General features: G+C 43.8%; 5 protein-coding genes across 13 annotated transcripts in view; 3 read left to right on the plus strand and 2 right to left on the minus strand.

Moving 5' to 3' along the window:
* Window positions 1–1,644: 1,644 nt before the first annotated feature.
* mtfp1 (mitochondrial fission process 1) lies at window positions 1,645–8,663 on the minus strand. Of its 2 annotated transcripts, none has more exons than XM_023818596.2 (4): window positions 8,444–8,663; window positions 6,069–6,196; window positions 5,203–5,435; window positions 1,645–3,144 (listed from the first exon to the last, which is right to left on the minus strand). In XM_023818596.2, exons 1-4 carry the CDS (start codon window positions 8,463–8,465, stop codon window positions 3,075–3,077), a joined length of 453 nt encoding a protein of 150 aa, XP_023674364.2. In that variant the 5' UTR covers window positions 8,466–8,663; the 3' UTR covers window positions 1,645–3,074. The 2 variants fall into 2 exon arrangements, with proteins under 2 accessions (XP_023674364.2, XP_023674363.2); XM_023818595.2 differs by lacking the exon at window positions 8,444–8,663 and adding an exon at window positions 8,231–8,404.
* A 3,990-nt stretch (window positions 8,664–12,653) lies between these two features.
* On the plus strand, window positions 12,654–20,920 carry lman2la (lectin, mannose-binding 2-like a). Of its 3 annotated transcripts, XM_023818702.2 has the most exons (9): window positions 12,654–12,898; window positions 13,606–13,724; window positions 14,210–14,327; window positions 14,628–14,710; window positions 15,357–15,389; window positions 15,681–15,842; window positions 16,282–16,396; window positions 17,973–18,101; window positions 18,320–20,920. In XM_023818702.2, exons 1-9 carry the CDS (start codon window positions 12,691–12,693, stop codon window positions 18,460–18,462), a joined length of 1,110 nt encoding a protein of 369 aa, XP_023674470.1. In that variant the 5' UTR covers window positions 12,654–12,690; the 3' UTR covers window positions 18,463–20,920. The 3 variants fall into 3 exon arrangements, with proteins under 3 accessions (XP_023674470.1, XP_072570869.1, XP_023674471.1); XM_072714768.1 differs by having other exon boundaries at window positions 15,357–15,842; XM_023818703.2 differs by lacking the exon at window positions 15,357–15,389.
* Window positions 20,921–21,632: 712 nt separating this feature from the next.
* On the minus strand, window positions 21,633–29,418 carry wbp1 (WW domain binding protein 1). Of its 2 annotated transcripts, none has more exons than XM_023818706.2 (4): window positions 29,138–29,418; window positions 27,896–28,035; window positions 27,113–27,280; window positions 21,633–26,393 (listed from the first exon to the last, which is right to left on the minus strand). In XM_023818706.2, the coding sequence occupies exons 2-4, from the start codon at window positions 27,948–27,950 to the stop codon at window positions 25,903–25,905; spliced, it is 714 nt and encodes a 237-aa protein (XP_023674474.2). In that variant the 5' UTR covers window positions 27,951–28,035; window positions 29,138–29,418; the 3' UTR covers window positions 21,633–25,902. The 2 variants fall into 2 exon arrangements, with proteins under 2 accessions (XP_023674474.2, XP_023674472.2); XM_023818704.2 differs by having other exon boundaries at window positions 27,896–27,998; window positions 29,138–29,406.
* Window positions 29,419–30,311: 893 nt separating this feature from the next.
* Window positions 30,312–36,755, plus strand: LOC111847487 (ADP-ribosylation factor-like protein 3). The gene is made up of 6 exons (XM_023818707.2): window positions 30,312–30,437; window positions 33,789–33,932; window positions 34,020–34,136; window positions 34,667–34,717; window positions 34,986–35,171; window positions 36,215–36,755. Exons 1-6 carry the CDS (start codon window positions 30,435–30,437, stop codon window positions 36,260–36,262), a joined length of 549 nt encoding a protein of 182 aa, XP_023674475.1. The 5' UTR covers window positions 30,312–30,434; the 3' UTR covers window positions 36,263–36,755.
* A 16,784-nt stretch (window positions 36,756–53,539) lies between these two features.
* Window positions 53,540–70,228, plus strand: part of pax8 (paired box 8) — an 18,517-nt gene continuing 1,828 nt past the window's right edge. The window contains exons 1-11 of one of the 5 annotated variants that reach the window (XM_023818588.2): window positions 53,540–53,922; window positions 54,406–54,569; window positions 61,929–62,070; window positions 64,001–64,198; window positions 64,302–64,378; window positions 64,564–64,689; window positions 64,930–65,099; window positions 66,256–66,376; window positions 67,032–67,268; window positions 67,743–67,844; window positions 69,625–69,711. In XM_023818588.2, coding sequence (XP_023674356.1) covers window positions 54,548–54,569; window positions 61,929–62,070; window positions 64,001–64,198; window positions 64,302–64,378; window positions 64,564–64,689; window positions 64,930–65,099; window positions 66,256–66,376; window positions 67,032–67,268; window positions 67,743–67,844; window positions 69,625–69,711 — 1,282 coding nt within the window. In that variant the 5' untranslated portion in view covers window positions 53,540–53,922; window positions 54,406–54,547. Of the gene's footprint in view, window positions 53,923–54,405; window positions 54,570–61,904; window positions 62,071–64,000; window positions 64,199–64,301; window positions 64,379–64,563; window positions 64,690–64,929; window positions 65,100–66,255; window positions 66,377–67,031; window positions 67,269–67,742; window positions 67,845–69,624; window positions 69,712–70,228 lie in introns of all 5 variants that reach the window. The other 4 variants (XM_023818587.2, XM_023818589.2, XM_023818590.2 and 1 more) reach the window with 4 other exon arrangements.

Below are 70,228 nucleotides of genomic sequence, written 5' to 3' on the forward strand. Positions count from 1 at the left end.
TTTTCTGTATGCCAATATTGATGATTTTTTTTATTTAGCCATGTTTAGGCATGATCTGATATTTAAAAAGTAAGCAGCTGTTCTTTTGGTCCATTTTTGGGATAAAATCCCTTTTATTAGTTGATCAAGTGTTTAAGAAAATAGCTACAACTAAAAGCACATCTTAAACATAAAAAAATCAAACATCATCTGATCACAGATTAAGTCAATTTCATGTTATCAGACTGCCAGAAAGCAAAAAAAAAAACGCAAAAAAATCCCTGCTTACTGACATTTGGTGAAAGAAAAAGAAACAAAACATAGAGCAAAATTTGTACTATACTCAGTCAGTGACACCTTGAACCTGTGAACAATTCCATTAGCATATTAGCATAGCACCAAACGAAGCACTCTGCATCTGAAACTCACTGTGCCCTACCTCCGCCTACCCTGGCATCAGTCCCGAGTCAAGCGCACCAAACAGAAGGGTACGAACTCAAGCCCACTCCTCTAAGATTTCATTACTGCGTCCTCAAAATGCCGTGAATCACTTTCTAAATATTAAATTGCTTTAAAAAATGTACATATGAATGGTCCATCGTCATTTAAAAGTCATAAGCCATTGATTTTTTTCAAAAAAAGGAATTGGCTAACCTACATACTTTGGCGGCCATATTATGTTGAGCAATTATATTTTAATGCTCCTGGAAGCCATTTCTCCCAAAGCGTGACTTCCAGAAGCTTTGAACGTGGCATGTTGGTTTTTAAGCCGATAAGCCGTCGATGCCATTTACAAGGAGAAGGGGTCACATGGCTTGGCAGCCATTTTACGCATCCCGTAATGGGTTTCCACACTCGTAGGCCAACTTGGAAGCATTAGTGGCTGCTCGCTGCCCATGGTTCCACGTCTTTAATTTCAGGCGTCTTTTGTCTGTAGACAGTCGCGTTTTAAAACGAATCTGCTTTATGTATTTAATGCGCTGCAGTGCTCTGACATGTGATTCGATGACCTTCCCAGATGTGCACCACCAATTCTAAGACGTTTGCAGAAATTTGAATAAAAGACACAGAAAGAGCATAATTTAAGCACATGAAATGTGTACCAGCATTTTTTTATATATATACTTGCATTATTAAGTCCGATGTGGATACAATTAAAAAAAATTTGACCAAAAATTGACCATACGTTCATCCAAGAAACAGCTTTGAACCACTGTAATATTTGAATGAAAACTGATCCAAGATCTTTCGGACGGGGGGGGGGGGGGGGGGGGGGTTCTGTAGCAGATTTCGGCAGTTTATTGTTACCAAACAGGTTCTGGTAACAGTAACACTGAGGGATATTTGCTTACTTTTATGTATTTATAAGCAGACTTCTGTTTTAGGCTGGGTGACAAGATGAATGTTCAATTATGATGATCAGTTTTGTGAAATCTAACAATCAACCCTAGAAGGAATATCGGAATTCTACAAAGTGCTCCTTTGAACCAGGGCTGGCTCTGGGTGTTCTGGTGCCCTAGGTGAGATTCTACCAACTCCTCTCCTCACATGATACAATCATTGTTATTAAACACACCCAGTAACACTGAAATATACGAACATTTTCAGTAAAAATGACCAAGCTTTGCAATGTTTTACTCATCCGCAATGAACACTAACACAGTATCCCATTTTAAGTAGTTTAATTATTCATTTGATAAAAATAAAAATTATTAGAATTCAGTTTCAGAAACATAAGGCAAAGTAACACTGCAATTCTAAAAAAATAATGGCTTCCTTTAAACTTAAATAAAAATATACTGTAAATATTCTTGTGCCCAGAACAAAAGACAATGGCATGACCAGACAAAAAAATCTCAGAAAACAAAAGAAGTCATTAGACAAATCCTTTGTGATCAGATTTTGTGCATGCATTTCTATCTCCCCCCTTAAAAATAAAGGAAAAAAAGAACACTTTGAAAAGTAAACATTGCATATTTTGCATTAAACATCTACTACAGTACCTCCTCTTCTAAAATAGCAGAACAAAGATATAGAACAAGTCCCTCTGGGTATACATGGCTTTTTAAATCTCTGCATGCTCAATGTCCTATTGAACACACCGCGGTTTATAAACAAAATGTTTCAGTACAGCTGGTGAGAGTAACCGTGCTTCAAAATAAGAGCCTTTTGTTCATATTAGGTATAAAAAAGGATCTACTGGCAAGACGGGGATGTCACACGACGCGGGGCTTTCCTGACAGCAGGAATAAACCACCTTCTTGTAACCATACTATTTGAGCCATGGAGCCTTTATAAGCTTCCGATGGCCATGGTCTGTGAAGAAGGCTGATGTCACCTTCCAATCTGATGGCCGGCTTCTCAGAAGTCACATATCACTCAAGACACGCTCAGGGAACAAGAGGGCTAAGTTTAGTCTGTTGTGAAATAGACAGGGGAGCCAGGGTGAGGATTCAAAATGCACAGTTTGCGGCGTCAATTGTACGAGTGTTTAACCCATTTTTGACTTTATGGGTTCCATCTGGATTAAACTGGTTTCACAGTCTGGCTCTCCCTTCACATCCCGCTTGTGACCAATTCAGAGCAGCTCAGAGAGTCTAACTTCATCATGTCAGGAAGGGTCCTGCACCCTTTTATCCCCACCTGTCTCTTTAAAGCCAAGATGCCCCTTTACTTATTTGCACCATATGTCTGGGTTGAAGAGATATTGTGTTCTGTCGACACGGTAACGTTATATGGACAGACGAAGACAGCAAAGGTTTGGTGTGTGCGGTGTGCCTCTTTCAAACGGACCTGTTAGCGCCCGTGAGGCAAACATCACTACAAAACTGTATTTTACAGTTATCCTGGGATTTAAAAAACAGCTGTTCATTGAAAACAAAATGAGATCATTAATAAGACACTGGATCATACAGGTTAACAGAACACGTGCATGCAGCTCCGGATATGAAGATATGGTATGTTGTGCGTCATGTGCCTGCCCCCCCAGGTGTGGGCTGGAGAGAGCAGCTTACTGGCTGTGTCAGTGGGTGCCTCTAGGCCGCTGCCCACACTCCCGCTCAGGGCTGGGGGGGGCCCGCTCACCCAGTGGGGTCCTAGGGCTTATGTTTGCTTCCCCCACCGTACATCTTACGGAGGCTGGAATCCAGGAGGAAGTCCACGGACCTAAGGAAGACCGAAGGGTACAGGGGGTGGAGTGATTAGTGACACTGGGACTCACCACGAGTTGGGGTACAGGCAGACTTTCAGCCCTGGGCACCAACAGGTACTGCTGGAGATTTAAAGAGGTAAAGGGTAGTGACGGCCAAATGAAGCTTCATGAACCATTTGCTGTAATTTCTGACCCCACTAGATGGTGCTCTCTGTTCAAAAAAGGGCTCAAAGTATGCGAAAAGCAAACCAAGAGCGCCATCTAGTGGGGTCAAAAAATACAGAGAATGGTTCATGAAGCTTCGTTTGGCTAGTAAATGGCACACGGGCACACTCAGATAGTCAGTCAGTTATACATGCACAGTGACACACACAGGTAAGAATTCATACAAACAGTGGATATAAAAAATGTACACACCCCTGTTAAAATGGCAGTTTTTTTTGAGGTAATATAATGAGACCACGATAAATCATTCCCAAACATTTCCCACATTTTAATGTTACCTATAACCTGTACAATTCAATTGAAAAACAAACAAATCTGTTAGGGGGAAAATGTAAAAAATAAAAAACATACAATAAGCTGGTTGCATAAGTATATGCACACCCTTAAACTAAAACCTTGTTGAAGCACCTTTTGATTTAATTATAGTCTTTTTGGGTAGGAGTCCATCAGCATGCCACATCTTGACTTAGCAGTATTTGCCCACTCTTACTTGCAAAAGTGCTCCAAATCTGTCAGATTGTGAGGGCATCTCCTGTGCACTGCCCTCTTCAGGTCAACCCGCAGACATTCAGGTGGATTTAGGTCTGGGTTCTCACTGGGCCATTCCAAGACAGGAATTTTCTTCTGGTGAACACATTCTTTTGTTGATTTGGATGTATACTTGGGGTCATTGTCATGCTGAAATACCTCTTCATCTTCAACCTTCTAGCAAACACCTGAAGGCTTTTGGCCCAAAATTGACTGGTATTTGGGACTGTTCATAATTCCCTCTACCTTGACTAAAGCCCCAGTTCCAGCTGAAGAACAACAACCCCAAAGCATGACGCTGCCCCCACCGTGCTTCACCATGGGTATGGTGCTCTTTTGGTGATGCACAGTGTTGTTTTTGCACCAAACATTCCTTTTGGAATTGTGGCCACAAAGTTCAACCTTGGTTTCATCAGACCATAAGACATTTTCCCACATGCTTTTGGGAGACATGATGTATTTTTTGCAATATTTAGCTGGGCATGGGTGTTTTTCTTTTTAAGAAAAAGCTTCCGTCTTGCAACCCTACCCCATACCCCAGACATATGGAGAATAAGGGAGATTGTTGTCACATGTAGTACACAACCAGTACTTGCCAGAAATTCCTGCAGCTCCTTCAGTGTTGCTGTAGGCCTCTTGGCAGCTACTCTGACCGGTTTTCATCTTGTCTTTTCATCAATTTTGGAGGGGCGTCCAGTTCTCGGTAACGTCACTGTCGTCCCATATTTGATGACTGTCTTCAGTGTTCCATTGTATATTTAATGCTGAGGAAATTTTCTTGTACCCTTCTCCTGATTGCAACCTTTCAACAATGAGATCCCTTTGATGCTTGGTAAGCTCTCTGTGAACCGTGGCTTTTGCTGTAGGATGCAACTGAGTAAATGTCAGGAAAATCCTACTAGGACCGCTGAACTTTATTTGGGGTTAATCATACTCACTTTAGCTGATGGCAGGTGGGTACCCAAGACTGAATGCTGTAATTAAATCAAAAGGTGCTTCAACAAAGTATTAGCTTACGGGTGTGCATACTTATGCAACCAGCTTATTGTATGTTTTTTTTTTTCCCCCTAACAGATTTGTTTTTCAGTTAATTATTCTTTATTGAATTGTACAGGTTATAGGTCACATTAAAGGTGGGAAAAGTTTTGGAATGATTTATCGTGGTCTCATTTATTTACATTACAAAAACCTGGTGTTTTGACAGAGGTGTGTACAGTTTTTATATCCACTGTACATACAGATGAACTTAGCCAAGACAAGGCTAATCGCAAACAGGGACTGACTAAGGCCGACTGAGAAGCGAATATACAGAGCGGCACCTGTCGATGGGAGTGATGATGAAGGGGATGGTGGAGAGCCCGATGGCCGTGGTGGTCCACTTGCGCACGGGCAGCGGCCAGCGGGTGGCGCGTCCCAGCAGGTAGAGGGAGGCGGCACAGACCCGGTTGATAGTGAAGCCGGGAATGGCGACAGAGGCCAGGGCCTGCCACACGAAGGTGTCCACCACCGCCACCGCCACCCGCGTCGACTTGCCGGGATTCTCGCCATGCTCCTGGGGGTGGGGGTGGAGGGGGGGAGGGGTCAGAAAGCATACCGAACAGCCGTCCCCGCCGACCAATCAGCTGTTGATGAGGACGACGGTGAAGAATGACATCACCCCCCTCGGAAACCACCGGACAACCCATCTCCGCGGGATCCACACCCGGGTTTTAAAGAGCCTCCAGGTACGGGGGGGCTCGTGCTCAGTTCAGGAGCCGCTTTCGGAGTCAGGAGCTGTCGAGGCTCTGCTGCTTTTCGTACAGAAACAGTGTCCAGCAGACAGACATGCTGGGCTGCTCAACCCACCTAACCTCCCACCTTCCGAATTTAACCGAGATGAAACGCCAGGAAACCTGAGATTATTGTATCCCCACCTGAGTCAGGTCAATCCCCAGAGATTCTCTTTAAAAAAAAAAATATATATATATATTTTATATATAAAAAACCACTGCACTACCGTGTACTATATATATAGCATACGAGGCCACAACCGCGCATCGCTGGCCAGACAGGGCGTGCCGCTGCAGATCTCGTATGACCTTACAGATGCATCACTCTTAAGATTAAGATTGACTTTATTGATTCCAGGGGGAAATTTTGGAAGGTTCACACCGCACAGCCTACTCGCGAGTCCTCGCAAGCTCACCGCTGCCGCCTTCTTGCCCTTGTCAAAGGCGTCTGCAGAGACGTAGGTTGTGGCGATGGCATAGCTGGCCCAAACCACGCCCACTGGCACCAGGGCACGGAAAGCTTCGCCCACCTCGTTGGCGTAGCCTGCGGAGACCGTCGGCAAGTGCCAGGACACAAACTCATTGTAGTACAGATGCCATAGAGACTAAAAAAGTCATATAAACAGCTGAATCGGGGATATATGTATTAGCACATAAAGTGTATAATTTATGTCCAAGACCATTACACTTTTTAATATATTAACTGTATTTCTGCCATTGTGGGAAAGCTACAGTGTGGTATAAATTCATAACAAATGATATCCTTGTTCTGACAAAATGATAAAATCTATACCCATGTAAGACATCTTGCTCCAGAAATTGAGATGTGACCTTTACCCTATTCGTTGCCTTGGAGAAGTATTGACTAATCTAGCCCATGATTTATTAGCGTAACTTTCTGCCCGCAGCTGTTAGCCTCTGCTGCCACTATGTGGACACGTGGTAGAACTACAGGAAATACTTCACTTTATCCGGCTATTTTTGTATGATAAATTGCCTTCATGAATTCAGTTCAGCTTTGCCACAGACTTTTAATCTTTAGTGTAAGCAAACGGGCATAACCGTAAGTACTGGAAGGTCCCCAGGAAATGAGTCATGTCTTGCGTCATTAAAAAAAACCCTTGTTCCTATCAACAACATCCTTTACAACTCAAAGCGCACCGATGGGGAAAATACTTACTGTTTGTACTACCGCACAGTAAACATTTCATTGCTAGGAAGAAACAAATCCCTGATTTTGCAACACTGGCGTACAACATATTAATTCATAGAAGGAGCATTTATACAGAACACGAATTTTAAAGGGAACTCAAAATTCCAGCAAATGCAGGGTTTTAGCATTTATTTAGCTAGAACTTTACAATTACGGCATGAGTCATTAAATGTGCATATTTATGCCTATTGGTATTCATGTTTTGCATACTATTACGAAAACATTTTTAACAACATATGTAATAGAATCAGAAGCCGTTTCGGTTTAACTGTAATTACAAATGTCCTTTAATAATTTAATAATGTCCCTGCTGATATAGCCGATAGCTAAGTGTCTATGAGTTTTCCAAGGTATTAAAAAAAAAAAGTCTACACGCAATATTTTTTCTAAAGCTTTCCTTTTAGTTTATCACGTGAGATATGTTAATTGTTTTGTTAATGATTTAATATTCCGTTTCTGCTATTTTGACTCGACGTTGTTGCAAGAGAAGAAATTTTATCGATACTGACACGTCGGACTGTTCTTGTAATGCAGAGCAGACCTACGGCTGCAGTGGAGGCTGACTGACAGCTCACATGTAACATTGTAACATGATTTCAAAGTCACCGCAGGACACGGAAAAGTCAACATGGCAGACAGCAGCTTGCCATGGTAACACCGATTCTGAAATGCGGAAGGAAAAACTAGTCCGATCGTGGAGTAGGAAGAGAAAAACTGAGGAAACTTCAAAAATAACGACACTGGCAGGCTATATAGCTTGTACGAATTGGCTATCTTACAATGAATTAGAGGTGCCCGTGTAATCCAGGAAAATACGTAGGCCGTTAATTTGTGGTTACTTGCTAATTCATCTGCACGTAGCAGACGAGGTAATTAGCTGGACTTTCACGAAACTTTAAACCCCACGGTTTCAAAGCCCCAGTGGAAAGTATATTCAAGCGTACTACAGCAGATTTGTCAGTAATGTATCATTCACCCTGCGATGTGCTTGGTTCGGTAAAAGCAATTAATGAGGCTTCTGGGATTCCTGGATCTTTTTCAGCCCATGGGTCACATAAGCGGAATTACCTGAGCTACTGACCATACAGTTTTTGCAGAGATTGTATTTAGTATTTTCATAGTTCAAACCGGATTCTAGATTTTAGTGGTTGCTTGGTGTTGCTAAAGCTAGCCACTGTTTTTGGCGTTATTATTGTATATTAACATGTTTCAAAGTATGCTTTTTGGAGAGGTAGCAACGCATAGCGTGATTACAGTAAGTAACTTTAATAGTCGTGTCATAAAATACTGCCCCCCCTCAAAAAAAATTCCTTGTTCACGACTTCTGAAAGACAACCGTCCGAAGGCGTATCCTATATACCTTACCTAAAAACCGTACCCAGGTGTCACGATAAATGTCGACCTCCTTCACCATTTTCTCCGAACCACTATCCATATGTAGATTGGGTCTCTAGCATAACCACATACGGCATGTCACAGGAATCGGTCCAAGAGTTACGAAATTGAGACGAGAAAAAATACTTCCGGTAGCCACCATGGATTTTTTTTTTTTCTTTTTCAAAATAAAAGTTCAGTTACCCGTTTGATAAAATGCGGCCATCTGTCTCGCAGGGCATCCTGTAATCTATCCCAGGCAGCAACGGGCACAAAGATGACATACACTCTGAATGGGATATTAGTCAATCGCAGGGCACATACACGTACAGACTCGTAAATTATTTAGAGATACCATTTACCCTAACTGCCAGTCTTCGGACTGGGGGAGGAAACACTGGACATGGGGAGACCATGCAGACTCTACACCAGGGGTGGCCAATCTTATCTGCAAAGGGCCGGTGTGTATGCGGGTTTAGCTGCAAATCACTAATTAGATTACTAATTAGAGGACTGTTTGGCTGAAGAGTCCTCACAGCTGGGTTTGAACAGCTGACCTACAGGTTATCCCAAAAACCTGCATACACACCGGCCCTTTGCGGATAAGATTGGCCACCCCTGCTCTACACACACATGCAGCAGAGGTAGAATTCGAACCCCCAGACCCGGAGTTCTGAGTCATTATGCCACCCTAATAACATGCAAAATAAAAATGCAAAATAATTAGGCTAAAGTGTGATGTGTTTTATCCATTTTGATAAATGCATCTGAAAACTGAACTTTTACAAAAACCGTATTTATTGATGTAAGCACAAAAAGTAACAAAATGAGTTTTACTTGAATGTAAAGTGAGGACTTTTGTTTGAAAGGAAGTGTTTTAGACTACCAGTGGTATTATGGTTACTGTAGTTCATCTTTTCCAAGGTTGAAAGCAGACACAATTATGGTTGTACTGTGAAAATGTGTAATTTATCATGTTATATGAGCCTTATGCAAATAAACTCCTCTCTAACAATTTGTTCATGTATGTTTGCCTATATACATTTTATGCAGACAATCTGTTCTAATAATAACATGACATTCACAAAGTCAATGTACTGGAATGTCTAGTGTTTCCTGCCTTGTGTCCTGTTGTGTTTCCCAACCTCGCACTGGATAAGCAGTTATGTAAGATTGGTGGATGAATAAGAAGAATTTTTTAATATATAAATGCCAGAGATTTATCAACTTATAGTGTGTCCACTGTAATATGAGAAATACCATAGAATTTTGACATAAATATGGAGTCCAGGGGAAAAATGGCTTGTTTTGCTGAAATGGAACCAAATGGTAGAATGCAAATGAGGGCTTGTATTACAGTTATCTATGTGTCAGTCCACAGAAGGCATCCAGCAGAACAATCCACGTTGTACCCTTTAAAAAAACAGTTGAATCTGCCAGTATCACTGGCATACTCCAATGGGGGGGTGATGGTGGCAGTTTGTGAAGTACTATTGGAATTATCATGGTGGTCAACGGGCTTTTCTTGGTTAGACAGCAAGTGAGAGAGCGGAGATGAGAGACGGACACATATGTCTCTGTTAGACAGAAGGATAGAAACAAGGAGGAAGAATGAAGATGGGGATAGAAAGAGGTCTGAAGTGAAAGGGCAAAGAGCAGAAAATCTGAATGCACAAGGAGAGGATGAGCATGATAGACTAGAAGTGCAAACAGAGGACGGCAGAGCTGTTTTCCTTAATAGTCCTGCTTTTCTCATTCCTTTGTGGTGAAAGTGAGTTACTTGTAAAAATGCGTATCTCTCTGTCTCTTTCTAAGCCAAAGGGTGATTATCCCTACCCACCCCTCACCCCATCCATTGCCGGAGAGTAAGCCTAGGACAATCCTGCTTGTCTGGATTTTCCTGTTTTTTTCCACTTAGTCTCAGCATTCCATCTTCCCCCTTGTTTTTATTCACCCCACCTTTTCTCCACCAAGATAAACACGCCCTGAAGGCCTTTCACATCCTGTGCGTCTCACCTGATCCATCCATCTTGCAACACCGGTGGGGTGTGTGGGTCCAGACCCAGCTAAAGCAGAAAGGGAAACGAACAGAGGTGGCTACAACTGGAACGCCGCGCCCTCACTAGAGGACAAAGCCTTACCAAGTAGACTCCTATAGCTCAACAAGTAGTGCATTATACTAACCATGCAATAATCATGGGTTCAAATCCCAAAGAGCACACATAAATTGTAGTTCTTCTCTCTACTGTAAGTCATTTTGGATAAAAGTGTTAGATTAAAGACCAAATTAATTTATATCAAGGGTCTCCAACTCCGGTCCTGGAGAGCTGCTGTCCAGTAGGTTTTCTATCCTATACCTGGCTTCTGATTAACCACATCTGTTCTCAGGAAAATACCAGGAACAGGTGTGGCTCATCTGAAGCCAAGTAGGATAGAAAACCTGCTGGAGAGTAGCTCTCAAGGACCAGAGTTGGAGACCACATAGACTTCACTGCCCCTGCAGTGAAAACAGTGAGATGGTAACTGCCTTGTGATATTAGGTGAAAATTGCCAAGTTTGTCCCCCACAATAAAATTTGGGGAAGGATAACTGAAGAGATTTGGCAAAATGGGCTAGGCTCTGTGAGTCTCACTAGTAAACCATCAGACCTGACACCTATGCACAGAAGCCACAGTTGGGTAAATAGTAAAATTGTGTTGAGGTCCAGTCAAATTGACGAGCATACAGATGGATACAAGTGATAACTGAGTATAACAGCGCCCCCTGCAGGTCTCACTGAAGTAAGACCACAGGCGCTGGCACAGACGTACATGAAGCCACAGGCACTCCGACAACTGCAGCCCCATAAGGAGGAAGAACATATGGAGGATAAGCGAAGACGAGAAACGAAGACAACACTACTGAAAAAGTCTGACTTGTATGTGTGTGTGACGTCTAAACTGCTTTTATTCATCCAACATACAGCCTGTCCCCAACCATGCATGAAAATTGATTATATTCCATACTTTAAAAGATTTTTTTTAATTAAAACAAAGAGATTTCTATAGATACCTACAAATGTCACCATTTTTATCAGGGAATGAAAGGGATCGATACAATAGAAACCTATAAAAATAGTATCGTAGAGCCATTTTACACATATTTGTACCAAAACTGTGTCTAAATTCTGTAATGCTTTTTTGGCCCATAAGAGAGAATCCTCACAGTATATAAAAGGAAAATGGGAACAAGAAAGTAATCTAACAATATCTGAGGAGGTATGCGGAAATATTTGCACCATTCAATGGGAATGAATTCTGTCTAATAATTGGAGGGAGTTTTGCTGGAAGGACGTAATGAGGTTCCCTATTACACCCTCTCAGAAGAAGCATTTTTCAAATGGCTCAATGTGCAGAAGAAACTGTGGTGAAACAAAACGTTACTCACTAACACACTTTCTGTTACTCGTTGTGTTTGGGTGAGACATACATAAGGCCCTGGAGGCAGGGGCGTCAGAAGCATGTGGGGGGGGGGGGGGGACGCACTGGCATAAAACTAATATTCTATGTTAAATGTGGGGTTGGGGGGTTCAAACGAATAATTATGAAATGTGAGGGGGACACATCCCCCTCAGATTTAATGGCAGTGACATCCATGCCTGGAGGGAAGACTAACTTTTCAGGTCCCTTATAAATTTGATACTCTTTATATGGGGAATATGCCTGGGAATACAGCTATAACAAAAGATAAATATATATTTAAAATAACTTTGGCTGCAAGTAAAATAGCTACAAGAAGAAAGTGGCTGCAGCCTGTACCACCTATGTCACATCACTATGACTTCCTGAACGTAATACAGGATATTTTTGTTATGGAAAGGATCACATTTGCTCTATGATTACAAAAAGAGAGATTTTATGAATATCCTGGTCTCTTGGTCTCTTAGCGCTATAGATGGCTGTAAAGATTTTTCATGTTAACAATGTTAGTTTATTTGATTAAGAAATATTGAGTTATCTCCCTGCTACTTACTCCTTATTTCTACATTTTTATTTCTAATTTTCTTTTGCATTATCGATTTTTAAGATTTTTTTTCTATATTTACAAAATATATGAAAGGGGCTGCGGAAGGATATTTGTAAATTTGCATTTGTGATTTTAATGTGAACAACACCTCTTTCAATAAAATTCGAATTTAAAAAAAGAAAGAAAATTGATTATAATGCTGAAATGCTGAAGCATGCTCTATGATTCATTATACACACCCTTTTCTAGAATACAGACACTGCGCTGAAACAGGTTTTTCGTAAACCAATCGTGTCCCGCCGTCACCCGTCAGCTTTCTTCATAGTGGGTGGAGTCTTGAGGATTGAGTTCTTGTCCGAGGCACAATTGAGCCAATTAGCAAAGGACATAGAATTAAACAGACCAATAGGACGTCGAGGGGAGTGTCTTAAAACTGAAGGAGTATAATGGCCGCCACCATGTTAGAAAAAAAAATAGCTTTTGACAGTAGTTGGAACTCGTTCTTGCATTTTAGTTTCCATCGAAACATGACAAATAAAATGCACTGGATCATTCTATTGCTGCTTGCAATTTCAAGAAAATGCTGGTGTGAAGATGGTCATGAAATGGAAGAGTTTCTGAAGAGGGAGTACTCGCTGTCCAAGCCGTACCAAGGTAACGCGCTAGCTAGCATCGCAGGTTGCTAGCTTGCCTTGTACTGTATATGTTGATTAGGTCAGAGGTGTATTTACATTAACGCTAGGTGTCGAGTGATAAATGTGTTGAATGAGCATGGTTTACTTACGTTCGTTTTGTTCTAAATGCGTTATATAATGTAGTTAATCGCATTGCGAAATATGCAGCCATTCACTTTCAAATTAGCTATGAAATAAGCTGCGTACTGCTGACGAGAGAAACTGTGCGTCTCCGGGAATGATTGCAGTCTAAAATCACGACAATGACAAATCTTTTGCGTGACTAATACTTAATACGTAAAATAACTGAGTATTTTATCACCACATTTTTCCTTTCTTACAATTGTATATTATGAGTCAGGTGAAGGCCAACGATTCAAGAAATTAAAAACCACAAAGCAATAAATGTGGATAAATGTGCAGTGTATTTTAAATCCAATTGTAATTATTTTGTTACCGTCATATTTTATTGAATGTATGTGTGTTAAATTAGTAAGAATTTTAAATGGAACACCTAAAATTGCGTGTGTGGGTGTTTGCTTTAACTCGTGAAGTTTTAAATACCTTCTTGGAATTCATATTCAGTATTTTAATACTTAAATTTAATCTTGTGTAGTTTTTCGTCTTATACAAAATATGTTTCTGATGGTTTTGAGATGACCTGCACTTTGATCCCCGCTCGTCCAGGAATCGGCTCCTCCAGCTCATCCCACTGGGAACTGATGGGTGACGCCATGATAACTACGGACCACGTGCGGCTGACGCCTGACATGCAGAGCAAGCAGGGGGCAGTGTGGAGCCGCATTGTGAGTACAGGCCAAATGTCCACTAGGGGCACGTTTGCGATTTTAGGGCTTCTGATCATGTGTTTATTCAAGGTTGTATTCTGTCTGCTCAAAGCTGAGTTTGACTTCTAGAATTAACGGGTGTTAGGTTTTTAGAACATATTTAGCACAATAAGGTCAGAGGTAACAGGTTTTCGTATCAAATACAAGAATCGTATTTATCAAATATATCATAAGGACGGCTTAGTGGGGAGTACTGTGGGCTTGGTGGTTCCAACCCTACCTTTGCTCTGTGTGAAGTCCAAAGACTATATGGCTATATGGTGTCTATAAACTGCCCTGCCACAAGGTGGCATCCCATCTAGGGTGACCCCTGGCTGTGTGACCTATGCTGCCTGTAACAGGCCCCTGCCTACTGATGAATGGATGGATGGAGAGGAAATGTTTTAAGCATTACAGAGGTTTGTAGTCTTCGTATGACACATCCGTCTGTGGTCTGCACACAGCCCTGCTTCCTGCGGGACTGGGAGCTGCAGGTGCACTTCAAGATCCATGGCCAGGGCAAGAAGAACCTGAATGGCGATGGGCTGGCGGTGTGGTACAGCAAGGAGCGCATGCAGACGGGTGCGTGCAGAGACACGGGGCAGTGCTGGCTGGCCGGTCCGGCGAGTTTGCCCGCCCTGTGTGATCCGGCAGCTTCTGAGGGGCGAGAAACTGGTTCTTCCAAAAAAAAAAAAGCCATTTTAGTCATTCTGTGGTGCATTTAACAGCTTACTACCCAGGGACTGTGTAATAAAAACAGGATAGCTGAATGGATATATATATATATCTATATATGTATGTATGTATGTATGTATGTATGTATGTATGTGTGGTTTGTCCATTTTTTTTTATGATAAATCAAAGCTGTGTGTGTCATTGCAGGCCCGGTGTTTGGAAATCAGGACATGTTCACTGGCCTGGGAGTGTTTGTGGACACCTACCCAAATGAGGAGAAGCACCTGGAGGTATAGACCTATCTGTATCACCCCCGCCCCCCCCCCCCAACACACACACACACACACACACACACACACACACACACACACACACACACACCCCAGGTGCGTCTTGACCCAAAGTATTTTGTGTTTTTTGGTCCCAAGAGATAAATGGTATCAGTGGCTGGGGAAAAAAGGAAAATCCACCAAATTCTGGCATTTTATGACTAACTTTGGAAAATATTTAAACATTTAAGGATTCTTCTTGTGAAATGTAGCTGTTATGGTATTTGTACTTGGGCGGAGTAAATCAAAAATAGGGATGGTTGTTTTAATGATGACATCACTAATAACCTCACCAAGGTCATTTATTTTATAAATAATAATAAAAAAAAGACTTTTAGCTGGGATGGTATGGTGCATTTTTAAGTAGATAGTATGGTGATCTTTGACCCCCGTTATAGCTCCATATAATGGTGCATGTCTGGAGTAGCTGCAGAATCTGATCGTCCAGCGCCATCAAGCGTTTGTTGCAGGGTGCACTGAGCACGCTCCCAGCGTGCGTGCGGATTCGCCCATGTAGCCATTAGTGGTCAGGGCAAAACTGACAGGCGTTTCTTTAAAGTGGCCACCTTGTGTTGTGCTCCTATTTTGTGCACCCTCTTGGAGACAGGCGCAGAAGAGGAGGTATACCCCTCGCACACAGGTACCCGATTTGACATGCCCCGCCCCCATTCCCCGACCTGCCAATGAGAAGCATGCTGGCTGTTCCCGTCATTCTCCATCCCACTGTGTGCCATGCCTGAGCGGATCGGGTGTTGGTGCCGGTTTGTGTGCCGTGAGTCCCCGACACCCTCCGTCTGCCAGCCAATCGGGGCGGAGGGTTCCGGGGCTGTGCTTCATCATGGGTGTGCTGCATGACAACCGTGCTGGTTTCATCTCCACCTCCATGGTAACCGACCCTCCCCTCGCCTGCTTAAATCCCCTCCCCCAACAGAGGATCTTTCCCTATGTGCTGGCCATGGTGGGCAACGGGAGCCTGACCTATGACCACGAGCGGGACGGCCGGCCCACCGAGCTGGGGGGCTGCACTGCTGTGGTGCGAAACCTGCAGCACGACACCTTCCTCTTCATCAGATACGTACGGCGCCGGCTGACGGTAAGACTCTGCTCCTATATAGCGCCCCCTGGGTAACGTTTCTGGGAGCGGCGCCCAGCTGGGAGCAGATCACCCTGGATGTTGTTGCCATGCAGAATTGCTTAATTGCTTCAAGGTCAGGGTAACGTGTGTAGGCCAGTGATTCAGAACCTCGTCCTCGGGGAACCGCAGACAATCCACATTTCTGCTCCCTCCCAGCTCCTGCTACACCTGAAATAACAAGCAAGAATGCCTGGTGTTGGGAGTTGGGAGGGAGCAAAAATGTGGACTGTAGGAGTCTCCAAGGGCTGGGTTGAGAAACACTATATATATTTTTTTTAACCCTCCTCTCCCACACCAGCTAATGAGATTATCCCACTGCTTCGTAACCTTTGTTACGAATAAACAAGGGCTGTAGGCTATAACACCCCCCACCCCCTAACCTCTGCCTGCCCCCCAGGTCATGATCGATGTCGACGGGCAGCACGAATGGAAGGACTGCCTGGACATCCCGGGGGTGCATCTGCCGCAGGGATACTACTTTGGGGCGTCTGCCATCACCGGGGACCTGTCAGGTGACGGTTCTGTGGGGCTCGTGCTGTCGTGGGTGTGTCTGTGCATTTTTAAGTAGAACATTATGTTATTTATATATATTAGGGCTGCCTACGTTAACGCCATAATAGCGCATCAACGGGAATTCATTATAACGCGACAATTTTTTTTTAATGCCATAACGCGTGTTGAGTCGGATGGCAGCTCAGGAAAAATAATGAACGAAGAAAACTGTATTTGAATGGCAGGTTCAGCTTCAAAGATGGGTCCATCGAAAAGACCATAGTTATTTGCAGTTACTGTCGATGTGAAACAAGTTACCACCCAAGTACATCTAGTCTTAAATACCATACCAGGCTGCGGCTCTCCTCAGAACGATAGACGCATTTGCATTTTCATGTCTTAACATATTATGATAATACTTTCGTAAATATAAATAATTTATTTATGGGTTAATTATTTTATTATTTTTCATTTAGGTGTTTCTTTAGCTATATGTGAATGAGGCGGTCCGTCGTGCGCTTCTGTGATGTCTTAACTGTATAATTTACATCTTCCTCAAAGTCATTGTCTACGAGAGTATGTCTCCGGTCAAATGGCATGCTTTCCGGAGTTTTCTTCAGTTTCCGAGATTGGATGTTAAGTTTATTGGTATTGTAGTAAATCATCACCACACCTTTCCAGATTTTCGTAAAATTATTATATTTTCTCCGATTTATATATTATAGCCAGCTGAGTTCGGAGTGGTGAGGACATTTTGCACTGCTCGGTCAGCACAGTTACAAGTAGTGAAGTAGAGAGTGAAAGGCAGGCAACTGCAGAGCCAAACCCCCCCCCCCCCCCCCCCCCCGAAATTGTATGTCTTTTATTTTTTGTAAGTACTTGAAGTTTTGTTTTTGTGTCAAATGCATATATACCGATATTGCATTAAAAAACACATCTCTCTTCTCTATCCATTGGGGCTCTTTGTAAATCTTGGGTCACCCCCCCCCCCCGCTCTATAATGTCCATAGAGTATGAAGGTATGGAAAAGCCTGATCTCAGCCCAACTGACTGTCGCAGTTCTTGCGATGTGAGAACTGCATGCACATAACATGCGATGTTGGTATCAATATCGCACGTCGTCCAGCCCTGTAATATATTACAGCCATTTTTTAAATTCGGTATAAAATACACCGCCTAACTTTGTCATTCAGTGCCGGTACTGGTTTTACACCAGTGAAAAATCAACACCTTGAAGTATCGTACTTTTGGTATTTTCATGAAGGTGTGGTGGAGAAGCGCTCAAAGTTTTAGCTCATCCGCGTATTTTTGCCTAATATACAGCAAATTAATAATTTCTTTTTTAATTAGAGTAAAAAATACCTGGTTGGTGCATCCATAAAGGAACTATTATTTATTTTTATTTTTCTGTTGCATTCTTCCAAGATGCTGAGTTGCCCCTAAACACTACTGCAGCCTTATTGTTTATGCTGTCAGATACAGAGAAACGCGAATTCTGCAGGCATGAGATGGGGAAAAACGGGTCGAGCTCCAACCACAGTGTGTCTGAGAAGGTCTACTCACCCAGAACTCACCAATGAGATGTTTGCCCTACAGATAACCATGACTTGATATCCATGAAGCTGTACCAGTTGACCGTGTTGCGCAGCAAGGAGGAGGAAGAGCAGGCGGCGAAAGATGACGAGATCACGATTCCCAGTGTGGACAATATAGAGCTGCTCCAGGGTACGTACTTCCTGTTTCTGATGGAGATGTTTGCGCTCTCTATATACATGCCCCGCCCATTTTAAGAAGACACTTGCATGATTGGTTTAGCTGTCTGAGAGGACACGCCCCCCTCTGCCCAGCTCTCAGTTCTAGTACATGAAGTCCTCCCTTGTAAACATTCCCTGTACAGCACCCCCTGCGTGTCCCCTGTAACCCTCTCTGTGGTGACTCCCCAGGGGATGTCGTGGAGGGAAAAATGAGTGGGGTAGCACTCTTCTTCACCGTGCTCTTCTCCCTGTTGGGCTGCATCGTGCTGGTGATCATCGGCCTCGCCCTCTACAGCCACTGGAGCGAAAACAGCCGCAAGCGTTTCTACTGAGTGGGGATTGTGGGGGGGAGGGGGGGGGGCTATAGCGGTCTCCGGAGATCAAAGATAAAACTGAGATGGGCTCACTTCCAACCTCCACCGTCGCCCTACCCCCTGGGACAGGACAGCAGGTTACTGGCCTCGGTAATAAAGGAGAGCTCCTTCATCTCAGCATCACTTCCTCTGCCCCGCCCCCCCACCCCAAACCCAACCCCAAACCCAACCCCTTCCTCTGCCCCTGCTTATGCTATATCTGAAACTGGAGCAGCAGAAAGACCAAACCAGGTCCGCCAGATGGTTCTTTTCAATCCACCCTGCCAAAAAACAGAGTAAGTCCTCCGCTAACCCCCAAAACAAACAGACCCAAATGATTGTTCTGCCCTAATGTTGTAAGGTTTGGGGCATAGTGTGTGTGTGTGTATGTGTGTGTGTACGGTTGCGTGTTTGTGTGTTAGTTTACACTGGTGCCACACAGGATACCATCATCCTTATTTTAAATTTTTGTTTGTGTCTAGCAGAGGAGTGTTTTTATTTCTGATCGATTTCTCTTTAAACCCCGCTACGTTCCCTGTATGAGTTTTTCGCCTCAGTGTTTGAACTGACATGTCGTGCTGAAAATCGCCTCCAATGTCTGGCGCTGCAGTTTCCTTAAAGCCGCATACTGGATTTAAGTTCTTGCAATCCACACCAAACCTCGTGGGCACTGAGTGCAGACCGTGTTTCCCCCCCAAGTTAGTGTGAACAGTTAAGACACAGGAGAATCAGTGCTCAATGCTGACTACAACCGCCCCCTCCCCCCAAAAGCTATATGATTTTACATGACTGCCTTGTGTAATTTCTCTGGATCTCTATGTTGTGTAGTTGCGCATGAAGATGTAAATCTTTGAAACCACTGTTGCGTTTACCGCATGTGTCACAGCTCTGGGATTGGAGAAGTCAGGTGCGTGTAGTTTTTTTTCTTTTTCTTTTTCTTTCTTAATCATGACTGTGATGCTGGAGAGACTTGAGTGGAAAGGCAGATCTGACACAATTCCCTAGCAGCTCTCTTAGCTGTGACACAAGGCAGATTTCAGAGTGGAAGGTGTTCTGTGAACTGCCACTGAAATCATTTCCATGCCCAGTTTGGAGACGTCCACGCTAATGCAGCACATATGGTCTTCTGTGTGAGACTAATGGTATAGAAACTCAGAAGTATAGGCTGTGGCTTTAACGGCACTTCTCTCCAATCAGATAATGTTATGATAAATTGCCGTTCTCAGCATCCTATTATTATTATTATTATTATTATTATTATTATTATTATTATTATTTTCTTCCCTAAGGTGCCTCTTAGTTTGCATTGTGGTGGAGGTTTTCCCTTCTGGTAGATGCTGGTACCAGGCTGTGTTTGTACATTTTTTATTTTTTTTTTAACCAGCCTGGTTACACCTTGCTAAACTTGCTACCCTGAGTTCTCTGCTGTTGTGCATCTCAGTGCACTCAGAAATCTGGAGCCGTGGAACATCAAATTGGTGTAGCTCAATACTCGGTTAATTTTAGATCTGGGCCTAGATGAATTGGTGTTTACATTTAGCGTTCGCTTCGTGCCGGGTCTCGCTTGGAGGTCCAGTCCGGGAGCTCCTGATTTACGTAAACCTTCGGACAGCATACAGCAGTTGTCTTGCTCGCTGCTGTCGGGTCATTGTTACGTGTACGGTTAGGAACAGGGCAGCCCTTCAGTGAAGAACACCGTGTTCCACCCCTTGAGCTCACAGAAAGCCCCGGGAGACCCCAGTGATCACATTCACTTGCTCCTGGGAGGGAAGCCCTTCCAGCTTTGGTTACTTAGTCGTGTGTGGGTTTTTTGCCCAGTTAGTTCTGTGAGCACAGTGGTTCTGAAAAATAAGGTTTAAATGACACATAGGGCTATTACATAACTCAATAAGCCTCTCATACTTAAGACCACTAAAGACCTTCACAGCCTTACTGTTTAGATTTTCAGACATTGTGAACCACTCGTGAGCTGTGATCCTAGCATGACAGGAGTAGGGATTGCTTTCCAGACAGTGAAAACATGCCGTGTTCAGTAAAATAATATGACCACATTCTCTGCGAGGACCGGCAGGCTTTAATATCATGGGGTTTCTCAGGGGATAGGGCCGATGGTTTGAATGTTCACCCTAATGCATATTGATTGATCTGTGTTCAGTATTTTTCCTCAGCTGTGGAATTAAGTGTCTTGAAGAAAACTGAGCCTTTTGAATGCTGTCACCAGCTTAATGTCTGACCACCAGTGATCACCTTCTGGAACAATGTTCAACACTAGCTAGTACAACCTGAAAGATTTTATTTCATGTGCACTGATTTGTTGTGAATCTTCCCCATATGCTGCAGCACATTGGATATTTGTGGATCGAGCACATTTGTACTGTCAGGAGTCTCTTTTTTTTTGTCATGTTATTTAATAAAGGGGAGGGTTTTTAAACAATAACACTGGCATTCGTACATTTATTTGCTTTCCCGTTGTCTTCAGTGTTCAGCCACACGAGGGTGCAGTTACATTCAGCTCTCCCAGAAGATTAGAACCAGATTTGGAGTTGAGTGTGTTCTCTGCGAGCTGCGGATGACCACATATTCTGACTTGCAGGTCCAAACAGTTCGGTTTTCAGCATGGAGATGTTAAACCTGTATTTCCCCAAGAGCAACACCTGCACTTTTTTTTTTTTCCTTTTCCCCAAACAGTACTACCTGCTGACAAATTTTGTATTAAACTGTGCAGACATATGAACAGTAAACACTCAAATTCCCAGTGATGGTTCCTGCTCTGTCACCTTAAACTACAATGTAATATCAGGTTGTTCAGTCACATAATCGTGTCGGACTCTTTGCGACTCCATGAACCACAATGCACCAGGCCGCCTTGTCCTCCACCGCCTCTCGAAAACCTGCCTAAACTCATGTTGGTTGCTTCATCGGTCTTTCCCTTCACTACCGGACGCCTCCACAACTGAGCGTCCTTTCGACTTTGGCCCAGCCGCATCTCTCTGTCTGGAGATACTTGTACTTGCCCTCTTCCTCAGGAACATTTTGGGCACCCTCCGACCTGAGGGCCTCATCTCCCAGTGTCATGTCTTGTACCCTTTTCGTAAGTCAGACGGGAGGAAGCCCTCTTTTTGTAACAAAGTGACAATTCACGCAGGTGCTAATGTGTTCAACTGTTTTATTATAAAAATAAAATACAAACCATAAGCTGATGCTACAAAGTATACAACACATCAAACATCGCATTCAAAAAAGGACATTTCAGTGTTTGAGTTTTGGCTTGATCTTTTTGACAGGAAGTCAGGAGGGCAGAGATGACCACTTCCTCTTCACTCAAGCTTTTTTTTTTTTTGTGAAATTTGGCAAAATTACCATGGATATTAATCAACCACAATCAAAATAAAGCTTCAATAAAGTATATAAACAAGCCCCTCATAAAACATGTGCAATAAACAATTCCACAGTATGTGTTCTCAGATTACAACTTTTGTCACAGCCTGCTGGGGAAACGTCTGCAGACTACAGTAAGGCTGAACCCAAAGCACGTCCACAGTGGTTAGTCCGCTGCCACGGAACGGTGATGACGTTTGAGTTTCAAAACTGTTTGGGGTAGGGAGCAGACTAGTGAGGAAAGAGACAGTATTTATGAAAAGTATCAAAGATGTACGTTTTGTGGTCCCTACTCCCATACATGAACCTTCCTGCCCAACACCCCCAGTGTTTGAAGCCACGTTTTAAATCGTAACCACATACCACAAGTTGAAATTATCACCAACATCTTTACCATATTTTTGGGGAAGGGGACGCTCTTCTGTTCAATTCAAATCAGTAAAGCTGTATAGGGGGGCATTTAAACAAAAACAAAACATGGCTCAGTGCCACCTTAACAGAGGTAATGAGAAAGGTATTTACAGAGCATACAAACACGAAAGAACATGGCAAGAATGCTTTTTTTTTGATGACGCCAAAGCACCCCTCGAGTACGGTGCAGCACGTACTGAAAATATTGCTACCAAAGCAAACGGACAAACTGAAATATTATTGCAGCATATACCAGTGAGTTATAATTTTTGCATAGCCTAGTAACAATGTACAGTACTGAGGGGGACTGAGTGGTGGGACAGAGGTAGAGTTAAAGAGAGGGAGGGTAGGTGATGGAGGTGAGACCACCCGCAGGGTGAAGGGGGGCGTAATCCCAGGGGGTAGGGTACCTGCAGGTGGGTTATCAGTTTGTGGAAGCCACTACTCTGAGTTTAATGCTCAGAGTAGTGAGGACTAGAATAAACACAGGTCAGTGGAGAACAAAAATAACACGCACTACACTCTGGTGTGTGTAACGGGTTTGCTGGAAGAAGGTACTGGAAAGACGCCCTGTGAATGGAGATCTGGTCCTGACCACTGGCGGGCCGTCAAAAGACAAGCCGCTGGCAGACACGTCCGGTCGAGCCGGCTGCTGATAATAGGTAGGCTCCCACGCCACTCATTCTCACTTCCGCCGAGCAAAGATGAGGACGGAGGCTATTCATCTCGTACAGCAGTGTTCCCCAATCCGGTCCTCAGGAACCCGCAGATGGCAGGGAACCGGGAGGGACAAAAGACACGGACTGTCTGCGGGTTCCTGAGAAGCCGGTTTGGGAAACACGGCCTCATACGCCTGGTGCCTGGGCTGGTAGCAGCCAAACTGAACACAGCAGAAATATATACCAAAGTACAGTGCAGGTGGAAAATATGAAAACCGCCGTCTTCCTGTATTTGTACACAAATAAGCCTCGCCACATCGTAGCATATGATAAGGGTAAATTTAAAGTCACTGAAAAATACATACATCTACTGCCCTAATAATAGTACAGTGTGTTCTTGTCCAGGACAAAACACTGCAGTCTTACGGAGCAAGACGAGAAAACGCGCTGTCCGTACAAGCGGATGACAGGGCGTTTCTCCTACAGGAGAGATTATGCAAGCAGGAAACAGCTGGCAGCTGTGGGACCAAGTGCTTCCCCATAGACCATGAGCAGAGAGAAGAACAAGACATGCTTATGTCAAGCAGAAAAGGGGCGAACAGAACCCCCACCGCTCTGAGAGGTGCGGCGGGCAGAGTGTCATGGAGGACAGTGTCTGTTACTGTGCGCCCTCTGAACTTTTTTTTAACAATAACGGCAAAAAAAAAAAAAGACTCCTTTTTTGTGCTCGTTGACGTGGTGTGAAGGGAATTCGAGGAGCGTAGGCTAAGCCTCAGGCTCTCCGGGGAACTGGACAGAGCACGGAGAGGGAGGAAGGAACAGGTAGATCACGGGGGGGGGGGGGGGGCAGGCAGAAAACAAGGAGATGAAAGGGAACCGCCGACGGGAAAAGTGTGCCTGCCGTCTGAAATGTCAAAGACAGAGGCGGCGTGATGTTCGTGAGTCTGCTGGTTTTATTAGCCCTTTTTGTCTTCAGTAAACAAGAGCAGAAACATTTGAACCTGGAAATCCTGGCTAGCAGAACGGGAGCAGTCAACTACTGACGCAACTTATTTTTAAGGTGGGGAAAAAAAAAAAAGTGCATTAGTCTACACAAAGCATGCATTTATTTACATTTGTTACTCCCAGAGCAAAATGTTCTTAGGACAATCATCACACATCCATTTCTCTGGGTTTTCAAGATCCAAACCGATGTTGGGGAATAATTTTATTTTCAAAAGTGATCAAAAGATGATGGGAACCAGCAACCTCATCTTCAACCATGACCACCACATGTGATCAAGTCCATTCTCAGGATAAGCGAAACAACAGACCTCTGTTGGGGGGGGGGGGGGGGGGGGAAACCACCTGCCATGGTTCCCATCAGAACCCACCACTGCAACCTGTTGTGCAGAAGAACTCCATAAGGTGTCATTACCCATAACCCTCGGTGGCACTCGTTAATCCACCAGGCTTGTGGATTCGCTGGCATTGTTTTAATACCAACCAGTGATCCAATTTTTTCTTCTCACGATGGCGGGGGGGTGATATGCATAAGTGCTGTCACGCAGAGTGCTATTCCACAGATTTACACCATCCCCCCGCCCCCAAAAAAGGCTGAAAATTCTTGTGCTTGTACATGTCAGTCCTCTATGAACATCATGGGAAACCAACGTTACAGTTCCCCACCCCCACTACCACAGCGACATGTTAAGTTGCCTCATCCAGCAGCAAAACATGCAAAACCACAACATGAGTGACTGCCTGTAATGCAGCAAGGGGGAGGGGGAAGCATCATGAATGGGAGGGGCAGAGTGGGGCGAGGGGGGGTTCACGCCACACTCCCAAGCCTAAGCATGAGCTCTCAGTGCATCTTACAGTAGTGGTCTTAGGGCATAAGCCACACAAACATAACACACCCTAGGGACAGACCGATCAAAAGCAACACCCACACAAACGGCTCCTGATCTTCAGCTACAAAGTCACCGAACTCAAAGACGATGCCTCAACATTTTAAAGGAACCTCGTCGATTATATTGCTTTCGACCAAGGTAGAAGGTGTCAGAATTCACCCCTCGAATCCCACTACGAGCGACGACTCCTCTCGAAAGGGATGGCGGCCAACACCCACCCTGTCACCGCACGACATTTAGCGCCCCGCGCCCACAACGTGGCCCGGGCGCTAATTATAGACGAGCTGTAGACATGGCACCGCGGGTCGGTGTCAGCTTCCGTCTACATGGGCAACAGGCAAACAAATTTAAAAGGCCACCCCCCCCCCCTCACCCCACCCTGTGCCCAACAAGTCGACTCCCCCTCCTTCACCCGTGTTTATCATTTTATCTCCCAAACGTCTTTGAAATGGGAGAATTGGGGGGGGGGGGGGCGCGCGGTGGGGTTGGCGTCCCCCATTCAGCCAAAGCCTCCCACCAAAAAATCCTGCCTGTGCAAGAAAGACCCCCATCCAGAACAAGTGACAAGGGTACAAACACCACCCCCTCCATGATTTCATATTTAGACCCCCCCCTAGAATGGCAAGGAGGTGAACTTAAGGACCAGGAGATAAGCTCATAGCTGGGGGAGAGGCACGTAAGGGGAGGGAAAAGTTACACACAGTTCCATATTACATTACTTCAAAACAACCAGATGGGGTGTGTGTGTGTGGGGGGGGGGGGGGGGATGGGGGTTATGTCCCTCTCCAACAAAGAAAAAACATGCCGAGCATCATTCATTCAGTCTAGATGGGGCTGGGACTGGGACTGGGACTGGGACTGGGGACAAACCCTCACCACAGACTGCAAGATAGGAAACAAGCCAGATGCACTGCAATTATCGTTATTACCATGACAACTCGTTTAAGGCAATGAAGCTGTCCGAGAGAGCAGAACCCACGCGCTATTCCTACACCCTTTTGAGAAGTCTGGGCAGGTTTTCCGTTGAGGGATATTAATGAGGACGACTGCAGGAAGCCCCAGACCTGCCCTCAGCTCTCTCACACCAGAGCATCTCCGCCGCTGCAGGTGTCTGGGGCCAGCGCCTCGTAAGAAGCCTTCCTCTGCCCACCGGACAGGCGCTCAGCACAGCAGGAGCCTGAAGCCCCCTGGCAAAGGCGTTCCTGGTCCTCCTCTTCCTCCTCAGGCGCAGAGCTGTCCCCAGCATCTATCTGGCACACGCACACCTCGATGCCAGAGTCGCCCGTCACGTGCCGACGGCGGGTGTTCATCTCCTCCCCGGAGGGCGGGGCCTCAGGCAGCTCCGCCTCCTGCTGCGTCGACTGGCCAGATGCCCCGGCGTCGTCAGCTGGCAGGCCGGCCGCTTGCTCCCTGACAGGCCCCGCCCCCCCCGGGGACCCCAGCAATGATGGCTCTACAAGATGTGCGACGGGAAGGACCTCAAGGGGACTCTCTGAGTATGGTGGTGGCGGGGTGGGGGGGTGGCCCACTACCTCCTCGTAATCCGGCAGCTTGCAGTCAGTCCAGAAGCCTAATAGAAGCGAGAGGAGATTCAGCTTACAGTCCAGCATCATGACAGTGGAAGCAAAAGAGCACAACAAACTTAGTTAATAGAGGTGCTCTCTTTTTAGTGGGCAGTAGGAGGCTCTATGGGCCAGAACTCGTGAAGGTCGCTGGTTCAAGTTCCATGGGTGTCAAAATAATGCCACCGTTGGACCTGCACCTCAGCTCCTCCAGGGACCTGCTGACCCTGCTCTCTGAACATCCCTTGTATGTTGCTTTGTATAAAAGCAGATTCTAATTAACTATTAAATAGTACACCCATAGAAATACAATAAAACATTGAGCACCAGCAAGTACCTATCAGAGTTAAGGAACACCACCAAAACAAGTACTTTCCACCCCCAGCGACAAAAGATTTGCCAAAACCTACAAAATGAAATGGTGCAAAAGACACAAGGCTTCAAATCTACCGCCAAATGTCTTTTTGAGACACTGCAATGTCTGCGTCACCAGCTCAAAGCAAAAATACTCCACTGGATGGCCATCACCGGACACCAAACTCTACGCTCTGCCCTAAATTACCGGGATAAGAGCCAACAGCTGCGTTAATTAATAGGCGGCGACACACACAAGATGAGCCCCTGGATGTAACTCCAGTTTGGATTTCAGAAATGAGACCTCCAGTGTTCGTGCCATTGGGATGATCTGGTGTCTGCGTCTGAAACGGGCGTAAACGGGCACACTCACGTAGACTGATGGGCGGCGGGGAGACGAAGGAGCTGGAGGCGCCCTGATAGGCCATGAGGCTGATCTCCCGCTGCCGCTGCTCCTGCTGAAGACGCATTTTCACCCGGCGGTGGCGATATGCGCAGCAGCAGCTCAGCATGATGACCAGAGTCCACACCAACCAGAACCCTGGAGGGACAGAAAGGGAGACTCGTCACACCCTCAGGCTCACCAAACGATAGGATGGATGGATCCCGAAGGGAACTCAGGATTCGTAGAGGGATAAGAGCCAACAGAGATTGCTAAAACGATTCGTAAAACACAATCAAGTTTAGCAAGTGACTTAAAGTTGCCCTAAAAAGTGAAATGACGTGGAGAAAGCAAGTAAACAAAGATGATGTCAGAACAGTGTCATAGGGAGTGGTGTCAGTTTCTGGGACAAGGATGCCTCAGAGCTATCCATTAAAAGTAAACAAATTTCATAATTAACACAAATATATCAGATGTACAAGGAATGACAAAATAAAGATAAAACCATGCAAATCAAACCAACCAAGCCATGGTAGAGAAGTTTAAAAATAAAAAAATAATGCTTTAAGACGTTTTTGTTTGGAATGTGGGGCAGAATCAAATTATTTAGAGCGTAACGAACTTGTTCAAGTCTAATACACCTTCCAAGAAATTCAGGAGGGGGATATATATCATTATTTCAAAGCACGATCGACATGCACACACGGGGGGAGGGAGTTTGGGAGAAGAGAGGACGTGAAACGGCAGACAAAGAAGCCGGAGCGGGGCACCTACACCACAGCTCGTAGTAGTAGGTGCAGCAGTGCGTCTCTCCGCAGCAGTAGCCCATCTCACAGCGGTACTGCTCATTGTTGACCCCGAAGCAAAACTCCTTTCCCTGCACGACACAGAGAGCAATTTCCAACCCTTTGAAACTGAAAATGAAGGGGGGGATGAGTGCTTTACTCAAAAGGAAACTGGGCCAGAGAGATTAGACGATAACGTCCCTTTGTTTCTACCAAGATGAAACCGAAACGTCAGAAGGCACAGATTATATTATTGTGTGAAAAATGATTTTTTTTTGTTAGTACACCACTTTTGGGGTGGATAATCCACCTCCCCAATCCAGATTAAATTAGGCAATCAACCTTTTTTCCATCAAAGATACATTTTTCTAAATCGAAATCCTGGCTGCTTTCAGGACTTACAACCCCTTTCACCAGAACCGTTTTCTTGACACATTTGCGCAGAATCCACAATGTATTATAGCTATTATATTTAAAAAGCCTCTTAAATTAGATTAGCCAAACTTTCCCTTCTTTGTTGCCATACTTGCACGGGCACGGATAATGGGGGGGGGACATCACAAAATAGCCAACAGGCTAACAGCGACCACAGCGGGACAAGCTAACCGGCTGCAGGTAGCCCTGCCATGCTTACGGTGCCCGAGAAAAAATGGTCAACATGAAATCAGAAAAAGACCAGTTTATTGTCGACCATTTTAAAATGTTAGCCAACAAAGGCGAGCCAGCTAAGCATGGCTACCCAGCCAGATGACAGGAAAACTGCTGAACTGCTGCCAGCACAACAATTCAGCTACAGCATTTCCATATAACCGAATAACAGCCTCACCAGCCCCCATCTTAGTTCAATTTAATCATGGCCAAACTGTCTGGCTATGCAAAAAATGTGTGTGCTTCACCCCGCCAGCTTTTCCCCTTTCATTTTACTGTAAGTGCTGGCACTGATGGAAAGTTGGAACTGGGCAAGTGATGCCAATTTCTTTAACGAGCTAAACAGCAGCACGAACAATGTATATTTATTTTATTTTGTTCTGCGACATCTCTTCCCACCATAAGCCAGGCCGTCGAGAATACGCCATCGTTTGTGGTAAATAAAAACTAGCGTCACCAAACTTTTTTGAGCCCATGTTCCTTTGTGACAACGGAAACGCATAATAGGCGGGCCCCTCATCGCAGCGATCCCCGCACTAAAGTGAACATCCATGCCGACCATGGAACGCGATAGCCGGCTTACCTGCACTAGGTAGGTCCCGGTGCAAAGCAAACCTACGATGTGTCCCAGCGTTTTATGCGGCATATTTCTGGGTTGCTCGCCGATCGCACAGTGGAGATCATATAGCTAGAAAGCCGAAGCTCGTACTAGACAAAGATGTCGGTTATTACCATCACACTAGCTATGCAGCTAGCTAGTGGCTCGCCAGCTTGCTAGCTAGTGGCTCGCCAGCTTGCTAGCTACATTATTTGCTTTCGCTCTCACAGGAAGCTTGATCACTGTTACACCCAGCAAAGCGACAGACCGAACAACCAATAGAGGGCGTGACATTGACACACAACAGGTGAGAAAGTTAAAGTCATCAAAGAGGTTCGATGTCCTCAGCATAACATAAAGCTACCCCATATGCATGTCAAGTTACAGTAATTATAGTAAGTAATTATATAGTAATTGCACGAAGATGCAATGCAGTCGTCCTGCCCTGTGTAGTTTTTTTTTTCATTTTGTTTATTTTAAACAATATACGCTGAGATCGCAGATACTGTACTCAAGATGTAGAATACTCATTATATTATAACATATAAATATGTTCAGAATTAGACAGTAGTAATATTAATAACAGCCTAGAAATTGTAATAAAATACATTTTCACTGCCTTTCTGGGGAATTCCTCTACCCTTATATTAGATTTTTGCGTTCTAAAATGCACTGAGATTCTTATCCCAATATATTTATCATTAAATATATCGTTTTTTAAAATATCAAGCTGGTTATACGCCAATTAAAACTAAGAGCTGTTTTGAAGGAGTAAACTTACTTATCTCAAATGTATCCTTCCCTTAATGCGTCAATGAGGATATCGATAAGCTTTTATCCTGACCATCATTATGTACTGTTACAGTTGGTTTTAATAATCCATATAACATGGTGATCCATTATGATTTGATAGATTGTTTTGTAGTTATCTCGACTCCTAAAGTCACGTTGTCAGTAGTTAGTACAAATTTCACAGCTCAGTCGGTCCCATTAGCTGTATGTCAGAAACATGGATGTTCAAATATATTTTAATTATAAAACACTTATATTTGCTACGTTTTGATATATCAATTACACATGTTTTTAAAGGCAAAGCGAACGGAACTGAAAGCGGTTCGGCTTCTGCCGGTTGACGCGGGATCGCAGAACCGGCGGAACTGCTCGCTGTTTACGATGACGTCACGGCTGCCATAGTTACAGGGAGCTTGGGCGGCTCGGGGAGGCTGTGCCTGCTGGTGAATCCCACCGAGCGACCTCGCGATCCAGCCGAGCGGACCGAACCATGGTGAGTGGCGGGATACTTTCCTGATTCGTCTATGATCTCCGTTATCGCATATTATTTGTTTTAAATAAAACGCTATCCGGATGCGTCCTCATGTTGAATTAATCGATCGTGTCCCCCTACCCCGTTCCTGGTACCTGCCGATTTAATAATGACTTTCAGTAGCTATATCGCTTGATGTATATACGTATGTATTGGTTACGGGACTCGAATTGCGTACTGATGGCGAGGAACTGTTATAGAAAGATTCTTGAAATATTACTGAGTCCAGATGTGTGTCAACTTTGTGCTCTGCCCCTCGTTTGTTAAGATTGTGCCAGGCTGTGTAGCTAGCAGGCTAAATAATATGGCAGCATGGCCTAGCTGGCTTAGTACAATTGCATCACTTAAGTGGCTGATCTGTCGAAGAGCTGCTCGCCCGTCCGTCTTCGCCTCACTTGTTGCGGATCTACTTTATTCATCTGGATCTACAGGGTGAAGTCAGTTTTGGCCCGTTATTTTATATAGCTAACACGTTACATTCGGAGGGACGATGGGTAGATTTTAATACCTGAGTTTATTTAGTGCTGCAGTCTATCATAATTGTTGGATCAAACTAAAAATAATGTGTATTTGAGTCTTATTTTACTTGTTACATTCAATCAACTTGTTGTGGGAGTCTTTGCTTGTGACTCGCATAATACTCTAATGGGCGTCTTAATCATGCGAGTTATGTCATCGGTATCTGACAGTTCAGCAGTCGGATACTGTGTCCTTAAACTGTACATCCAGTCCGTGCCCTAATATAAGCGTCTTGGAATTTTAGAGGGACTCTGTTGTTTAGAAATCCGATTGTGCATGTAGCTCTAGAATGTTCTTCGCATGCGATCAAGTATAGGAATAGGATAGGAGAGAGAAAAGTCACGGATGAATGTCCCTAATTATCTGAGTGATATTCACATGTTAATGATGGTGACTGTTCTTTCAACCGCCTTCCGTTGGCTGGCAAATTTAGTCCCACTGGGTAATTCATACACCAGACAAAAACATTTGCATTTTAAAAAAGTTAGAAAGGTTTCTTGGTGAGCATGAAAATGCTAGTATCCACCATACAAGAATGTTTTCAATAAATTATATAAACTGATATTTTCAGATATATATTTATATGGGAACGTACATGTAATAATACGTCACGTGTCACATAAAATTAGGATAATAGCACCTGCAAATTGAGAAACGCAGACTGAAGACCTGGTGTTCATTTTTAGTAAACCTCAAAAATATTAATTAATGCAGTAGTTAATTTGACTCTGGTTGTTCAAACACTCCTAATGCTTCGTAAACTCCAAACGCGCTCGTGCCTCCAGCTGTCCAATCAGAGACTGCGTGACAGCGAGAGGCGGAGCGCTGTTGGCGTCCCTTTAATCTGCGACCGCCATGGCAGCGCCAAGCCTTTGAGTGATCGGCACGGATTGGGCAGGGCGTACTTCAGACGGGGAGTCACCTAGGGTCATTTCATCACTGCATCACTGAAGCCTGATTTCTCAAGAGCAAGCCACAAAACCTTTTGCTGAATGCTGTTGTGTAATACATCTAATTTAACGTGACTGGAGACTTATATCACAGTCCTACTGTGACCACTCCTGGCCCTATTATTCAAATGAAATAAGAAGAATTCCATCCATCCACTTTCCGAATCCACTTATCCTATTCTGGGTCGCAGGGGTCCAGAGCCTATCCCAGAGGCTACGGGCACAAGCCAGGGAACAACCAAGGATGGGGTGCCAACCCATCACAGGGCACAGTCACACACCGGTCAGTCACACACGCACGCCTATGGGCAGTTTGGTAATTCCACTTGGTCTCAGCATGTTTTTAGACTGAGTGGGGAAACCGGGGGAAACCCCACAACAACAACAGCATGCAAAACTCTACACACGGAGCCCTGGCGGGGACAACAGTGCTGACCACTGTACCACCGTGCCGCCCCTAAGCAGAATTAATATTTGAAATAATTATAATGATTTAAAAAATAAAAAAGTAAACCTGCATTCATCCATTCCATTCATACATTTTTCATAATGATTGATCAGATACACAGATGTGGTGAAGCCTGTAACGCCACCAGCGGAAATTCCATGTACATTCCTGTCACTGTACTTGGCAAATAAAACTGATATTAATCCTAGAGCCTGCCAGACAGCTGGTGTTTTGATTGTAATATTTTTGGCTCAAACTTCAGATATCGCTACTTATTCAATGTGGTGAGCCCATCTTGGGAAACACAAGGCATGGTAACAGCCGGGGGCAATGCGGATGGACACGGAGAATGCAGGCAATTACACACCAGTGCCAATGTAGTCTTTAGCTTGGGGGAGGAAACTGGGGTGCCGGTAGGGAATTCCAGAGAGGACATGAAGGCAGGATGGGCCACGAGCCCCGTCCCTTAGCCCCCACGCTAGCGCCCGTCTGGTCTTTCTTACACCTCCCTGCTTGGGTGTAAGCAGAGCCTCGCGTCCGGCGTTTCACTCCAGCCTCCCGTTACAGCGGAGGAGGGCGGCTGACGTCTCGCCCCGTACATCAGTCACCGTCTTCTGTCCGCCGAGGATCTCAGGGGCTGCGTCTGACAGCTGCCTTTTCATAGCTTCCCTTAACAGCAACATCCTCCTGGCAAAGATGGAGATGTTTCATTATTCATTTAGATTGTATGCATGCGCTGCGCGCACGCTGTGCCGTTTCTGTTACCTGTCAGTAATTTACACATGGAAACGCTGAACTTTGACATCTACTCATATAAAACAGCTCTGGCATATGGAGTTCCGGACACAATGGGAGTATCGTGGTATAAAAGAGAAATTGAGGCGTACTGACAGGGAAGAATTTTAATCCTGAAGCCATTTTGGCCTTTAGCTAAGGTTTGTTTTGCTGTATTAATGGTAGGAAAGGGTCTAGTTGACTCCGCTGCTGATGTTTGTCATGCATGAGGGTCCGTCATGTTTTGTGCCGCAAACTAGACAGCATTAAGCCAAGAAGCAGGTGACAGGTGACACCTGTGTCACCATGGGGTTATTTCTTGGCTGATGTCAGCATCAGTTGTACCTGAGGGATCACTGATGTAGAGGAGAGGTGAGGACATGTGGCAAAGAGGTGGGAAGAATTGTGAATATAGGCCCACAGAAAGTCAAGTCCTAGTGAGTTGTGGTGTGACCCGTCTAGAATGTGATCCAACTTGACCCTGTCCTTCCCTGGATAGGCTCTGGAAGCACATCCAGATTAGGTTAAGGGCTGTTGAAGATGGATGGATGGATGGATGGATGGATGGATGGACGAGTTGATTGATTGAGTATATTGCTCTGGATTCTCGCTGTTCTGCAGGGCTTGCTGTCAATCCTCCGGAAGCTGAAGAGCTCTCCGGACCAGGAGGTGCGTATCCTGCTGCTTGGCCTGGATAATGCGGGCAAGACCACCTTGCTGAAGCAGCTGGCTTCAGAAGATGTGAGCCACATCACACCCACGCAGGTAACCACGCCATTACACAGGTGCCTCCTCGGGTCGAGATTGGGGTTTCCCTGGATCGGGCTTGGACCCCCTCTGCTTTCTCCCTAGGGCTTCAATATAAAGAGCGTGCAGTCTCAAGGCTTCAAGCTCAATGTGTGGGACATCGGGGGGCAGCGAAAGATCCGGCCCTACTGGAGGAACTACTTTGAGAATACGGATGTGCTGGTGAGCTCCGTTGGTGGCGTTAAACGCTCTCGACTCATATTCCCAGCACCCTGCTGTATTTGTTTAATATTCCTGAATCTGTAGCAGCCCTACGGGAGACGGATCGCCCGTGGCGAAAACCATACTCACGAGAAGTGAACCATGGCAGAGATACTCTACTTGGCTGTCGTACAAAGACCACAGCCCCAGAAAAGGCATGAAACCTAGTGAGAAACAGAAACGGAGCTGTGCTGTGTCTTTTTTTTCACGTGGGGGAGCAGACCCACATGGGGTGGTCTCAGGTGATTCATCAGAACGAACACATCCCTTCTCTGACTAGGCCACAGGAAGGGTATTGGGTTTCGCTGCTTGAAAATGGCGAGCTTGGTTGTTCTCATTGCCTAGGTGACAGAATCATGGCGAGTCGTTGTCCGGGTTGGTGTTTCTAGCTCATGACTTGGAGGAGGGCCGTTTTCTAAGATGATAAGTTAGTGATGGTGACCGCATATTCTCTCACAAAGCCCTTTTTGCTGTGGTCTCCATCCTGACAGATCTACGTCATTGACAGTGCTGACAGGAAGCGCTTCGAGGAGACAGGCCAGGTAGGAGAACCATCCAATGCAGCGTGTGGAGCCAGTGGGATGGGGAGTGGCGGTTTACGCAGGAACAGAATCCATAGGAACAGAATCCATTACTACAGTGTCTCGTCATTGTGGCAAAATTAGAGCAGATTCATTTATAACTGGATGGAAAATAATGTTGAGGTAAATGAAAAGCGGGATGTCTGCAGCAGGCCACCCGGGACAGATGTGGGAGTTTCCCAGAATGCATAGCGTCACTCTCCATCTCCCCGTCACCCCTCCTCCCCAGGAACTCGCCGAGTTGCTGGAGGAGGAAAAGCTGAGTGGGGTGCCCGTCCTGGTGTTCGCCAACAAGCAGGACCTCATGACGGCTGCCCCGGCTGCGGAGATCGCCGAGGGCCTCAACCTGCACACCATCCGGGACCGGATATGGCAGATCCAGGCCTGCTCTGCGGTCACCTCCGAGGGAGTGCAGGTATTGCGCCTGTCCCACAGACAGGCACTGAACTAGTGATCACAGTTATTCAACATTGTTATTTAAAATTAGGACAAAGATGAGAACGACCTTTTATTTACATTTGTTACCAGTTTATGATGTCCTTATATGCGTTTATTAAAGGGGCCCTATTATACTCATTTTCAGAGTTCATATTTTGGGGGGGGGGGGTCTGCTAGAAGAGATTCACATGTTTCAGTGTTCCAAAAACACATTATTTTTGTCATACTGTACATCTCTATTCACACTTAACTCGGTCTGAAACGCTCTGTTAGAGCTTTAAGCCCCACCCTCTTATGAGCCCAGTGTGCACTGATTGGTCAGCTTGCCCTATTGGTCAGCTTGCCCTGCACATTCTGCCCCTGTCTTGCAGTCTGCAGACAACTCCATGCAGGTAAGCAGCCAATAAGGATTGTGCTACAATGTGACCTCACCGTATTATGGAAGTAAGGGCTGCAATTTCAACAATGCGTTTCAGGCAGATTAGAGAATAGTAGTTTCTGTGGTGAGAGTTACTCTCTTTGGCATGTACTTTAGGCTTTAAGACTTTGCAGACCATTTACATGCACATATAGCTATATAACACACAAAAGGAAAGGGGAAAAGCATTATCAGTCCCCTTTAAACTTAAGTGTATTTTAATGGAGCATAGTGGATATTAAATAAAACCTTATTGTTTAATATTTGTCTTGATAATTTTCGAGTCCGGGTTGCCTGAGTTAGTCTTGTTAGTAAAGGGATGTATGCTGTGCTTCACTCACATAATCCTGCATCTGGAAGGTTGTTGGGTCAAATCCAGCATAACGACATCGCTTTAAGGTCCTTAAGCAAAACCCTTAACTCCAAAAACTGAGGCAGAAAATGGCCAGAACACCATTCTCTTTCTCAGGATTATGTATCGAATACTTTTTTCAAGAGTACAAAAGCAGTGCCCTTACCAGTTCCTGGTGACAGCTGTAGGTCCCTAAAGCATTAAAAACCATGATCAAGGAGCTGAAATCATCTGTCTTCCTCTTTCCCAGGACGGCATGACGTGGGTGTGCAAGAACATAGCAACCAGGAAGAAATAATGACTGGGACCTGCAGAGATTGTCTGTGTGCGATCTCCAGCAGCTCAACACAGGAATAAAAGGAACAGATAGTATTTATTTTGTATAAACGGACTGCAGCCCTCATGTTAGTGTCACTAAGTGTTTGTCAGCTATGACCACTGGGAACTGTATGATTTGTATGATACAGTAAGTTATTAGGCTTAAAGATATCTCTACCTTCATAAACAGTACGTTACACTCAACATCATGACAGACATTCCAACAGATGAAGGCTTATAGTGAAATACAGTATAGACATCTCGACCATATATATATTTTTTCCAATAAGATAAAAGTAGAATGAGTATGACTGACTGTCCTTTAGTGTTTGTGCAGTCTTACATTCTGTTTCATCTCTCTTACTTTTTATAATGGACAGCGTGAGGTTCCAGATGAAAATGTTTAGATTTTGACTGGTTTTGTAACGAATAAACTGCTGAATTAAAACAGTGTTTCTTTTCCTCGAAAGAAATCGCTGCGTATGTGCGGTTTTTGTGTCAGGTATTAGTCGCTTGTTGTAGTCGTTTTATGTCAGTAGAGGGAGCCATTTACGCGCAGTTACTTTTATGCCTCGCGCCGATACAGCGACGTTTACAATTTTATTCCTGGGAACGTGCTACGATTGTGCGTGGTTTGATGTATTTCTTCTCGGCGTAGCTAGGCAATATACAGTATATGACAAAAGGTTAAAAGAAATTGTGTTAGGTCGGGAATGGGTCTGAGTTATGTGGTCGTGGGTTTATGGGATAGAGTGTCTTTGGATAAACATAGGTTTGCTCAAATGTCTTTTGTTTAAGAGAGCCTGTCACTGCGAACCGGAAAATCGTCAGAAATTAGTTATGCTAATTTTGTACATGATAATCATTCTTGACTCAGATATACAGAAGACCAAAGTCTATATGTAATGGCCGATTTTAACGAACCGCTGTAATATAACATACTTACACCCCTCATGCATACGCAGTAAGTTATTGGGATACCGCAGCAATTCAATTACTTAAGTGTACACCTTGTTCGCCATGATTTACCGCCAAGAAATTGCCTTTTATTGCCTTTTGCCCAAATCTACCCTGTCGACTGGGGTTGAATGCTCCACTGTCCTCATAGGACATTTACATAGAACCTCTTTCCAAGTCTCTAATAGACCTTCAGTACAATTTGCATTTATATAGCTCTCTTCCTACCCGACATGGTTTGGGTGGTTTGCCATGATAAAACAAAACTCCTCTGGCCTTGACCTGCTATATTCTGCCGGGCTGCGTCCCCGATATTAGTTTAGGTAAGCTTAGTAACAAAGGAGTCCCAGAACCTTTTGCAGCAAGAGACCCCAGAGTGTGTTGGCTCATCTCAAGGTGATGTATGTGGGCTGGGGTCTTTGAAGTAGGAGTAATCACTGTCTCCAAGCACAATGCAATCCAGGTCAGAGAAGGTCTTTGCTGACTACAGTATTGGTTTACCTTAATGTGCTTTTATTTAATCTATATGAAAACATGTTAATTGTTGCAATATTATTCTAGCTTTGAAATAACCTAAGAACGCATGAAGGTCTCTTGGTGGGCTTGGTTGAGATGGACAAGTATTCCACCTTTGCTGAGTGGCACATGGAAGTGTTTCTGCTGTGGGGTCTTCTCCAAAGCAGACGAAACTCAAAGCTCAGCTGATATTTTCTTCTTCTGTTCCACTTGGAAAGTAGTTTGTGCACTAAAGATAACTGTTAAAATCTAAGAAGGGAGTCTGCTGGTCTGCTTTGCACAAAGTACCTCAGTAAATGTCCCCTTATATGATGGGTGACATGGTGGGTGGAAAAGAGTGCTGTTGCTTCACCTCCATCACTCAGCCATGCAAGTTGGAGTTGCAGTCTAGCCCTGTGTGGGAACGTTCTCTCCATGTTCATCTGCATTTCCTGCCACCGTCCAGACAGGTGAATCAGGTGTCCCAACAATGGGCCTATTTCCAGTGCAACCTTGATTGGTTAAGCATTCAATAAAAACATATGGAGAAACGAGCAAAGTCCCTAGTGTCTCCAATGAAAAACGGCACTCGCTAAATAGTATCTTTCGGCATTATCTGTTTATAATAGATCAGTGAGATTGTATGTGCTGAAAAGATCATTTCTAATTGGCTGTTTAAAAAATGTCCATTTTGACATAAGGCAGAAAATGTGATGGCCCTCATGCGTGACGAGTAATAAAATCTCCCTACAGACACTGGGTGCTCTCGTCATGTTAACTTAATCATTAACATCTGATCCTTGAAATGCAATAAGCAAAATAAACAGCGCTCAATTACCATAACTACAGAAGCGACTGAGATATCTTTTCTTGAAGAATGGCTCCTTAACAAAATCTCAAAATGAGAACGTCGAGGACCAGCATGCGCCCCACCAGCACTGCGCTGCAAGCCACTTAGGTCCTCTTTACATGTCTGATCCCTCTCCTCTTTCACCACTAACCCTTCAGAAACGCAAAGCACCCTGACCCCCAACAGGCGCGGGGGGTTGCGGGGGGGAGACATAAATCGGGGAGTTTTCCCAGCGTCGGCCCTCCAACCCGAAAGCCCGTCGGCTCTCTGCTCTGGGGAGACGTGAGACAGATTGACAGCGACAGCAGAAAGACTGAGGGAGACGCTGGGACTTCATTAAAACGTTCCACCCTACACGCTCTCAGGCCCCAAAGCCCTGGTCAGCCAGCATTACCTCTCAGTAACAGCAGCTTACGATGCCACTGCTTTTTAATAGCTGTTTTGTGGCCTGTACCTCCCGCCCAGACTCACTCTCACTGTCTGCTTGAACACACTGGCGACTCTCCACTCTCACCCACTGCCTGCCCACCATCCAGGCCACCTCAAAACCGTGCCCTGACCGCCCCGGGCGCCTGGCTTTCGGCATCTTTGAGTGAACCTATGTACTGCTGGCTCCCTCACCGCCCAATAAGAATGAGACTCACAGCAGACTTGCAAGCTGCAAACAGGCGAAACACTGGTCTTAATGTGAGAAGTGAGATGCCAGACAGAATTGGCCTACGGGCCTCCAGTCTCAATGAAGCGCCTTGTCGATCTTTGAAAAGAGCCTTTTTCTTCTTGCTGTTCTTTTTTATTTTATTATGATCTACCCCTTCAGATGACTCCTGCTTGGTCACCCCCCCAGAAGCTTTTACAGCCCGGGAGGTGTCTGCTCCCTGGGGACGCCGTGGACTTGGGCCTGCTGTAATTAGGGACGATATAAATTGCACCCCCACCTTCCAATCCCACCACCTCACAATGATTTGTGGCACTTCCAGCAGGGGGCAGGGGGGCAGGGGGGCTGGGTCCCAGACTGTGGCAGAGGCTTCACACCCTCGTGTGGTTCAGGGCGGGACCAGGGGTCAGAGAGGATGCCAATTCTCCATTTACAGATAAGGCGAAAGGGCGGGATTAAATAAAACCAAAGAATCTGGTCACAATTCATGTATATACAACCCATTGTATATAATAAGTCCTCATAATTCTTTGGACGTGTGCAGAATACTTTAACATACATGAAGTATATTATCCATTGTAACCCACGGTCACTTTATTAGTTGAAGCATGAATTTTTAATTTGTGTTGAGTATTTGTTTCTGAGTTTACCAGGGGTCGACTGTGTTCTCGAGTTTAATCCTCACTCTTCATGAATTTTACTTATTTACGGTTACTCACCCTCGCAGGCAACATGGTCCGTCAACTGCCTAGGAGTTAAGCTTCTGGTCTCTCGGGTCTGCATCAAATCCCTTTGAACGGTCAAATCCATCCTCTTCAAACAACTCCTAAGCCCAGAAGCACCGGCAGCTCCTCTTTTGCAGTAGGATACGTCCAAGTTGGCACTTAACGCATGTTTTCTCTGGTTTCTGTAGGAAAGACGTGACTACAAAGGTAGCAGGATCGCAGGGCAGTGCTGAAGTGTCCTCCACTGCTGGTGAGGACCTCCATTCTACCGTACGTGTGCCCTGAACTGCGAGTTGCTTTGAACATTAAATTAGTGGGCGTAAACATAAACAAACTAACACAGCGAGGTAGCAGACTGTTGGAAACCACTTTTATTGAGTGGTATGTCTCCCTCGCTCTGAGATAAGGCTTCACTCAGTTTTATTGCTGGTTTCCTTGATAACAGTTGCTGTGACCAGCTGGAGAATGCAGTGAAGGGACAGTGACCAGGAGTCCCGCGAAACCTAAGCGGATGAACGACCGAGGACCCCAAGCATGGTGGTGGTCGGGGTCTCCGGGAAGTCTGGAAGCCGCTAGCCGCTTGGAGTGGGGGGGAAGGCACAGAGGTCGTGCTCTTGACCCCCTGCTGACCACTGACCCCCCCCCCCCCCTTCCCCAATCCCCAGTGAGCTAGAACGGGCCAGGGAAACAACAGTTGTAAAAAAAAAAGAGAGGGGGCATACTTTACTGACTGATTGCCCTCATTTCTTCACTGATCTTTTTCCAATTTCCCCCACTTTCGGTCTGTCTGTCCACAACTCATAATTTGACTTTTTATCACCTCTTTCTCAGAGAGAGACTGGCCACGATCAGTCATTACAGCTCACAATGACACCTCCTCACCGATGCATGACAGGAATGGATTTCCACATTTGACTCAATCCAGGGGGTTACTTTAGTGTAACAGATTCGATATTTTTCAAATGAGCCAAGTTATATACATGCAGGCAGGATGAGATGATCTATTGCACAGTCTTAATGGATTTTGTCGACTTCAAAGACTGGGTACTCGCAGAAAAAATGATATAATACCTTTGATAAAAACATATAATTATACATTTGATTAGCTGGGCAATTTATGCCAGTCACATTTTCTCTGTGTTGAACGGTGGTCGAAAATTGTGTTACAATCCGCAAATATCTCTGGCAACCACTGGGGGGGGGGGGGGGGGGTTGGGTCCAGGAACATTTAGAAGACAACAGTGGTGAATGGCCACTAGCTTGATGTGACTGAAATCCGGAAGCGTCCATGTATTTCTTCATTATAACAATCCATAAAGTATCCTGCGAAGGGCGTCTGGCAGCCAGATAAATACTAATGATTTTCTGAAAATGAATTCAAACTGACAGGATAAACCAAATTACTTTGTACATGCATGAGCTCCAGTTCACACTTTGACATACCTGCATGCATTCATTATTAAATATTGTTTTAAAGAAAGACTTCTAATGAAAAAAAATGTAGTATACATATATAGATTTTAGAGTCTACACATCTACACTACAAGTTTAGCATATATATATATATATATATATATATATATATACACACATAGACAGATACATATATGAACATCAAGTGAGATGAGAAAAAAAATGGGGGGATATTGTTGGTGTTTTTATTTTGTTTAAATACCCCCCCCCCCCCCCCCCCCCAAATATTTTAATGGCCTCTGTTTGTGTTTTCTGAGTGTCCATGTATGCAAGAGGGGGAAGGAGAGTATTCTCAATTTCCCTCTAAAAAGAAAATTCATTTGCAGTTGCTAATGTAATGTCATCGCTGTGTTTACCGAGCGTGGATGATGTATAGGGGATGTTGCATTGAGTGAGACTGCTTAATGATGCATAGAATTAAGTCCGCAGCTTTCAGCTGAGCTCCCCTCTCTCGCGCGCGCTCCTCTCTCCCTCCCACCCGGTGCATTCTGGGAAGGAGGCTGTCTCGCATTGGTGGCGACAAGCCGCTCTCTGCTCTGCCGCCTCACTCCATCAATCAACGGCAGGAGAAGGAAAGAGCAAATAGAGGGGATAGATCCATGAAAGAGGAGTACGAAAAAGGGAGGGGGAGAAAGGGGAGAGAAGAGAGGGAAAATAAGCAGGAAGGATAGAGACATTGAGGGAAGGATGGATGAAAACCGAGGAAGGAAAAAAAGGAACTCATAGCAAAGCATTGCAAAAATGAAGAGAACAAGATTCATATGAGTAATTAACGCTTTGTTACAATTATAGCCGGTAATGAGGGGACCAGTAAAAGTCCAACTGTCTAATTGGAGTGGCAGGATGTAGGTAGAGCTGGAATGGGTCGGCGCGACCCTGATTGTTATGATGATGACGGCCATTATGCTCATCTTTATGATTGTCATGATGGTGATGGTGATGATGAAGTTAATAGCAATGAATGTAAATACAGGCGCAGTGGCGGGCCAGTGCAATGGGAATGGATCCAGCTCAGTAAAGTCCGGGGCTGCAGCCCGAAAATGCAGAAAGTAAGAGCAGCTAAACAGTGAGTCTGCAGTAACCCCGTATGCCGTGCAGCGTTCTCACAACGCTCCTATGGTGCTTCGTGCAATATTATCAGCTACCAGTGATTTTCCAGTGATGGCTGAGGCACAGTGCATGATGGGATGGATTGGCATACAGTAATTTGTGTGCATCTAAAATTAATCACTACATACCACTCAACCACATGTTCTCTAAGGGCAGGATTTGTATCATTTAAAACAAGTCCGTTACAAATATGATGGATTATGTCATTTCCAAGAATATGAAAAGTTCCTAATTTCCTAGAAATATTATTGCCCTAATGAGGGTGTAATTACTCTAATTAAAGGCACCAGTCCTAGGATATATATTCACTACCATTGTTCTAAAATATATTTAGCAAAAATTAATATCACCACAAAACGGGTGTGAACAGACATCCACGTGATGTCGTGATCTTGCGATTGTGCGATTCACCAGTGTGTTGTTCCTTCCGAACTTCTGTGACATGCACCTCCCAAATCCCCAGGAATCCATGTTGCCGTGTGATTATGGTATTTCTGGGGCTTAACGTAGCATCCTGGTGCGTCTTAGTTCACTGCCTTAGCCTTAGTCTAGTCTGCACCAACCTTACATTCCCATTTTCCTACCATCTCTATACTTGTGTCCCAGTGTCTATACATGACATATAACTGAACAGCTATACATAAACATATAATGTAAATTATTTAAAATATTTTCGGTTTACATAATATTACTGCAAAATGATACAAGATAAACCTTTCATTATGAATTGACATTAATATTTTAAAATAATTTATATATGGTTTTATGTATGTTGACTTAACCTTAATTAAGCGAATCAAATAAAAATTACAACTATAATTTATCCTGATTAATAATGATTACTTTTAATGATGTATTCTGAAATGATTATTATTGAAATATTTAAATTATTTTATGTCAGATTATCATTATGATATATTCCTGTTTAAATGTGGTTTCATTACAGTCCAGAAAGGTGGACAGAAATATACTGTTTTGCTCGCTTCTTTCTTTTGTCAAGTTCCTGGACGATATTTCAGTGTCTGGCTGATTCCTGTTAGTGACTTTAACTTACTCTCTGCAAATTATTATGTCTGTAGCACTGACATCTACCCCCAGAATTCCTAGTGAATTGTTTCTGTTTTTGGTCACTTTTTACAGCTCCGTTGTGATAGATTGATTCTTGGACATTTTCCAAAGGGAATCGTCAGCCTGTAAGGTTAACGAAACTGCATTTATGACGCTAAATGAACCATCGAATTCCATCTTTTCGGAAGACGGCGGCAGCACACGGAACCTTAAGGACATTCGCTTGGCCGCTGTTTTCAATCCATCTCTATTTCCTGCACACCTCTCCGAGGCTGCTGATCTCAGAACAGTGGGGCCCTCACTTTCGTTCCGCCCTCGGTGACTGATACGATGTTTGTTTGTGGGCTTTCCGCTCGTCGTGGGCGCCCGGCCTCTCCGTCCGTCCCCGTGCCCCTCCCATCTGCTCCCGTTCTCTCTCTCTTTTCACTCAGTCTCCCTCTCTGATCCACCTGCCTACCCTATCCATCATCATGCCACACGACCCACGTTGAATTATTATTTCTTTGATGTGTTACCAGTTGAAAACAAATTCATTTCACTGCCCATCAATTTATCACTTGGGCAGTGGATGGGAATTCACACTCGAATTGGAGGGGAAACTTTCCTTGTTTTCACTGTACTGTGTGTGTGTGTGTGTATGTGTGTGTGTGTTTGTGAGAGAGAGAGAGAGAGTGAGACAGAAAGAGAAGGAGAGACAGAGAGATGGAGAAAGTGTAAAAAGAGAGAAAAAAAGTGAGAGATCCTTTCCTCTCTCCATCTCCCTCCCAAACCTGAGGCCTGTGATAATTTATCACTTCTCTCAGCTCGGCTGACAAACTATTTGCAGGAAAATGAGATTTTCCAGCACGATTTGTCCTTTGGGATTTGAGGGGGAGCTTCTGTTTTCTTACTCTTACACACACACACAGGTTCTCCCTCTTCTCGCTCTCTCCCTCCCTCTCTCCCTCTCTCTCTCTCTCTCTCTCTCTCTAGCTGAGGTCTCAAGTGTTTATGGAGGTGTTTAAGATAAATGAGGTAAATTAATAGAGTCACTGAAGGGAGAGATCCGCTTCCACACCAGCAAATCTGCCAGTGACACTCTAAAGAGGAAGAGAGACCTCCCTCCCACCCTGCTTCACCTCTCTCACGCTCGCTCCCTTCCTTTCTCTAAAAATCACACTGGCCCAATCTCCCTTTGCAGTATCATGACTCCTCTTCTCTTATCTCCAGGCCGGCTCCTTCTCATCCCTCCTCCGGACATGTCGTCCTCCCTCCATTCAAACATGCCGGTCTTTACGTGAACAACGTGTCTTTCAATCCAAAGCGAAAGACATAAATACATGAAAACTCACCAAGTGAAAAGCACATTAAAAAATCTTGTAGAAGGAAAGTTTGGAATAATTTCCTGATTAGTTCCTGTGTGTGGGAACTCCTACTTGGAGCTGAGAGTGAAACAGCAGAGAGATTGATTGGCCGGTTCCACCCGATGAGGGCGTACATGACTTGCCTTTTATGGAGATTGATTATCAATAAGTGTATGACAACTCATCAGATCTCGGCAACCGGCTGAAAAATGGCCCAGGATCACGTGTTAATTATAAAAGTTGAAGCCAATGCACCTTGCAAGCGAAGAAGACTCCTTATTTCCTAGGAACTTGGGTTCCTTCCACTATTGTGCATCTACTTTTGCAGAAGGCTCCTTCACAGCAGCGTCCTCTTCGTGAATCATGAAAAACGGTGACAATTTTGCACTTTGATTCCTTAGTCTTATTAAGATGCCTGCCTTTATGGCAATATTTGATCCCACAGTGTCTCAGGGGGTGGGGGGGGGGGGACACCCCCACTTTCACCCCTTCGTGACCCCGGCTGGCAGGTCTCACCTCCTCCTGGGTGTCGTCTGGTTCTGCTCAAGAGGCCCGTCTCCATCACTGCACCTGTGTCCTTCACAGAGCTACACTCCATCTTCTAAATGCTGCCTCTTCACCATATACTGTATATCCTGCTCATATAGTCCTACAGTTTCAGCTACAAACGCCTGTTCATTTAAAGCGTAGTTTAATGCTGCCTTCCTATACACTGGGAAACTCTGATTATTTAGTATATTATTTTCCTGGAGTTCCATGCCTGCTAAATGCCTTCAGCAGCAAATAGTGTGTCAGGATACCTCACTCCAATGGGCCAAGAAAGTGACCGGGGGGGGTCTAGGGACATAGAGGCCACTAACAGGGCTCAGCAGAGCCACCGCACTGTCTCAGCTGGAGAGAAGGGGTCTGCCTTCAGCCCAAGGCCATGTGTCCTCTGCATATGAAAAATACACTGAAACTCGTCACAGCTTGCATGTTGGAATAGGGCCATTACCACAGTGTGTCTGGAAAGACACCCTCATTTGTTGCACATGGTTTTACCGGGATGCCTAAAATTTTCCTCGTTTTGCGCACTTTTCACTAAAAAAAAAAACCATCTCCGTGCCTCTGAAATTAAGGCAGCACCCTGGTGACTTGGGCACGATCCCCCAACACCGAACGACCCACTGCATTGACAGACTGAATGAAGGCGTGCTTCCCACATGATAGAGATGATGCCCTTAAAGAGGAGCCCGGGAGCACCAGGAAACCCAGGAGCCTCTCATTGCTCATCCCCATTCCTGCGTCCCAAACCGGAGAGGACGTCTGACACACCCACTGTGACGTCAGTCTCCATGGGGGCCACTGGCTTGATTGACAGGCCTCAGGAACGCTCTCAGTGAACTTCGTGCCCAAAGCTGCCTAACTTACACAGTTTACCACAAGTCACCTGCACACTCCAGCCTGCTTTTTCTTCCAGCATTTTCAATGTCACACAAAAACAAACAGTACCACTTATTGTAGAGTCCTTCAACTGGTCACATGCTAACTGTGTGTATTCTCTAAATCACCATTGGCTTCAGGCAATAAAAACACAATTTCTGTCATGTTCAATAAGACGACTAAGAGGTTCCATGCTTTGAAAATGTATATGCAATTATTTCTCCCAGGGTAACTTCTTTAACAGTCTTGCTCCTTGACAACATCCCTAGTCCTGGGAGGCTTATACATTGTGAGGACGCGGAGGCAGGTGTTGCGACAGCAGGCCTTCTAGGTATACAACAGCCGATCTTCATCTTCAAGCTTCTGTTTCGTGCCTAAGACCAGCCGTCTGTGAACGTGACGGTCGTGAACGCGTTGTGCATAGCTGAATGCACCACAGAAGGACACAAATAATCATCAGTGGTTTCTTTTGCAAATATTATATGTTATATAGACCTCGAATTTCCTATTACTGTGCATATTTCGTTTCACTCTGATTTTGCAGTAAGCGGTTTGCCGTCCCATATACACAGGCATGCATATGCAAATACACACACCAAACAAACACACATGCCAAAACTGTGGAACAAGTGATACCAGAGAATCATACCTGTACCGACAACCCGGTTGTTTTGTGCTGTGCGACAAAGAGGTGGCGTCTTTCCACTTTCGTCTGCAGGAAGTGTGAAGCTGGTGCAGCGGGACACACGGCTGCCGCCACCCCTCCAGCGCGAGACCCCAGAGTCTAAACAAACCCCGACTGTGGAGCAAGCAGGGCTCAATGAGGGGCAGTCCCCTCTGTACTAATGGCTATTAACGCCTGTGCGCCATTGTGGCACGCACAATGGTGGTCACGCTGGGATTTTGTGAGCGCCTTGCTTGCAACAGTTATTAGCCCCCAAAACCTATGGCAGAACAGTCAACAGAGGAACAAGTAGATTTGGGGACCTTGAGGTGGGGAGGAGGGGGGGGGGGCTCTGAACAGGCCTGTGGGGTTAAAGGTTGGGTCTGAGGCGGAAGTGGGAGGCAGTGGGCGAACAATGGGGGGGTTTGCACTGGGCACACAAAGATGGAGTTGGAGGGGGTGGGCCAGTGATGGTGAACTGCTCACAAAACACAGGAAGACGGGCAGAAAAAGCCATAGATGCTTAGAGGGTCCCAGAAACAGATGGTGACAACAGCGAATAGCAGACAAAAAGGGCAGACACATAAAAGAACAGGAAGATATTGCAAGGAGATGAATAGCAGAGAGAGGTGGCCAGAAGATCAGCAGACAATCAATGTGATTCTAAGTTTCAAGTATGTTGTAAATTACGGATAAAACACGCAGCACTGTCCACCCACGTAAAACATGCGACTTTCAGGGTCACGCTGTTTTTGCTTAGCGTTCTTTAGTTAATAATACACGTTTAGTTTAACAATAATAATTTAGTTAATCATACACTTAACTGCTCCGTTGTCAAGGAGAACCACGCGCAAACCCGTTCGCCTTTAATACAAACAGCATGTCCTTAGCGATTTCCCTACCGCATCGGAACACAAATCTTGTTGTCAGGAGAACCCCGTCTAATATTACTCGCCGTAATCGTAAGACGTGTATGGAAAAATTCTGTCGGTCGATTGGAAATTCAGCTGGAACTGGAAAGCCTAATGTCTACAATTTATCTTAAAGTTTATTTTGGCAGCTAGACTGGATGATAATTAATCAAAATAGTACAAAACGACAAAAAATGTTAGAAGAAGAAATGGTTAAATCTGCATCACTAAAAGAGGCCTGGCAACGTGAACAAAAACGCCGATGGAATAATTAATGCTAAAACATGCTTTTATGCCTTATGAACTAATTACCACATTTATTTCGAATCAAAAAGCACATCGAGGCAAGCGTAAAGGTATTTTATAAACGTTGCTATTAAGTGGGATTTAACAGGAGGCAATCCATCTTGCGGAATGCGCGGCGTGACAGGTGAAGTGGCGCTGAGCGGAAGGGGCACAGCAGCGCCGCGAGTCATCGAGGAATCAACAACACGCCCTTCCAAAGCAGACCATCGCTTCCTGCACAACGCAAGATAGCTCGCAAGATAGGAAACATTTGCAAACTGTGGACTACATTTCAAAGTAAATCCATTTCCCCTTCTTGATAAGGACTCTTTCACTAAGAAGCCAATGACAGCGGTTTATGCTGTCGTATATAATAATAGGCCTATATATACAATATATTATTGCATTAGCAGAAATTTGCAAAATTATTACGCAACATAAAAATATTTTCAATTCGTCGCTGAAAATTAAAATCAATAATAATCAATAATTTACGGTAGTTAATCACTGATTGCATCAGCGCCCGGTGAAGAAGAATTCAAATCATAACTTTAATAAATTCTAAGTGAATATGCGCACCTGTTTACAGAGCTGCGAATCCATACATTTTCTAATCCAGCAAGTACCTGCATCTATACGTATGAGTTGATGTTAAAAGTACAGTACATTTTTAAAGCTATGTAGATTCAACTGTATAATTAATAGCCTACTATTTCTTGAATAATTCTAATAATAAAGCTGAATGCCCAGCTAAAAGACTGATGACCTACGAAATAGAACACAGTGTTCATATAGGATATTTTACATTTATCATGTCTATATTTTAAATTTGTTATATCTAGCTACAGCAATTTCTGTATGTTTTCACTGACTGAGCAAAAAAATCCTGTTGCCAGTGGTTTTAGGGTGGTTTTGCTGAGGACAAGTGTGTCACAGTGCTGAAACTTCACCCTTTCAGTATTGTTGCTTGCTCTTAAACACGGCTCTGTTATCACTGACGCGTCTTTGAACCTCGGAGCTCCGTTTTCCACCTGTGACCCGCGGATAGTAAACTGAGCTCGCGGTCGAGGAGCCGCCGACTCCGGACGGAGGAACAGAATCCGGTGACACCTGCGCCTCTGGCATTTCCACACCGGCCAACTCTCAATCGCTTAACCGATATTACAAATGCTAGTTATTAGGAAAACACAACTGACTGGAGACCCACTTATATTTGAAATTATGAATCTTATAGCCATAAAATCGCTAAAACCAGAGTTCGATTTTCAACATGATGGTACACGGTCATACAACACTTCTTCAAAACAATTTATAAACATTTTAAACGTTTTTATTAAACCATAAAGTTAAACAATCGTATTAAACATATCGTTGCACTTCACAGAATGAATGAAATGAAAATATAATAGGCTAGATATTCAAAAAAAACAATTGATTTCGCTCGAATCTGCCAAACGCTTAACCTCGAAATAAATTCGGAAACTCTTTTCAAGAATTACGTTTGCACCGAGTTACTGTGCTGTAATATAAACTGATGGCTAATTCAGGTTTTAAAAAATCATCTTATGCAGAGTTTCCGCTTGAACGTTATATTGTCCGTATAATACTTGCGTCAAGGTGAATGTATATTCTCCTCAAGCAAATCTTATAAAAATATTGTTAAATCAAAATACTCAACTGAACGAGTTTTCTAAAATTACTTTTTGACAGGTTTAATTATACCATCTGCTTTTCTTTTCAACAGCAATAATAAAACAGGCTTCTTCTAAACTGCAGGCATCCCAGTGACGTTAATGTAAGACTAATTGAAGTCATTCAGAAATGTATTAATTGCTTCATAAATTTATAACTGCTGACAACTGAGATGCAATTGGATCAAATAGCGACAGGTTTATTTATATACACCCTTTAATTCCCCATTTAATGGTACTGGACTGGATTATATTTTTCAAAAACGTCGTCTTAATAGCTATATCAACGACGTGTGCGCCTCATTTCACTTATATATAATGCAAAATTCAGATTTCCAAGAATTAAGAGACTTCAAACAATTATAAAATTGAAAATTCAAAATCTTGCTGTAAAATAAATCACTACACAGAGTGATTAGCACAGCATTGTATTTTAAAATATTAGCCAATTGTACAAGTTAAAAGTGAAAGTCTTCTGCCCTACGTTTCGCCTTTTGGTATTATTATTATTATTATTATTGTTGTTGTTGTTGTTGTTGTTAAATAACATTATTAAATATTGTTAAAAAATAAATAAAAGAATAGGAGTATTCGGTGGAACGCCTTTAATACTAGTACAGCGTGGGAAAAAGCAGAGGCGAGGGTATTTAAAATGTAAATATCATGAATATTCATAAACTGAATTTACAAAATATTGAGGAAAGGATACCAACATGCAAGCATATGTTTTGGTCTAGGTAGGCCTACAGGTGTGTGCAGGTACCATAGACGGACAGGCACTGTCAACGGTAAGATGCGCAAAACTGATACGCGCATATGTGCACTGATTGCACACAAACTGTAAATCCAATGCGGCTAATGTATTAGAGAAATTGATTCTGTGTTTTATGGCATTTCTAAACACTATGTTGTTGTTGCATTTGTTGTTATGTCATTAAACATTATGGCTTAAACCTGTTGTTCGATGTAATATATCTATATCAACTTAAAGTTGTTTTACATCACCAAAATGTACAAGTAACAATGCAATATATGTGGATAGTTGTGTGTTTTATATTAGGTAATTCATTTAATTGATGGTGCATGCTAACTAATTAAAATAAAATTACTCGCCAAACTTGTGAAAGCCGTGAAAAAATGGCCGTTTAAAGGGTTAAGGTGTACTTACAAACTGTGCGCATAATTTAAAGGCACATTCAGGGAACTAAGATGTCGAAAAGAGGAAAATTTAAAGTGACTTGTGTAGCCTAAACTAAGAGACGACGGTCTATACTGAATGAAGTCCGACAAAACATATTTAAGTATTGAAATGATGACAGAATGTAATTCGTAATGTTCATACCGTTTCGTGATAATGACTTTCATTTTGCTGTGGAAATATACATAAATATACATATGAATTAATTCCAAATATAAAAGAAAGAATTAGATCAACTAAGAACACAGAAATAAGTCTAGATGGGAAATATTTAAAAGGTTATAAGAAACTTTATACAATATTTCAAACATACAATCAGTTATTCGAAATTCCAAAGTTACAGGCCTATAGTCATACCCCTAATAGAGTTAGTGAACAGTTCCGACGCCGTTACATACAAAAAAGACGAACCCAATTTAATGAACGATTATTACAATTTTTGTTTGACCTATTGAGATACCAATCTTAGAGTTTTAATCCTCAGTTAAACTCTCGATAACCTTTTTTTCCTCCCCCGTTCTTTTTTTCTCTTTTTTCCTCCACCCCCTCCCCAAGGCGTCTTGTCCCTCGCTCGCGTTTTCCACTTTAAAGAGGAATTTTCTGCTCCCATTAAATGTTATGATTCGCTTTAGTCCCTCCTCGACAGTTTTATTTATTTCAAAACACTCTGCCTTTTGTCCCGGAGCAGCAGTGGTGTAATGGTATTTACACTGCATGATGTGTTCGGGGAAGAGAGGGAGTGACTTTTCCAGTCATTAAACTAGCAGTAGATGCTCTTAGATAAGAATTCGGGGTTCCATTGCAAGCAGTGTCGTCCTGTGCTGGACGTGAGATGATTCCCTTTACTCTGCGCGTAATCAATGACACAGTACATGCAAACTTCAGACAATGTCTTAAAGCGTCTATGTTCCTGAAAGGACCTTAAACAAGTTCGGCGGAGAGAATTACGACCTTTATATAACACCGCCTGCACTTTATTTACGAACTGGTGCATTCACATTGCAAAACGTAGCGTTCATCACACTGCAACATAAAACACAAGATTAAAAGCATTTTATTATTTTACGCATTGTATAACGTACAATTCACAACACGACCAACCCATAAACTATACTGGATTCGCCAATATTTTGTAGAGTCGGGCATCTGGATCTGATTTGGGCGACACGGTGTCATTGACTACAGACATTCGAATTGACCTCAACTATTTGTTTTTCGACTAGTCGGAGCCCTAAAGGTGTGAAGACCTACAGGCTTTTTGACACTGAAGTCAGCTTCGCACCGACCAATGCACAGCCCACTGGCGTCAGTGTAAAATTCATTTCTTGAATCAGTTATATACCTTATGCAAAAGAAAAAAAAACATTTCAAACATAAATACGTGCCATTTTGGACGTTTTACATTACATATGTTTTATGATTCAAATCACATATTTCTATAGAACACACAAATGCAAAATGACAAATGTCATTGTCATTTAAAAACAGCACTTTTTTTCTGGTCGGTAAGATGTCTGTACACAAGCATACACGTTTAAAAATCGATTTAATGTCAACTGGACAATCCCTCACAGCTTCTGATCAACAAAAATGACACTGATTGTTTCAAAACGTGTGTCATCCAGCACAGGCTGGAAAATGCATCTGTTCTTTTTTTCCAGGGCTAATGTCACTAAACCCCAACACTTTGAGAAAGATGACCATTTTGTACACAAAAACAGGCCTATGTGGCAAATTATCTCGATAACCATGCCGGTGAAAGCTCTTTAACATTTAGTACAGGCAAATAAAGTCAAACACTTTTTATAAGGCAACTTTCGCGCGTTTGTTGTGTAAGTTAATATGACTTTGATTGAAACAGGCTGCTTAGATAAAAGTAAATTATTTCAATCGAATAACAAAAGTGATTGAAATATAAAAATAAAAATGTCTTGACTTGGTTTAATTCAGTTTAGAAAACGAAAACAAATGTGAAACAAAATCAAAATTGCACAGCCAAGGTGCCACTTTGATTTGCAATTTTTTGTAATCTTCATTTCATTTTTGTCTGAATAGTTAAAGCAAAGTCATACGACATGCCTAAAATGAAAGCTGTAGGACTGAGCTCTTAAAGGCAATTAGGGTTCCTTTACACCTAGAAAATTAGTGAGCTGTTATTGTCTTGTCACTCAATATAGCCCTAATGAATTATACGAAACAAGAGTGAGTACTTAGGAATAAATGACAGTTGGAATCGGAATTTAAGTGCGGTTCAAATATACCAACTGCAGTACAGTTCAAGATGCATAAGCCAGTGCGCCAAGAATTGTGTCATATTCAATACTAAGACGTATTCTAAGTGGGTCTGGTAGGGATGAATGAAAACAAACTAGGTCTGTGTCGAGTGTTTCCGTAAATGTTGCGATGTCGCCTGGTGTGCCGCTGCAAGTCAGGGAGAATCCCAAACTTGAAATCACTCATCCATGTGTTCTGTTCTGGATACACCCCCTTCCCGATAGCCACACCCCACTGGTCCAATGCCGCGTCTTCCCGATTCCAGCATCCAATGGCTTTGCTGCAGGCCGGCGACCGGCGCGACGCTGGAATAAAACCGCGAGCTGAACTGGCAGTTTATTAGTAGAAACGAAAGCCACTGGTGATATCAAATGGATAGTTCCTAAAAGTCTCTTGAATCAGAAAACAGACGAGAGCCTGCTGGACACGACAAGGCCACTTTGTAATAACTATACTGTATAACGCTGGATAATACGACGGCATCGTCTACCTTGAACTATTTCTTCGTCTGCGGTGCAGGTAAATAACGACAAGCTTAATGGTTACAGCCGGGTGACACATAAAGAAGCATTGATGCGCACTCGGACGATTAGTTTAATGTTCTCGTCGCTCTCCACGGGTTACGAATTGCCATTTAAACAGACCGTGGGTGGGGCGGTTATTTGATACTGCTTGTTCTAGGGATGGAGAAATAATGTGTTGTCCGCAACGTATAACTCGGACTGTGCAACTTAAGTTTTGGAAATAATGGAGTATAGTCAGCGGGAAAATGTTAGGACAACGTATTAGAGAAACAGCTGGAGAACAAAAACAAACAAAAGAGGAAATCAATATGGCTAAGGCAAATTAAATAGATTCTTCTGTCATGCTGTGGGTTTATAGAAAGTACATCGCGACATTAAACAGGATTAGCATTATGAAATCGTTGCATTTAAATGACACAATTTAAACAACGAAAGAAACATGAATGATCATTCTATACTCTATTGCACTCTATTGCAGATTTTAAACTGCACGCTGGAACATTTTTTTCGCCCATCCGCAATCCTCATGGACTTAAAACACAGCTAACTTTACAACTTTTGACAGCGCGGATCGTCCAGCTCTTGTATCCAGGCCATTCGGTATCAAAGATCAAAGGACAATGTCCAGCACCACCGGAAGAGGTAAAAATAATTTTAAAATGTTAATACATTAAATAAGTTCATTCTTGTAGGTCAGGAATCTGGGTCTCATTGGCGAGTTCGGAATTAGCGTGAAATCAATATGGCAACTAAATATTACATAGCCTAGCTACTGAAATGAAATCACCGATAACAGCCAATCTCAATACAATTACTAATGTCCTTACAACATTTTTAGGTTTTAGCTATAGGCCTTTTTATGACCAATAGATAAAGTGAATATGTAAAATTTTGGAATGTCTAATATCTTAATATAGCCCACGGTAATGACGCCCCGTTTAAGATATAATTTATAGAATTCGGCCCTTTACGTCGGCAATTGCGTGTGCGTGCGGTTGGGTGACTGAATGGGAATATCAGAAATGGAGAGAAAGTATTCGCAAATAATTGAATTATATATATATATATGCAGGATAAATGACCAGGACTGTTATTCATAATTATATCAATACCTTAGATAATATTCTGAAACCTTTATAAATCGATAGCCCGTCTTTGTCGATTTGAAAAGAGATTGTGGGAAACAATCACTTCGTATTGACAGAAACTGTTGTACTGTACGATTATTGTAGTACATTCCCTTAGCCTAAAATGTCGCTTGACTGATCAAATAAGTTAACACACATACGAGAGCATTTTTCGTTTTCCATGTAATATTTTCCTGTATGTGAAGACTTACTGAGTTAATGTTCGGGTATGTATCTGGATTCTGCTGTAAAGCGATTAGAGGTATGATTGACGGTGTCATCTCTAAACCAGGCCTGTCTTTGTAATTTCATAATTACACACAAGTTGGTGTTAAAGCCCGCGTGGCACACATTTCCATTTTTAAAGTGAATTCGTGTGAAATGAAATTAAAATATTTTTACTAATTTGATTATATACAATAAAACGAAAATAAATCATAAGTAATAATCATAAATAGGCATATATGTGAAGCAATTAAGATATAATAACATATATCTTAATAACAATATTACTTAATAACACATTTAGTAGGCCTTAAATGAGAGAAGTACTTACATTATATTTACTAGGCTTATATTGTGGAATATTTCTGGAAGGAGTTTCAAAACTTTAATAACCTACAGCACAGTTGTCGTTAAGGTTTTGGCTAAAATGTTGACAGTAAGTATTTAAACTCGCAGTATCTCGTATCACACTGAAATGATGTTACGTGTAACGTGAATCCCGGTCTAAGTCGTCCTTGTCCCTTTTCCCTTAGGTAGGCTACTTAATGAAGAAGAGCAAATACCTTAATTAATAATGAGTAAAAGTTCCATACCTTTGTCGTGTTACTTACGAAATATCATTAAAAGCGGATGTGCTTTTGAGAAGGGTATCGATTTTTAGAATTATGCGCATATAACCAGTTTAAATTACGGTTCGGCGCCATGCCGTTTCAATGGATTTAGGCGTTTTTCCATAGTCGAGGAATCTGTTAATTTACTCTTTTACAATATAGGACACCCAGCTGTTTCATTTGTAACGGGTATAATGGAACAGGGGTCTAGTTAACCCACTAAACAAACATTAATCAAGCCGCGCTGAGAGGAGACTCGAATAATGTTTCAGTATTTTTTCATCAATAATATTTTAGGACTGGTAAATAAATACTACCCCTCCCCTCTCTCATTCTCTTAGCAAAAATATAATGAGAAGTTCTTAACGTCTTTTAAAGTAATTTCATGGAAGAGTGAATGAAACAGAAAAGACTAATGCCTTGTACAAACGTCATTCTTTATTTATCTTATTAATTCCATGCACCAACTAAAGAATAATTTTGAATGTCTGAGAAAATTAACGTTTTACCCCTTTTTATCCGGTCGCTAAATTTTGAGTTGATAGGAGAAACCGTTCAAATAAAAATGTTGATCTGTTTTGCAGTTTATTATTTCCCTGCTACGAACAAGTTTGTATTCGACAAAAAAGTCAATTTTGTTGGAGTAACACCAACACCACAGAATACTGCGAAACCATAAGATTTGGTTTAAGCGAATTTCTCGAATGCCAATTATAGGCCTACGAGACGATACACATAGTGATTGAGGGCAACTGTTGAAAGTTAATTATTGTGAAGTTGTTAATGTGTCACATGTGGCATCTTCACCACAGTTTTTACTTTTACACAGAGGGTCATCAACCTGCCTGCTAAAGCTAAAGGCGATGCTTGTAGAAATTCTGAGGAGCATCATTGCCTTGATTATGATTATTTTATATGATATGATAATTATCGGAGCCTGTTTTCCGACATACGCAACACGTTATTGGTGCGTTGTGTCCCGTTCTTCTTTGAGTTGTCCATGTACAGGAATTCGTCTTTTTCCTCACACCAATTTCTATTGTTTTTTCTTTCTTAGAAATTCTATCAAACTGTCATTGCGTTTGTCTTGAACTTCTGGTGGTCTATGAACCTGAAAGAAACGTTTGTTTGTGGTCCCCCCTCCTCAATTGAGATCTTGAGAAGGTCGCGAATTGATTGAATCTGGAGCCGAAACAGTAAATGGAAAACATTCTCATAGTTTTTATGCCGCGTTAAGATTTAAGTTGACATGAAGCTTTTATATGGAGGAAAATCACGTCAAGTCAAGGCACTATCATAATTATGTAATTATAACTTGGACTTTAATACCAATCCTGAATTACTGTGAACATTCTGAATTCTTCCGTTATTGCGTATCTCTAAAAATTCAATTTTACTATTGAACAATTTACAGTGAGTATTCGAATTTTAAATTGTTTTTGAGTTGGTGTTACTATTAATTGTATTAGCGGTAGGCGTAGAAATTATGGAGAAATTTCCATAATTATTCTGCGGACATGTACAGTAATGACATGTAATTTTGTTGTCATTCCGTGATGTTTGGCTGCTGCTAATGAGCATCGGCGTTTGTGGGCGACGCTCGGGGATTCGCGTTAACATCGCAACTGATCTCAGTTCGACTAAATGTCCTCCGTCAACTACTTCTGAATTGACAGGATTCTGTAAAAGTCTACAAAAATTAATGAAATCTGACAAACATCTAACTGATTTCCTAAGACATATTTTTAAGATGTAGGCCTACATTTTCTTGAAAACCTGTCGCTTTTGACATGTCACAGAAATTCAGCATGGTGCCGTTCTATCACTGAAGACAAAGGAAAAAATGAAGTGCATTAACAATTTCAGAAACAAAATTAATTTGAATAAAAATGCTCGAAGGTCATACGGGGACAATCTATATGCAATTAACTTTTTAGTTCATTACACAATGGGGGATTTTCCATCATAGCAGCTAGAAGTTTTTATAGGCTAGGATACAAATACTCTGTCGTAGTCGACAACAGCATAAGTTAGATTAATGCGATTTTTAAGCATGCATAATTATTGTTTAATCCTCGTTCTGTGCAAACATTTAATTAGTTATTTAAATAGGTTTGAATGCATAAAGCGTCTGTGAAAGCGTTATGGGATGTTTTTATTTATTACAAATACAATAATATACAAATTATATGTAGCATGATAAATTTCTTAGGCTGATTAATAATATATCAATTTAGGTAAAGAATAGCGGTCTTTAAAATAGGTAAATGGCCTGCAGAATTAAAATCTGATACATTAAAGGTACGTGTAGTTTGTTTTAGCGTAGAATTAAACATTGTTGCATTGCGCACACATTTAAAGTCCATGCCTAGACTTTTCATTTTTGTCACCTTGTGTTTACTAAGTAATAAAAACTTAATTTTGTATTACCATATGGAGAGGGTAAGAACAAGTAATTTGAACGTCGTTCTTACTATAGGCTGGCAAGTGAAATAGGCGCCAATACTGGAATTAAAACTACTGCATTCACGTTTTTGTGAGCGCCTATGAGCGTGCAGATTCCCCTGGGGCTGCCCACTTTTAATATCTTCTTGACCGGCGGAGCTTGGCGAAGCGATTCTTACTTCGCTACGACCGTTAATAGCGCTCACCAGCCTGCTTCCTCCGTCTGCCGTTTGATGTGGAAATGAATTCAGGGGAGGGTTAAAGGAAAAGCAGGGGAAGCGGCCACAATACGACTGAATGGGTTAAATTAAAAAGCAAAGGGATGCTTAGCGAGTCACTGATGCAGACCATGGGACGAGAGAAGGAGTAAAAAAAACTGTGCGATGGAAGAAAAAGTTCTCTGACTTATGCACAGATTCATGATTTCTCCCGTGGGTTGTAAGAAATATTAATAAGGTTATACACACTTGTGTCGAAATGTTTTAAAAAGCCGGGCTTAAAATGTTTAGAAATAAGTGTGTATAGGTAAATGTAGGAAATACTTAAGTATAAATAGTTCGGTATAAAATTCATCCTAATTCAATAGCGTAATAACAGTAACTAAGTGTGCGTCAAGCAATGTACGCATGTAAAGGTAACCAAGGTCAGTGGGTTTGATGTTCAAGTCACGTAGTCTTTACAGGCTGCCATCCTCCTCGGGGATTTGAACACACGACCTCTGCTTTCTCTCACACAACTGCATTTAAAACGTGATTTTTTAATAACAATAACAAATGGAACGTGGAGATCTTTAAAAAAATTAAAAAGCAGAATAAGCTAAGGTTGACAGCAACTTCTATTGTTGGGATAATATTATAAAAATATTACAAAACCATAAAAAACACATTTACCTGCATGTTATACCACTGAAATATTTCATATTAACAGATGGCATCTCCTATCAGTGGTAACCTGTTTTCAAATGAATGTGCGAAATGCACCAATCAGAATGCTGAATTTGAGTTCTAGTATGACACACAGAGGCTAGTCTGTAGGGGATAGCATCCCAACTCTCATCACTGACTCACATATTCAGTGAAATACACATTCAAGATACCAGCTAAACAACATTAATCTCCGCCTCATTCTTTTTCTGTGCAAAGCCACTCTGGAGATGAATCTGGATATATAGAATGTGTTATCTTACAAGTATCTAAATCACCAACATTCTTCCCTTTGCTCTACTACATTTTTAAGTTTTACTTCATAGTAACAGTCTAATACATATATCGGACCAGCATCAATATTGATCAACAAAGATTACATGTGTGGTGTATTTTTTCTATAATTGTGGTTAATGGTGGAGAAGAGTGCCACATATGGCAAAGTGCAGTTTGAGAGGAACATAATGCATTTGATATGTTCAATCCAGCCATGCGAGCTTCTGGTTTAAATCCCTGGCTTCTGTGGTGCTGTAGGACTCCGGGGCTGCGGAATGTAAGGATCAAAGGTGCAATATAGAACCTATAGGATGTGGAAGACAAGCGCAGGGCTGTCTGGACCAAGGCCAATCAAAATGCTAGCTTGAGATGATATGAGTGGTTAGATACCCCTTTGATCACTCTTTCAAAATGCCAGGGTCTTGCTGTTGATTACTTGGTGTTTGATTATTTGTTCAATTCTGGAAATCGAAACAACGGCATTGAATCATTCCAAAAATTACAAGACTGTAGACTAATTGAGTGGAAATCTAATTTTTGGGGACATATTGCAGAACTATTGATTTCTGAAAACCACCAAAACTTACCAGGTGAGGCAATTTCAAGATCTGATAAAAAAAAAAATAGATGCAGAAGTGCAGGCATTTCTGGAAAAAAAAATACAGAACTTAATCACAATGAGCAATACTCAAAATTGCATTATGGGAGGACAGAAAATGTTTGCATTGTGTAGATGTATCATCCACAGTGGACAATAACAAAGGAACTCTAGTACTGTCACTGCAAACTGCACAGTACAGAGAAGAGAATAAATACTCACTCTAACATTCGTTAGTTACACTAACCCAACTTATTACTATGGACTTGCTGTAATGTGATTGAAGATTTAGGTCACACAGTGAAATAAACTCTTGAGGGGGTCATTCCAGTTTTAGATTTGCAGTATATTATCTTTATTATAAAATAAAATATCAGGGCGCACATGCAGCACTGCCTAATGTTATTTTACGTGACGCGGTAAAGCTAATTTTACTAGAGAAACGCAGGGCGATGTGTTTAATTCATTGACTTTTCACCGCAAACTGACAAATCTTTATCATGTCCCTCTAATACTGCTAAAAGAGTTTATATTAAATGCATAACCCTTTATGCTATTTGCTATACCCTGCCAGATCTGAGTATTTAAATATTTGGGAGACAGTTGTTTTGTCATGCGTGTCACATTGATATAATGCTTTGAGTTTTTCTCGGTTCCGTATCAGACACTTAAATGGTCCCAAAGTCAGCATGTTGGACACTAAATCTAACCTAATCGTGTGATACGCGTACTTCATATTTTACCTTAATCGTCTCTGGGGACCCTTTGGTCATTTTTCTTTCTCAGTATGAAATTACACTACACCGGCCCTCCGATTTTCGAGCCGATTACTCCAAAATATACGGTTTTGAGACTATCCAGCCAACAGCTCCGTGCGTTCAATGACAAGCCGGTATCAGTTCAACGAGTAATACAGAAATGCTTTAATTCTGAAAGGAACAAGAACCTTAACAATAAAATGATGCGGGGAAAATCCTCATGTTTTTGTTAAAAACAATATGATAAATCTCATGTTAACACAGCAGCTTAACTCCGGCGTAGTTTAATGTAACGCAGTTTAATCAAATTTAACTGTGATAGTGTCTAACCGCGGGGAAACGTTCTCGCTGTAAGTACTTAGCAAACATATGTGCAGCATATGGGCGGCATGGCGGCGCAGCAGGCAGCTCTGTCACCTCGCGCCTCTCGCGCCGCGACTCCTCTGGCCCCAGGCTCTGTGAGCGCGCGTCCGCGCGGCGCGCCCGTGTGTCTCTTCCTCCAGGTATCGCGGTACCAAAAAACATGGCGTTCGGGTTGATTTGTTATAGAATCGGGGTTGCGCGTGCATGCCGGTGTTTAGAGCTTCCCTGCACTTTGGCTTCGCATAGTATAGGACACAGTTTTTTAAAAGGGGAATGAATGCACGGGTGTATGGTGTATAAGCTAATGAGGCAGAATATGTGGTAAGCTGTATATGCATATCTCAGCTGCAATTTCACCAAGCACATATGCATTTGTAAATTATTAATTAAATTTTTGTTTTTAGTGAAGTTAAAATAAAGTGATAAACCTCCATATATTTTTGCATCTGAGGCTAAAAACCATCTTTTCCATGTGTGTAGGCAATGTACGTGTAATGATGCATTTTGAATGTTCATGTTTTTATGTATAATTTTGTTTTTTGACTTCTTTAATGTGCTGTCTTTACGTTTTAATATGTGTAAATCTTTTTTATTGTCCATCTGTCAGAAGTGCCTAGAGATTTATCGTGTTCATCCCCTCTCCTCCCCCAGGCCATGGGGGCCTTAACCAACTAGGCGGCATGTTTGTGAATGGACGGCCATTGCCGGAGGTGATCCGCCAGCGCATCGTGGACATGGCGCACCAGGGCGTACGACCCTGCGACATCTCGCGGCAGCTGCGAGTCAGCCACGGATGCGTCAGCAAGATCCTGGGCCGGTGAGCCACTCGCCACGTCCGCAGTCGCGGGAAACCGCCGAGGGGCGTGGCTGCCGCTAAACACACACACACGAGCTGAACCCGTTGGTCCAATTTATGAAACCTTATAAAAGGACAGTGTTTTCCAGTCCGGTCCACAAAGACCCACAGACAGTCCATAATTTTGCTCCCTCCCAGCTCCCTGGTTCCTGGGAGGGAGCAAAAACGCATAATGGCTCTGTGTCCCCCGGGATCAGATTGGGAAACACTATATAAGGATATCAGGCACTCAGCTAGTTTGCATCATTAGTCTTCACATAGTTCACCAGAAAAAGCCCACAGACCCTATACACTGTACGTATATACAGTGTATCCAACATTGCTTATTGTTCAAATGATATTAATCCCATTGTCTTTGAAAGGGCTGTGTTTAAGAACATAAGAAGATAAGAAATTTACAAAGGATAGGGGGCCATTTGCCCCATCAAGCTCATTTGGAGAGAATTCAGCTAATAATTTAAAGTTATTGAAATCTTATCTAGCTCTGATTTAATGGAACCCAAGGTTTTAGCTTGCACTACACTAACAGGAAGACTATTTCATACTCTAACCACATTTAATTTATTTCAGCCGATTAAACTCAGAATTTACACTTGTCTCTTAGATAATATAGATGCACCAGGGCCAACATTCATGCTTGGTGGAATGGAGGTGAGATCCCTCAAGCTTTTCTTAAGCTCTCCGTTTGACGCCGAGCAAACAGCCCGTTCCGCTCGCTCGCTCCACACCCACTGTGCTCCAGCACACGCACGGACGCACATGCCGTTCTTTTTCTCTGCTGCCGAGCGGCGCCAGGCTCGCCCCCAAGGCCTGGTCTCATGCTGCCTTAGCTGTGAAGCACTCGGGGGCTGATACCTGCCAGAAACAGGGCCGCTTTAAGCTCAGCCCCCACACTGTAGGGCTGCCTCTTTAGAACAGTGCTTTTTAGTAAATATGATAAAAGCAAAATGGCAGAGGCCTAGCTACACATTCTTGATCATTTATATCTGATTTAGATGGAGATTTGTTCAGTGTGATATAAGGGTTTCATCTGTTTTAGTTTGCTAACTACATATAATACGATTCTAAGACTTCCTAAATTTGTGAATTTAAAGTCTGCCCAGAAAATGGGCTGGTTCTCTTTTTGTTTAACTAATACCGGCATTTCTGCCTTTTCTTGTATTGTTTACTGACTGGTACAGTATTTGGGTGATGCACCGTGAGATAAGTTACCGCTGTAGCTCGATCAACCTTCCACTGCCCCGTGTTACCTTTGTTCACAGTGTCACCACATTTACAGTGAACACTCCAGTCTTGTTTCCTGATTGCAAAAGAAAAGTAAATAAATGTACCCTAGTTCCTTGTTTGGCCTCATTCTTGCTTTGCATGGAAAAAATAGCTGTATAAAATCATCACTGGTAATATTACGTAATTACTGTGTTTGTTTCCAACAGCAGAAATTAGACTGACAGGCAAAACGCACTTTCCCTCTGAAGGCCAGGAGCCTAGATCCTGTTTCTGAGTTCCTTGGCCATCTCGACTGCGAACTTTTGTAGTTCCTGGCCACTTTCGTGTGTCACTTTTCCACTGCAGAACAGGAACTGTGACCTTTATGCTAAGTAAGCTAAATAAAGCTTATAGGTCATCGCTACAAGCCCCACTCTGTAGTTCCTGGTCGAGCGAAAAGTCCATACTTTGCCGTGGGGAATAAAAAAAGATTCTGGAATAGCCTCCAAGGAACAATTGGGTTCATTATTGAGTTACTGGAGTAGGAACTCGAAGTTCCTGGTTTCTGAAACAATGGCCACAGTCGGAAAGTGCCTGAAGTAACACCTCATTGCCATCCTCTCCTTTTATAAAGCTCCCTTCCTTCTTCTCTTCTGGCATTCTTGCATCCCCCACACCTCGGCAGGTACTACGAGACTGGCAGCATTAAGCCTGGCGTGATCGGCGGCTCCAAGCCGAAGGTGGCCACGCCCAAGGTGGTGGAGAAGATCGCCGAATACAAGCGGCAGAATCCCACCATGTTCGCCTGGGAGATCCGGGACCGGCTGCTGGCCGAGGGCGTGTGCGACTCCGACACCGTGCCCAGCGTCAGCTCCATCAACAGGTACTTTGGATCTCCTGTCGGCGATGTGGTAGAAGTCTGCAAAAGCCAAAAAAGGGGTCAGTTGTGGGTTTTATAATGATCCTCCTGTCTCCTGCCCATGCAGGATCATCAGGACAAAGGTGCAGCAGCCATTTAACCTCCCTCTGGACACCAAAGGGCCGAATCCCGGACACACGCTCAGTGAGTCCCCCTCATTAGTCAGTTGTCCCTGACTTTACAGCTGATTGGTAGGTTCTTGATTGGCTATTTATGGGATCCATTGTCCAATGGGAGAGCAGACCCATGTGGAACAGTACAAGGTCCTTTACTGAATGCAGTTGTAAGTAGACGGTGATGATAGTAATGGTGAACCACCCCCCTCCCAGTACCCAGCTCAGCCGTCACTCCTCCGGAGTCACCTCAGTCAGATTCCCTGGGCTCCACCTACTCCATCAGTGGACTGCTGGGCATCCCACAGTCCAGCATTGAGGGCAAGAGGAGCCACGATGACAGTAAGGACTTTCAGATTCATTTATCCCTCTATGATGTCCATATATCTGGACAGTTATTCCACTTTACCATTTTTCCTGGTGAACGTTTTGGTTACAAGCAGGAGTTTTAACCACTACTCCCTCTGCTGGCAAAGTTCTGCGTTTTTTTTCTCTTAATTGAACACACAAAGCTCAGAATAAATCCTATAACACATTCTCCCGTTTTGTCCTTGCCCCATCTCTCACCATTGCCCTCTGCAGGTGACCAGGAGAGCTGCAGGCACAGCGTGGACTCCCAGAGCAGCGGGGGTGGACCGCGGAAGCAGCTTCGGCCCGAGCACTTCGGCGCCCAGCACCTGGACTGCGGCTTCGAGCGGCACCACTACCCGGCCGATACCTTCGTTAGTCCTGGTGCCGGCAAGACCGAGCAGGTGCCCCTGATCTCCAAGGCTTAGCGTCCCTCCAGCCCTGTGTCTGTGTGCACCTGCGTGTGATATCTGTGTGTAGCCATGGCAACACAGATTACACAGCCTGGTGTCATGGCATAGTGATACCTCTCCTCGTGTGTCAGTGTGTCAAAGTCTGTGCCTCATCTACAATTTCCTTAGGGACTTATTAAGTGTGTGTGTCGGTCTGTCTATCTATCTATCTGTCTATCTATCTATCTATGTTTCTATCTATCTATCTATCTATCTATCTGTCTATCTGTCTGTCTGTGTCTATCTATCTGTCTGTCTGTCTGTCTATCTATCTATGTTTCTATCTATCTGTCTCTCTCTCTGTCTGTCTGTCTCTGTTTCTCTCTCTGTCTCTCTCTCCGTCTCTCTCTCTGCCTCTGTCTCCCTGTCTATCTGTCACAGCCATTTCCCACTCCTAAGCACAGTCACCATAAGAGACCCTCGCACTGCACAGGCACTTCATCCCCTCCCTGTCCCCCTGCACAGCCCTGTGCAGCGTCCTTGCGAAGGTCCCTGAACCGACAGCAGCACTCATTCTCACTCTGCCAGGCTGGAGGGGCTGTCCTCCTGCTCCAGAGACCCCATGTGAATGCAGATGGAGACCCAGGGTCTGCAGAGCAGGGGTGGCACACGCTCGCTTTGGTGACAGAGCTGTGCAGCGGGCAGCCGCTGCCGAGGCTCAGAGGGCAGCACTGTCACCTGGCAGCTCCAGGGCTCTGGGCTTGATTGTCCACCCCGGCTGTGTGTGTGGAGCGTCCATCTTCTCCCTGAGGCTGTGCGATTTCCTTTGGGTACTCCAGGTTCCTCCCACAGTCCAAAAATATACTGGCACCCTGTCCAGGGTGTCTCCTGCCTTGTGTCCTGGGAATGGCTCCAGGCGCACTGTGATCTGGTGCTGGATAAGCGGTTACAGAAACTGGATGGAACAATATATGGGCTTGTGCCTGTCCCATTTTTCTAATTTCCCTCCGTGGACCAATAAATACCATGTCATCTCATCAGGATTTGGCAGATTTTAAGATTGTGGCTGAATGATTAGTCTAGGCACTATTCATGGAGTAGGAGCGACCTTTTTTAGGCCTGTCTGCTTGGTGTGCATTCACACTCGTTCTCTCTCTCCACCTTAAAGACTCTGTATCCTCTTTCACTCATCAACGGAGGCCTGGAGGATAGCAAGGCCGTGCGGTCAGCATCGAGCGCCGCCATTGGCCGGAACCTGACGGCACACCAGGGCTACGCGGTGGTGGCAGGTATGAGACCGAAGACGGGGGGGCAGCCCATGTGACAATTATTCCAGTCCCTGGAATAGTTGCTTGTCAGTATTGAGACCTTGATGAGCCTAACAGTGGAAAATATGGACAAATTATACGTTTCTATTTTTTTTTTATAAGTAATACTTTGAACACTGAAAATTTTAATCTTTTTTATTTTATACATGCCTCGAACTAATTTGTTTTACTTATATAGTATAGATATACAGCCCTTCCCCGAGTTACGATGGGGTTATGTTCCGACAAACCTATCATAAGGGGAAAATGCATTTTTATACAGTACACCTAAGCTAACAAACCTCATATCTTATAGCCTACCTTAAACATGCTTAGAACATTTACAGTACCCTACAGCTGGGCAAAATCTTTAACACAAAGCCAATTTTATAATAAAGTGTTGAATATCTCATGTAACTTATTGAGTAATGTACTGAAAGTGAAGAACCATTTACCCAAGTTGAAATATCCGTAACACGGACCATCATAACCCGGGGAGCGTCTGTATATCATTGTGATTCTTTTTTTTTTTTTTTGCATATTTCAGCATTGAAACATTTCTTGCTCTTCAATTCATTCATTATCCTTAAATATGTTTATTGCATTCTCCACCCCGGCCACTTCTCTGTCACTTTAGACACCATGCAGCCCCTCCCCCTCTGTCTGAAACAGGAAATGTCCCCAGAAGTTACCAGCTCCAGTCCCTCCCCAAGCATCGCACCCAGCTCCGCCTTTCTGGAGCTGCAGCCAATCACGGCTGCCGTCTCTGTCAGCAGCAGCTGTGCTGGCTCCACCCATTTCTCTCATGCCTTCAACTCATTCACTCATCATGCACCTGTATATGGGCAGTTCAACAGCCAGTCACTCATAGCAGGTAACCAGTCATTGGCCCTTAGCCGCTAAACAGTTCCTGCCAGTTCATGAAACGCAGAGCATATGCCGTATCCCCGTACTCCGTCAAAATCTTCATGAACTCTCCAGTCGTAATGTTTATTGCTCCACTTTTCAGTTATTGGTCTCCTGATTCATCAATCACACTTCAGAACCAGAAAAAAGGGAGAAAAAAAATGAAATCGAATCATTTAATTTGAAATAAGAAATGGCAGAACTGGCAGAAACTTTAGCGGAAAATCCCATCATCTATACTTCATGGCACATCGACTGTGAAAATTCGATGTTGTTAGAAGCTAGGTTTTCATTCAGTTTTTTTTTAGCGTTTAACCACATAGGCGTTTGCTCAGTCTGAGCCGCGATCAAATTACGAACAGCACTCGTGAAAGCTACGGTCCCGTAGAGCGGAGCCGTTCCCGTTCGGAGCGCGCTCACGGCTGCTGTCTGCCCACGGCAGGTCGGGACATGATGAGCTCCACGCTCCCAGGATATCCTCCGCACATCCCCTCCAGCAGTCAGGCCGGCTACGCGTCCTCCGCCATCACGGGCATGGTGTCAGGTGAGGGCTCCGCCTGTCAGCTTCACATGCAGCCAAACATGAAACGCTCTAGCCTTTTAACCACCTAGAAAGTGCTCTTCACTGAAGTCGCACAGCCTTTAACTGCTTTTTAAAAAATAATAAGTGTTTTTACACCTCCTTGCCATAGATTGACTGCCCCTCTGATATTTTTTAAACCTGACTCAGTGCATGAAGTACAGGAGGTCGCGTATACTACAGTGAATATGTACTGCGACAATGAATCACAGTCACTATTACACAACATCTTTATGAAGCTGTAGATGGAGTGTAGTCAGGTGACCCAAAGGTTGAAAGTTTAATGAGGGGGTCTGCTTCAGTACAGTATTAACCATATGTCCTTCATCAAATGAAATTTCCATCAATTTTAACTCGAGTATTGAGTATTGGCATTTGAGTATTCCAATACCAGGAATCAACCTGCCCTCCATGACAGTGTCACAGTAACGAGACAGAGGTGTCAAACCTTCTTCAAATGAGATCCTCCAGGATCTGCATCCTACATAAATTCGCAGACCCCTGTAACAATATGGAATTTTCTGTGTAGACCTCAGCGTGACCAACGTGCCTGCAGTGATGGGATGGGGGCAAGAATATGGAAAGATGAATCCACGCTGTCAGGCGAATAGCGCTACAGAGGAAGCGCGTGCGGATATTAAGCGAGGAGAGAAGGAACGGCAGCGATGTGAAAGGGACACGTGATCTGGGAGAGAAAGGGCCGGGAGGGAGGCGTGTGATTAACGGCGGGCGGGGGGAGGGGGGGTTAATGAGTAGCCTGCTCCGCTGGTGAACTGAGGCTCCGATGCAGGCTGGCCATGGGGGGGGGGGGCACGGGGAACAGGCCGGGGGGGTTCCGCCCTGCTACCCGCACCCCCTCACTGCTTTGTTGACCACACATTGCTATGGGAACTGAGGGGCCCCAGCGAGGGGGAGATTTATGTAGTGGGAGGGGGGCTGTTGGGTGGGGTTGGGGGGGGGAGCGAGAGAGGAAGAGGGTTTTTGTGCTGTGACGTGTGTGGGGTGCGATGTGCTCTTTCTTATTTGAAGCCTGCCCTGCCAAGCGCGAAATGAGAGGGCCTGATTGATTATTTTTCTGGTGGGCAGGCTGTGAGGAAGTGTTCATACACAATTACTCACAGAGAGGGTGGGGGGTGTGTGTGTGTGTGCGTGGGGGGGGCACCCAGGCTGAGCTGAGGATTCAACCCTGTCGGCATAATTACCAATTAAATATTGGAATGTTTAAAAGGGAAAAATGGGGGTGGCAAACAAATGAAAGACTAAAGGAGAAGGTGAGGGATGGAGGGGGAGCTGTACGTGTGTGTGGGGGGGGGCGCGTTTGGCGGGGCACAGCGTAGGGGCGGTTAAAGGACGCAGAGAACCGACTCTACGCACCAATGATCCGTGGGATTCTGCACCGCCCCTCAGCCCCACCCGCTCCACCTGGCCCGGCAGATTAATGGTTTACAAGCCACCCGGCTGCTGGTGAATTATGTCCTAAGAGTCACCGGATGCGGGTGAAAAAAAAGCTAAGTCGCCATGCCGCTCCAGCAAAACAGACCCCACATCGTAACATTCCGCCTCGAACCCACGCCTCACCGATCCATACCGGCGCTGCGGCCTTCCTCTGATGCTTCTTCCAAGGCTTCAAAGCCCTGAAGATACTTTGTTTCGTCACCAAAATATACATCTGTGAACACCAGACGTCACTCGTGACTTTGGCGAATGAAACGCTGACCTGAGCTGTGTTGCCACCCCCCTCAAGGTGCAGACTACTCCGGACAGACTTATGGCCCGTCTCCCTACACCTCCTACAGCGAGGCCTGGAGGTTCACCAACTCCAGCATCCTGGGTGAGTCCGATTACCATTCGCCTATAGAGGAAGACCCCTGTGGGTCAGGGTGACCTTTTTGTGATTTATCCAGAGACCCTCTGCTGAAAAACCCGACAAACAATTTCCTAGTTGGACCCGTGCCATGGGGCTGCCAAATCCTCCACTTAATGCGCTGCGGAGTGCGGTCCACATGCAATGCCTCGCAAGCATAAAATAACTTCTTAAAATAGTGGAACGTGAAAAGCTCCACAGCACCTGGGTTAGATCACATGACATTGTGTTGGGGCGGAGTCAGGTTGGCACCGCCGGAGGCTTTTCCTGGGCCAACTACGCTGTCACGAATCGGTGCCCCTGAGCCTCTCGTGGCTCGGCAAGGTGACCACAGGGCACAGGTGGGGGGGGGGGCGGTAATGTTAAGTACTTTTTAGTCGTCGCTATGGAGAGTTCCTTTACAGAAGCCAGAGACATGGTGCACACAAATAAACAAAAGAGGAATCTTTACCCTGGTGATGTCAACATGACAGTGTTAATGTTG

The sequence above is a fragment of the Paramormyrops kingsleyae genome, chromosome 7, assembly GCF_048594095.1.
Source record: "Paramormyrops kingsleyae isolate MSU_618 chromosome 7, PKINGS_0.4, whole genome shotgun sequence".
NCBI lineage: Eukaryota > Metazoa > Chordata > Actinopteri > Osteoglossiformes > Mormyridae > Paramormyrops > Paramormyrops kingsleyae.

Coding starts and splice junctions, on each gene's coding strand:
- lman2la (XM_072714768.1), top strand. CDS start 12,691: ATGGCCGCCACCATGTTAGAAAAAAAAATAGCTTTTGACAGTAGTTGG. Junction 16,397..17,972: donor CATCACCGGGGACCTGTCAG/GTGACGGTTCTG, acceptor TTTGCCCTACAG/ATAACCATGACTTGATATCC. Junction 18,102..18,319: donor CAATATAGAGCTGCTCCAGG/GTACGTACTTCC, acceptor GTGACTCCCCAG/GGGATGTCGTGGAGGGAAAA.
- LOC111847487 (XM_023818707.2), top strand. Junction 33,933..34,019: donor GCCACATCACACCCACGCAG/GTAACCACGCCA, acceptor CTTTCTCCCTAG/GGCTTCAATATAAAGAGCGT. Junction 34,718..34,985: donor GCTTCGAGGAGACAGGCCAG/GTAGGAGAACCA, acceptor CCTCCTCCCCAG/GAACTCGCCGAGTTGCTGGA.
- wbp1 (XM_023818704.2), bottom strand. CDS start 29,200: ATGCCGCATAAAACGCTGGGACACATCGTAGGTTTGCTTTGCACCGGG. Junction 27,281..27,895: donor CTACTACTACGAGCTGTGGT/GTAGGTGCCCCG, acceptor CTGTCCCTCCAG/GGTTCTGGTTGGTGTGGACT. Junction 26,394..27,112: donor CCCGCCGCCCATCAGTCTAC/GTGAGTGTGCCC, acceptor CGCTTCTATTAG/GCTTCTGGACTGACTGCAAG.
- mtfp1 (XM_023818595.2), bottom strand. CDS start 8,300: ATGGATAGTGGTTCGGAGAAAATGGTGAAGGAGGTCGACATTTATCGT. Junction 6,197..8,230: donor CACCTGGGTACGGTTTTTAG/GTAAGGTATATA, acceptor CGGTCTCCGCAG/GCTACGCCAACGAGGTGGGC. Junction 5,436..6,068: donor AGGGCAAGAAGGCGGCAGCG/GTGAGCTTGCGA, acceptor CCCCACCCCCAG/GAGCATGGCGAGAATCCCGG.